The following is a 72,089-nucleotide window of genomic DNA, read 5'->3' as shown; positions in this document are numbered from 1 at the left end:
TTTTGCCACTTCTTAGAAATTTTTTGAGGGGCTAACAGGAAGGGGAGAAATCTTTCCTTTCTCCTTTTCCTTCCTTCACTTCCTCCTTTTTTTCAGTCACATGCCAAGCTCCCAGTGTGTTTATGGGGCTTTCCAGTGCAAGAAGCCAACATAGAGAAAATGGAGTTTCAATCCTTAGGATGGTAGAGGCACATTTTCCTGGGTACAGATGGAATTGTTGAGCTATATTTGGTTGCACTGGGCTTTAGTTGTCTCAGATATATGTCAGAAGTATCCTAGGATGTGGTTTGGAACAATTCTATATCCATGTGCAATATTTGTCAGATGGATTCTCTCTCCCTCTCCCTCCCTTCCCCTCTCCCTCTCTCCCCCCTCTCCCTCCCTCCCTTCTTCTATCTCATTTTAAATTAATGAAAATGGTTAATCATTATGATTAATTGATTGGACTGGGACTCACTGATCACAGTCACTCATGCCCTCATCACCTCGAGGTTCAACTACTGTAACCAGTGTTCCCTCTATTTTTTGGGGGGTGTGGGCGGAAAAGTATAGTGTCTGAGCGGCAGTTCCTTCGGGACTGGGCGGCACAGAAATAATAAATAAATAAATAAATAAATAAATAAATAAATAAATAAATAAATAAATAAATAAATAAATAAATAAATAAATAAATAAATAAATAAATAAATAAATAAATAAATAAATACTGTGTGCCTATAACAGTGAGCTCATAATAGGGCAACTCTATCAATATCAAAATGCCACTTAAATAGTTGAGCTAGTTTCAAACTAGATTTTGATTTTCTTTCTCTCTTCTTTCCTCTCTTTTTTATATCTGTTTCTCTCTCTTCCTCTCTTCCTCTCTCTCTCCTTCCCTCTCACTCTTTCCCTCTTGGCTTCTGGGCAGGTTTGGAAAACTCTGAGTTGATGATGATTTTTAAGTGAGCGATTGCTCACTGCTCAGCTTAGAGGGAACTATGACTGTAACGCTCTCTACATGGCATCGGGCCAGAATATCTCTGAGACCGCCTTCTGCCGCACGAATCTCAGCGACCGATTAGGTCCCACAGAGTGGGCCTTCTCCATGTCCCATCAACTAAACAATGTTGGTTGGCGAGCCCTGGAGGAAGAGCCTTCTCTGTGGCGGCCCCAACTCTCTGGAACCAGCTCCCCCCAGAGATTAGAACTGCCCCTACCCTCCTTGCCTTTCTCAAAATCCTTAAAACCCACCTTTGTCGTCAGGCATGGGGGAACTGAGATATCTCCCCCGGGCCTATATAATTTATGTATGGTATGTTTGTAGGTATGTCTGCTTAAAAATGGGGTTTTTCAACTATTTTAAATTTTAAATTGTAAATTATTAGATTTGTCAGGAATTGTTTTTATTGTATTGTGAGCTGCCCCGAGTCTACGGAATAAATAAATAAATAAATAAATAAATAAATAAATAAATAAATAAATACAAATAGTAGCAATTAAAATAAGAGAGAAAATACTACTTTTGAACCATTTCCGAATTGACAGTAACGTAGTTTGACCTTTCAATTCTTTCACAGCGAATTAAATGTAAACCACGACCAATCTTGACTCTCCATTAATTTGATCCCAAAGCTAGGATAGAAACATAGAAACATAGAAACATAGAAGTCTGACGGCAGAAAAAGACCTCCTACCAAATGGATTTCAACTGACAAACTTGAATAGCTCTAACACTGTTTCCCATTGGGAACATGTACTGTTTCTTTATTTACTTACTTATTATATGGCTGGCAGATTGCAAGAAGCTTTAAATCCCTTCCGCTTGTACCAGAATGTGCCACCCACATACCGTACAGAAATGTCTGAAGCAGAGCTCCTACACATAAGCGGCTGCCATGTTTCTGTGTGTTCCATGGCAGTGGGCTCTCCGAGGCTACAGCTGTCTTAATAACCAGGATCCTCTGAATATTTGCTTCAATTAAAAGGGTTGGGTTGAGGAGGACGAAGAACTTCGAAATCTTTTTATTCGTTGACTCAGGCCTACTTGCTTTCATTCACATATGACGTACAGTCATTCTCCTCTATTCCTTTAACATGCAAACAATGCTACCGTGTTTTACTTTCTTTTTATCCCCAAAAGCCCCACTATGTCTTACTTTCGGGGTATGTCTTATATTGGAAAAAAATTGAAAGGGTCGCATTCCCGAAGGCGGCATCTCCCCAGAGTCCAGAAGGGCAGCCGCGGGACAGGAGCCTCGTGAGCCCTTTTCCAAGTTCAACCTCAGGGCTCCAGGGCAGCCTCCTCAAGGGCGACAGCCGCCCTCGTTCTCCTCCTCTTCCTCCTCCTCCATCACCGCCGCCACGCTGCGCTGCTCACCCAGAGCGAGGGGAGGAGGATCTGAAGAGAGCGCCAATGGGAAGGAAGCGCCCCGGCCTCGTCTCGGGTGACAAGCGGTGGAAAGGGGCTCCGAGAGCCTGTCCCCTGCTTCTCCCCCAGGAGGGACTGTTATTTCCCTCAAAAGCCCCGTGGAAGTGAAGGCGACAAGCGGTTTCGAGGCTCCCTCACTTATCTCGCACCCCCCCCAACACCATCACCACAGTCCCTTCTCTTCCCCTCTTCGAGACACGGGCAAAGGATGGGTGGGGACTTTCCTACCTCTGGCCGGGCGGCTTCCCTTGCAGGGCCATTTCTGAGGAGCCCGCTGGGTTCATAACGGTGGCAACCCGCGGCCGCCAAGGCAGGGCCCTCGCCCACCTCGACTGCCGCAGAGAGGCTGCGCCATGACCCCTCGACGACGCCTCTTTCCTCCCTGCGGCTAACTCGGCTCCGCCGGCAAGTTTCACTGGCTCTCGAGGAGCCGAAGCTTAGCAGTCTGGCTTCGTCCCTCCGTCAGCCAAACTCCTCGGCGGGCTGGGCCTCAGCAGGCCGCCTCCCTCACAGCTCCCCTTCCCGGTCCCAGAAGAAGGCAGCAAAAGCGCGCCCTTCTTCCCGCTTAATTAAAAAAAGAAGGCAAAAGTCCGAATGTCGGGAGCTGGGGGAAAAAGACGAGAATTGCAGCGGATGTGGCCGAATGACTGCCTGGGCGACCTGACAGCGCCACGGCCTTTGCACAGTGGGTGACTAGCAAGGTTTGAACTTCAAAAGTCGCGTTAGGAGATTTAAGTCTGCGGCGCGCAGCTTGATGAGAGGGAGGCGGCAATACCCCCATGTTTCCCTGAAAGTAAGACATATGTCTTACTTTCGGGGTACGGCTTATATTAGCCGACCCCCCTGAAACCCCAAATACGTCTTATAATCGGGGGTGTCTTACTATTGGGGAAACACGGTATATTCTCAGGTTATGATGCAGCTATTGGAATGTTTCTTGAAAAAGAAAAGAGAGAGAGAAAAAGGGAGAGGGAAAGTCCATTCTACCTCTGACAAATATTGCACATGGATATGGACTTGTTCCAAACCACATCCTAGGTCACTTCTGACATACAGCTGAGCCAAATAAAGCTCAGTACAATGAAATATAACTCAACAATTCCATCTGTACCCAGGAAAATATGCCCCTATCATCCTAAGGATTGAAACTCCATTTTCTCTACTTTGGCTTCTTGCACTGGAAACACACTCAGCTTGGTATGTGACTGGGGAAAAAGGAGGAAGTGAAGGAAGGAAAAGAAGAAAGGAAAGATTTCTCCCCTTCCTGCCTCCCCCTCGAGTTGGAATGGCAAGTTAGCTTTAATGCCAGAAATGGGAGTTAAAGTCCATTCTGGCAATTGCTACAAATTAAAGAATATGCAATCCACATTGTTGTGGTTAGCTCTGGCCCAGCTCCTGCCCCAAGGAATGTGCAGGTGGATGTGGGGGAGACATCCATATGCCGCAGGCCTGTTTTGCTCCTGATGGAATCTGCCAATGAAGTCTCCTCTGACCAAGGAAGCGTGAGTCACAGGGAAGAGGAGAGTTTGGCAGACAGCCCAGGAGAAGATCAATCATCTGTATCATCCTTGGATTCTGAACAAGAATTAATGATACATCCACACATGCGTAGAGTGATGCATAGGAGACAACAACTGAAGGATTATTACAAGAGAAAATGAGGCCACCTGTGGTTGGGTGGGGCTCCAGTAATTAGGGCTGCTGCTACAAATAGCAACATGTGGGTTTGGCCGTTGTGAAAGAGTATCTGATCGCAGTTCTTCAGGAATTGTGTGTTGCTGTTTTCTGGACTTTGTTTGTTGATTTTTCACACCTTTGAAACCAAAGCAGAGCAACATGTGTGTGTGTGTCTCACTTCGTTGGAAGAAGAAGGGGTGTGAAGTTTCTTCACAGCTGCTACCTAAGTACTTAATGACTGCTTAAGGGAAATTGTACAGACTACCCTGTTGTTTTGGGATGAGTGCTCTTTGCAACACAAAAAGAGCGCTTAGTTTATTTTGAATTTTGTGATAAAGAACATCGTTTTGAATTTTCAAACGTGTGTGTGTCTGAAATTTGTACCCTTGAATTTTCGGGAGGCTCCTACCAGAGAGCCTGGCAGAACACATTGGGGCAACTTTGTGCTAATTATGTCATACACTAAAGCTATCAGAGAGAGATGCTTCAAGGGTAGGTAGGGGACATAGTTAGAGACCCTGGCATCCAAACAGCCTATTCACATGGCATATGCTCTAGAGCAGTGTTTCCCAACCTTGGCAACTTGAATATATTTGGACTTCAACTCCCAGAATTCCCCAGCCAGCGAATGCTGACTGGGGAATTCTGGGAGTTGAAGTCCAGATATCTTCAAGTTGCCAAGGTTGGGAAACACTGCTCTAGAGACATTTATTCCCTTAGAGATGTTTAATGTTATTTTCAATCCTGCAAATTACACTTTGCTTTTCTTATGCTCCTATGGCATTTCTGGCTCTATTATGTCTTTGAATTTAAAGTTTGAGTCGTTATGGATTTGGGAGGGAGGGATCTGCTCGGGAAGTATGATTGAAAGGCAGTGGGATGTATTTATCATTAAATAATGAATTAATATTTTAACGTTTTAAAAGACCAATATATCTAAGGTGCACTAGACTTGTTAGACTGAGTTATGGACTATGCAGCCTGGCATAAATTATAAGGCACTTCAAATGGAAAGCCAAGCATTTTAATATCTGTTCCACTTCAGTTATTTGCCAGGCAAGGTAGCAGTTAGCTTGCTTTCCCCAAATTTTCTAGGGCCAACCAAGCGAATGGCCAGAAGATGTTATGAGCTCCGCAGAAGTCAAGGAAAAAAAAGATCCAGGAGGGCTCTTTCTGGACTTTTCTAGATTCATTCTCCAGAGAGAGTTGAGTGATGGTGGGGGACAGAATGTATCTGAAACTGAGGCAATTAAAGTATCCCACTATTCCCCATTATCACATTGTCTGGATGTACTGAGCTATTTGGGAAATTACAATCCCAACCCATCTGTAGAATGCCACACTGGGGATGGCAGAAAGCTTTTTTAAAGGCAAGAATGACCTAAATGGAACAAAAGGCCCCGATAAAGCACCTTCCAATGCATTGATTCACATTATCTGCTTAACTGGTACAGACTACCAGTTCTAACACCAGGTTTTCTGAAGCCCACGGGTCACTATTTTTCCACCTGGGAACACGAAGTAGAAAACAGCCCTTGGAACATAAAAGTAATCTAGGTGGGTAGAATTAAATCCTGTTGTCTGTGGTTTCAGGATGCCTCCCTAACACACCACCCCCTGCTATAAATTTCTTAGTCTTTGCAAATGTTAATAAAGAATGTGTTGTGGTTAGCTCTGGCCCAGCTCCTGCCCCAAGGACTGTGGATGTGGGGGAGACATCCACATGCTGCAGGCCTGTTTTGCCCCCGGTGGAATCTCATGATGAAGGCTCCTCTGACCAAGAAGACATGAGTGACAGGGAGGAGGAGAGTGTGGCAGATAGCTCAGAAGGAGATCAATTATCTAGCTCCTCCTTGGATTCAGAACAAGAGTTAATGATACAGCCATGCATGCAGAGAGGGATGCATAGGCAACAACAACTGAGAGATTATTATCAAAGAAAATGAGGCTACCTGTGGTTGGGTGGGGCTCTGGTAATTAGTGAGGCTGCTATAAATAGCAGCCTGTGGGTTTGGCCATTGTGGAGGATTATCTGATCATTGTGTTTCGTGACTGCTTTACTGACTTTGACCTTTTATGTGCTGATTTTCCCCTGCTTTGAAACTAAACCAGAGCAAAGTGTATTTCACTTTGTGAAAGAAGAAGGACTGTGAATTGCCTCACAGCTGCAAGCTAAGTATCACAGAACTAATAAGGGACTTGTACAAATTACCAGTTTGTTTGGAGACGAGTGCTCTTTGCTATACCAAAAGAGGGCTTAGTTTAAGTGACTTTTCATTATAAAGAACATTGTTTTGAATTTTCAAAAGTGTGTGTGTCTGAAATTTGTACCTGTGAATTTTTGGGAGAATACCAGAGAGCCCGACAGAACAGAGTGAAACCTGCAAGTTCCACAAATTCAGATAGTAATTTTAAGAAAACTATAATGTAAAGGCGGGCTGTCAAACTCCTGGCCTATGAGCCGTATGCTTCACCTGCTGGCCACACCCAGTTTAGTGAAGAGGGAAAAAGTGTTGATATGTCATGCCACCATGACAACATGAGTTTGATACCCCTGATTTAAAGGGATAAATTATATTGCAGTGAAGTTATTTTGGATCATTTTTTCACCTCTTCAATCTGTATTGCACATTCTTTTATGGATTGAATTGAAATTTCTATTTGCAGTGGAGGCACAGAATTTTAAATCATTTGTGATCAATTGACACACAGCCCCCACACTCCGCCTCAACTCTAGATATCAACAATTGACTTCCATTTCATTAAACAATTGACTCTAGATAGCAACAATTGACTTCCATTTCATTAAAGCCTGATTTCCTTTTACTTAGGTTAAATGATAGGAAGCATTGATTTGTCCTATGTGATTGGCTAACTGCTAAACACAAGAGAATCATGGAACCAGTTCATGCTCTAAAAGACACACACACACACACACACACACACACACACACACACATGTAAAAACCACTCATGCGTTAATAATGAAATCTCCAGAACCATAAAGCCTACAAACCTGAAATTTGCAATGGATGTTCCTCTTGGCTTCTAGATGTTCACCACGAAAGGATTTTTTGAAATGACCACTAGAGCATGAGTGTTTCTTATATGATTAACATGCTCTGATACTGAGGAGTTCCACTCCCCCTCCATGCCTAAAAAGAAATCTGATCCAAATGCAAAACACAAGCAGAGGAGTTTGAATTTTACTTTTGCTTTCACAGCAGCAAGCAGCTTTATTACAGAACAGTTGAGGTAAGCCACTCACAGACTCCATCCTGTCTCCTTCGTGCTCATACAGCAAATACTGTTTGAGTTTCCAAACACCCTCAACTCTATTACACACTAACAGAATGCTAGCCAGATGAATACCTGTGGATGCTGGTAGGTAGAGGCAAATTTTCCCCACTTTATTTTCCTCCACAGTTCGGACCAGAATATCTTCGGGACCGCCTTCTGCCACACGAATCCCAGCGACCAATTAGGTCCCACAGAGTTGGCATTCTCCGGGTCCCGTCGACTAAACAATGCTATCTGGCGGGACCCAGGGGAAGAGCCTTTTCTGTGGCGGCCCTGGCCCTCTGGAATCAATTCCCCCCAGAGATTAGGACTGCCCCCACCCTCCTTGCCTTTCGAAAGCTCCTGAAGACCCACCTATGTCACCAGGCATGGGGAAACTGATATACCCCTAGCTACTATGGTTTTATGTATGGTCTGTTAGGTTGTGTGATTGTTTTTCGTTTATAATAAGGGTTTTAAATTGTTTTTTAACATCAGATTTGTACATGGTGTATTGTTGTTGTGAGCTGCTCCGAGTCCTCAGAGAGTGGTGGCATACAAATCTAATAAATCAAATCAAATCAAATCAAATAAATTAAATTAAAAAAAACATATAGCCCCTCCCTGGTACGCAGCTGGAAGGGATCTGATCTGATAGCTCAACTGCTAATTCTCTGCCTTACAAGGCAGAGTCCACAGGATCAAATCCCAGTAAGGAAGGGTGTGGCTAGCTGATGAGGCCAGAACAAGGCCGAAATGGGACCATCCTAGTCTCCCTTAATTTTAAAAATTCCAGTTAAAAAAACATTTGACATATATATATATACAGTGATCCCCCGGGTATTGCGATCCCGATCATTGCAAAACGGCTATATGGCGATTTTTCAACCCGGAAGTAAAAACACCATCTGTGCATGCGCGCCCTTTTTTCTATGGGCACGCATGCGTAGATGGCGCCGGGCAGATCAGCTGCTGGGCGGCTTCCCTGGGTCTTCCCCCTCTTGCTGGCGGGAGGGCGAGCGGCGGGCATCAGCGAGGAGTTTCCCCACCGCCCACGCAAACTCCTTGCTGCCACTCGCCCGCCCTTTGCCCGCCCACGCCGTTCATTCTCGTCGCTTCCCAGCTGAGTCCTGAAGCGAATTGGCTTCAGGACTCAGCTGGGAAGCGGCGCGAGCGAGCGGCATGGGCGAACGGCTTGTCCGCCGCCTGCCTGCCCACGTGCCCGCCGCTCACCCACCCTTCGCCCGCCCACGCCGTTCATTCTCGCCGCTTCCCAGCTGAGTCCTGAAGCGAATTGGCTTCAGGACTCAGCTGGGAAGCGGCGCGAGTGAGCGGCGTGAGCGAACGGCTTGTCCGCCGCCTGCCTGCCCGCACGCCCGCCACTCGCCCGCCCTTCGCCCGCCCACGCCGTTCATTCTTGCCGCTTCCCAGCTGAGTGCTGAAGTGAATTGGCTTCAGGACTCAGCTGGGAAGCGGCGCGAGCGAGCGGCGTGGGCGAACGGCTTGTCTGCCGCCTGCCTGCCCACGCGCCCGCCGCTCGCCCACCCTTCGCCCGCCCACGCCGTTCATTCTCGCCGCTTCCCAGCTGAGTCCTGAAGCGAATTGGCTTCAGGACTCAGCTGGGAAGCGGCGAGAGCGAGCGGCGTGGGCGGGCGAACTGCGGGCGAGCGGCAGCGAGGAGTTTGCGTGGGCGGTGGGGAAACCCCAGCGCCGCTTCCCAGCTGAGTCCCCTTCCCAGGAACCCCAATCTTCGGCTCCTCGCTAGCGCTGCGGAAGTAAAAACACCATCTGCGCATGCGCAGATGGTGTTTTTACTTCCGCAGCGCTACTTCGCGAAAAACCGATCATTGCGGGGGGTCCTGGAACAGAACCCTCGCAATGATCGGGGGATCACTGTATATATATATATTTTGATACTCCTAACTGGAAATTTCTTATGTAAAATAATATGATAATGATTTCACAAATATGACAATGAAAAGAGAGATGAAACAGATAAGAAGAAGACAATGAACAAGAATTACATCAGAAATAAGTTCAAGCTTAATTATAGCTTTGACCTAAGTTTACTTGTCTGTATGAAAGTATTTTAGGATTGGTAATATTACAACAGGCCATACTCCATCATAATCTATGAAAGCTATTTATTTCCTGTGACAATGGGATTAGGCCTGGATTAGGTAACTAGCGATAATACGGTTGGACAGCTGCTGTTAAATAATATCAAAAAGATACATCTGTGCTTACTCAAAATCTTGTGGATAGTTTTGTTTAGTGCTGTTTAGGCTAATTCTGATGATTGCCAGCAGTCCGATCCTGACCAGCTCAAGGGTGGGTAAAATGAGGATTCAGATTGTTGGGGGCAATAGGCTGACTCTGTAAAGCATTATGGAGCAGTGTTATTGCTATTGCTAGTCTCACTTGGATGACATGTACTTTAGCTATTTTTCATTAGCATTTGCCCAGGTTTATTGGCAAGAGAAATAAATTTTGTCAGACTTTTGCCAGACCCATCCTTGAATACAGTTCATCTGTCTGGAACCCATACCACATCTTGGACATCAACACCCTTGAAAATGTCCAAAGATACTTCACCAGAAGAGCCCTTCACTCCTCCACTCGAAACAGAATACCCTACGAAAGCAGACCATCAATCCTAGGTCTAGAAAGCTTAGAACTACGTCACCTAAAACATGATCTAAGTATTGCCCACACGATCATATGCTGCAACGTTCTACCTGTCAATGACTATTTCAGCTTCAATTGCAACAACACAAGAGCACGCAACAGATTCAAACTTAATATTAACAGCTCCAAACTTGACTGTAAAAAATATGACTTCAGCAACCGAGTTGTCGAAGCATGGAACTCATTACCTGACTCAGTAGTGTCAACCCCTGTCCCCAAACATTATTCCCTTAGACTATCCACGATTGACCTCTCCAGGTTCCTTAGAGGTCAGTAAGGGGCTGTGCATAAGTGCACCAGTGTGCCTTCCGTCCCCTGTCCAATTGTCTCTCCTTATCTCATTTATCTTTTCTTCCTTTCAAATATGTTCACCTATACTTTTATATCTTTTCTTCTATTCTTTTCTTTACTTATATTATTACATATCTTTCTCTTCAATGTGTATTATGTATTGGACTAACTAACTAACTAACTAACTAACTAAATAAATAAATAAATAAATAAATAAATAAATAATGGCTTCCTCATCAATTATCTTGAGGCAGCAGCAACAGCTAAACTCTCTGAGAAATGAACTGCTTCAGAAATATTTGACCTGCTTTATTCAGGATCGCTCATTCAAAGTTTTCAAAGGACTGTGTTTTTGTGTTCTACAGACCAGACCACAATGACATAAACAGGAACTGAATCCCTTGACATATTGCATTACTCTCACTATTCATATATCATCACCCTGTTTTTAATTGTACGTTGCCCAGAATCACTCTGTGAATGAGATGGGCAATCATTCGCCCATTGAAACCATCATTTTAAGGACTAAGATAATTATCCACAATATCAAGAAAATTTGCTTATCCTCTAGTGTGCTATAAAGCAGATTTCTCAGCAATCTCCAGTTCCGTTTTACATTGGACAAAGTAAACAATCTCAATACAGCAAAATAAATGGAAATAACAGCTGTCATCATAAATGGCAATATCAGAAATCCAGCAGGGAAATATTCTAGCTTTTTGTCTTTGATCACTACTTCAAATACTTGAGAACATGATTTACAATGATAGATTAGATTGTGCAAGAATTGGGCAGAGTTCCTTGGAAGGTTTGATATCATTTCCTTATGGGAACATATTTTAGTTGCTTTAACATGGACATTTCCACATTTTCTTCTGCATCTCACCTGTTTTGGTTAAGTCCAGCTTTTTCATATTTTATCTTTTCCACCCACTTTCAGACTTTCTCTGTTTGACTGGTTTATCAAGTCCACCTCAAAGGACCTTTACACCTGGTTTATCTGATCCACAGATGTTTACCTAATACCTTTGGATAGTCTTGAGGGTGCCACAATATTTTTTCCCATCCAGGAAGATAAATGAGAATTGATATTATTGCGAAAGTGAAAGGCTGAACCCAGGTGGTTTTATCTGTTAAAATAATAATAATAATAATAATAATAATAATAATAATAACAACAACAACAATAATAATAATAATAATAATAATAACAACAACAATAATAATAACAATAACAACAACAACAATAATAATAATAATAATAATAATAATAATAATAATAATAATAATAATAATAATAATCACAGACTTCAACTCTATCCCATGGTATACTATTTTTGGCTTCTATTCTCATAGTGCTTCACAGTGCTTGAAAGCTATCAGTTAGGCGAAGATTTGACTGATCTATTTTTGAATATAAATCTTGTATTAACTTTCTTCCATGGTTTAATTTGCTATTTTGGATGTTGGCTATAGTTCCACAGTTCAGCTCTACTTGTCTGATGATGTGTGATGATTCACACAGCTATGGATGAGTTGCCCTGTGACCACAACTATAAAAACACACAGAAAGTATAAAACTGGAGAGGCTACATACAAATGCATAAACAAATGTGTTTATTTACTTGCCTCAAAGGAATAAATACTGTACATAGATATGCTATATATAGTACACATCACCATGTAGCTTTATGAAAACATTTTATCATGCTTAAAAGGAATATATTATTTACAAGGAAAATTAGCAATCCAACACCCTTACAATAATCAGGTCATATAAATGTGAGAATCAGAGTAACTTTTATCTGTTTTACTTTCCCATTTCCAAACAAACAAACAAACAAACAAACAAACAAACAAACAAACAATAACACCATTCCAACATATTAATATGTAGATGCAGATTAAAGGCACAGCAAACTAAAATATAGTTGTCTTTACATGTATGTAGCTGTTTTTGCACAGAGCAATTCCCATTCTATTTCTTCCTTCTCTCTTTGTTGACACAAGCTAACTCTTTGGAGCAATCTATATCAGTCCTATAATTCAGTGTGAATACCCTTCAGCACTCCTCTCACTGCTCTCAGCAGATTCCTTTCCTGCACTTCTCCAATGTACAAATCCCAGCAACAGTAATACCAAGATTTAGAACGTGACTATTTTTAGTCTTCTATTGCTGCTATGATTCATGCTCCAGGGGTTTTTAGAAGGGAGTTGGGATTGCCCTGTTTGTAGCGGTGGGTATAAATATGCTTCTCTGCTCCAGCATTGCTAGTTTTTATGTTTGGTTGCACCAGGAGAAACAATTGCCCCGGAAGCGGAGTAAAGACGCTGACACAGTGTATGGGTTAAAAATAGGGTCACTTTATTAAATTAACATAAATTTAAATAATGTAAATCTAAATACATAAATTTAAATATTCAAATTTGACTATAAACAAAGGACCTGCAGAGGTCAAAAACTAACGGGGCGGAAATTCCTGCCAAAACCTTCCTGGGCAACATTGGGCAAAAATTCCTTGCTGAACCACGTGAAGGTAGCCACCTTCACCTGGATCCAAGCCACGCCCCTTGGCGTGTGGGAGGAGCTCACCCTCCAATCCCCAAGGGAAATTGGATCCGGTGAGTCCCATGGGCATCCTCTCTCCAATCCCCGACGTTGTTCTAACCTCTAGTTCCTGGAGAGAGGCCGTCCATCACCTTTTAAAAAGATGCCCAAAGGAGCATGCGCGGTTGCTCCTACTGCCCATTTCCGCCCCTAACCTGCCAACCTCAGTGACCAGAGGGAAGCCTAATTAAACTATAAGGCGCCACACCCCCTAACCATTCCGTCCGTACCGACAGTGTGGAATAGGTGAAAAAATGGCCTCCTCTAAAGGGGAAACCGCAAAAAATTCCTATTCAGCCCAGAAGTGACCTCCTCAGACACACTGTTGATAACAGAGGGCGGGCGGGTGTTCGCTTCGGGATCTTCAGGAGGCAAGGAGGAGGTCCTGCTCGGACCACCCTTAAATAGGGCGATCCAGGACCTCCCCCCAAGCCCAGCATGCAGCGCGCCCTCCTGGTGCGCTGCCAAAAGTCAAACTTCCGGTTTCACCGGAAACCAGAAGTTCGGAGCTCTGCAGAGCTCAGAGCAGCGTCGCCCTGCTCCGGGGCAATTTTGGCCGGCGGTTTAAGCTGCCGGCCATGCATTTCTATTCAGTATGACTCTTGATTTAGTGGACTTTAGAGAAGTTGGACAAAGTATGTGTTCAAATGCCATTTAAGAAAATAAGGTCCACAATATTGAAAGGTATCCTAATTGTTCATGAATATTGACATAAATTATATTGCCCTGGTTGGGGAGGGGGTGTTAGAATGAAATATTTCAGGCAAACTCTGCCCACAGCCCGAAGTCCAATACTGATGGGGCTCAAGGTTGACTCAGCCTTCCATGTTTCTGAGGTTGGGGAAATATGCAAAATTTTAAACCAGTGTGTTTACAGAGAGTGCTGTAAAACACTGGAGGGTGGTATGTAAGTCTAAATGCTATTGGTTAATGTTGCTTGCATAATTCTATTACTTGGGTCAATTTGCAGTTTTTACCCAGTGGCATAAATTAATGGAAATGATGGAACATGATGCAAGTGATACAAATTTGAATCTTACAAACTTACAATTTTGGCTTTAACAGACACTTTTTCGTCCTGGAACGGTCCACTAAATTATACTGTACTTCCATCAGTGGAGAAATAAGGAAGCAGATCACATCTTGTGAGTTTCCAGTAAGAGCCAGTTGGCATAGGAGTTAAGGTATCCAACTAGAAATCAGGAGACCATCAGTTCATGTGCCACTTTAGGCATGGAGCTAGCTGAGTGACCTTGGACAAACGATTCCTTCTCAGCCATAGAAAGAGGGATAATGATAGACTATTTCTGAAATCTTGCCAAGAATAATAGATGGACTTATCTAGTTGCCAGGTTAAGGAATGGAAAGGAGGAGGAGGAGGTAGGTAGCATTGCTTTTTCCCATAATCCAGGGAAGCAGAGGTGGTATTCCACTGGTTTGGATCAGTTCTAGTGAACCAGTAGCAGAAATTTGGAGTAGTTCGGAGAACCAGAAAATACCACCTTTGGCTGGCCCAGCTCCTGCCTACCTGCCCCTTCCAGGAGTCTCCCCGTGCCCCATTTTTACTCCAAAGGGGCTGCAGGGATGCCTAGCTTGTAAGGCTGGGGCACCCAATGGATCTATTGGTTGCCTCCCAGTCTCCCAGTTGATAGGCATAGTCAGTATATTGCTGCCTCCCAGCCTCCCAGGTGAGAGGACAATGGATCTGGAAAGCAGGTTAATGAGGTGGGGAGGAATGAGGATTTTGCAGCATCCTTCCTCGGGAATCATAGTTCCCTCTAAGCTGAGCAGTGAGCAATCGCTCACTTAAAAATCATCATCAACTCAGAGTTTTCCAAACCTGCCCAGAAGCCAAGAGGGAAAGAGTGAGAGGGAAGGAGAGAGAGAGGAAGAGAGAGAAACAGATAGAAAAAAGAGAGGAAGGAAAAGAGAAAGAAAAAGAATGGGAGTAAGGAAGAGAGAAAGAAAATCAAAATCTAGTTTGAAACTAGCTCAACTATTTAAGTGGCATTTTGATATTGATAGAGTTGCCCTATTATGAGCTCACTGTTATAGACACACAGTACAGTATTTTATTTTGAAATTCTCTGCGGCAAAACAGGGTGGGTTTTTTATTTGTTTGTTTGTTTGTTTATTTATTTATTATTTCTGTGCCACCCAGCCCCGAAGGTACTGCCGCTCATACACTATACTTTTCCGCCCCCCCCCAAAAAAAATTAGAGGGAACACTGTCGGGAATGGGGATTTTGCAGTATCCTTCTCCTGTCATACCTACCAACCCACGCCCACAGAACCTGTAGTAAATTTTTTTGAATCTCACCATTGATTGGGAGTCGTCCCCCCTGCACCCATTAGAAACCTTTTACACATGGGAACAGCCCTTCTGCTTGAAAAAGGTGATGTGAAATTAATCTATCTATGCATCCATCCATCCATCCATCCTATATTAGATGTTTTCCTAAAACCATTGACTAATTAAAATCTCAGTGGGCATAAATTGTCCATATCTTTGTAAAAACAATGCCTTTGCTATTTGGGAAAAAATATTGTAAAATATTGGCAGCTCTCATTCAGTTTTCAGAAATTAAATTGGATGTAATGTGTAATTGCACATTGGTATAATTTACTAAAGCAAGAGAATATCATCAGAAATACAATGCAGTTTAAATTGACACTTTTCCAGAATAAATATGGATGGGGGTGATATGGTTCTAATTAGACAATGTGGCAATTTTCTGGCAGAGACGAAGAGAAAATGTTCCCTGCTTTGAATTCTTTCACTCAATGTCAATTGTTTCCCTCTTTTATTGTAATTCTATGCTTTTTGAGTTGCAGGAGGATAAAGGGTTAATTTTAGTTCCCAATCTATGGGAAATTGCATTGCCTGGATTGGAATCTAATGTTAAAAAATAATGGATAAGATAACAACCTTTCTAGCTAGAAAAAGATGTTCTTATATATGTGGCGGCGGAAGATCATACTAATTATGTTTGCCTGTTCCTTTTAAAGAGGAACAAATGTTCCAGTAGCCACGTGGGCTTCTACTGCAGATTGAGAAGGCCAAATGAAATGTTAGAAATGAAACATGGTGTCTTCAAAATCATGTCTTTCTTGGAGTGGGTGTTTTTAATAGCTTTAGCAGAGGAGAATCATTAGGTAAATGTCCTCACACTCATTCTGTCCCTGAATAAATGCCACACCAGTGTTTTTAACCACGATTTTATGAAAACATTTATCTTCTAAGTCAGCTTGAAAAATCAGAATGGAGCAGAAGTAGAAATGGTTGCGGATGGTGGAAGAGGATGGCGGCAAATTTGCACAGGGGGAAAAAAATGGGAAAAGTCAAAAATCCTCATTCTTACCAAGTAATTGTCCTCTACAAATCTATATACAGTGGAACCCCGACATAAGAGCTGCTCTACTTAAGAGCAACTCGAGATAAGAGCTGGGAGGGGAGAGATATTTTTGTTCTACTTACAAGCCCAAATTCGAGATACAAGCGCCAAGGAGCTGTCTCCTGAAGCCAAACGCTAACTTCCGCGTTCGGCTTCAGGAGACAGCTGCGAAGCGGCGCGCGTGTTTTAAAAGGTTGCAGCCGGCCTGGGGGGCTCGGGGGGTGCTTGCAGCTTTCTTTCTTGCTCTTTTTCTTTCTCTCTTTTACCTTCCCTTCCTCTATTTCTTCTTTTCTTTCTCCTTCCCACCTTCTTCCCTCCCTCCCTCCTTTCACTCATTCCTCTCTTACTCTCCCCTTTCATAAGTTTCCTTGCTTCCTTCCTCTGTTCCTGTCCCTTCCCCCTTTCTTTCTTTCTTTCTTTCTTTCTTTCTTTCTTTCTTTCTTGCTCTTTTTCTTTCTCTTTTACCTTCCCTTCCTCTATTTCTTCTTTTCTTTCTCCTTCCCACCTTCTTCCCTCCCTCCCTCCCTTCACTCATTCCTCTCTTACTCTCCCCTTTCATAAGTTTCCTTGCTTCCTTCCTCTGTTCCTGTCCCTTCCCTCTTTCCTTCCTTCCTTCCCACCCTCCGTCCATTCATTCACCCATTCCTCTCTTGATCGCTTAAAGCCGGTCCCTGGTGCAAAAAGGGTTGGGGACCTCTGTCCTACAGGATTGGGTGGCAGAGAAGTTGAACATATGTAAATTTAAAAGTTTAAGAAAGTTTACAAGTTAAGTGAAAGAAACTTCATTATTCATTTATATGTACATGTACATTTCTTCATTAAAAACATGTCTTTCTGCATAATTTAGACTAACTGTGAGTTTTTTGAGGGCTGGAACCAATTAAAATTATTTACATTAATTCCTATGGGGAAAAGTCGTTCGAGATAAGAGCTGCTCGACTTAAGAGCCCAGGTCCGGAACGAATTAAACTCGTATCTCGAGGTACCACTGTACTGCACAGGTCAGAAAGAGGGTGTGTATTGCATGCCAAAACAACTAAACACAGAGACAGTATCTTCTCTTGTGCCATCATTCTGTTGAACACCTAATTTCCATTGTATTGTCTTATGTTTATTTACTCATGTAGTATGGCTGTACAGTGTTCCCTCGATTTTCGTGGGGGTTGCGTTCCAAGACCGCCCGCGAAAGTCGAATTTCCGCGAAATAGCGGTGCAGAAGTAAAAACACCATTTTTGGCTATGGACAGCCAAAAACTACCCCCACGCACCCTTTTTCAAGGCAGCGCAAGAAGCCAGGCTTGAAGTTGTGGGCGGGGAGCGACGAAAGTGCGGAGGCCGGCAAAGATTGTTTTGAATGTCGGCTGCCCCAGCCCCCCCCAGCGCCTCCAGCCCCCTCGCCGCTACCGCCCGCCCGCCCAATCTGCCCCTCTCACCGGCTTTCTTGGGACACGGGTCCTCCTGCAGCAGCGCTGGCGGCTATGGCTTCTCATCCTCCTCATTCAGCCGGTAGCCGCTCTGAGCGCTTTGAGAATGCCTGCCTCGCCCCTCTCACAGTCCCTTAGCTGAGAGTGCTTTCGTCCCAGCTATCAGCGAGGGGGCTGCAGGAGAGGTGTGGCAGGCATTCCCACAGAGTGGGAGAGAGAGAGGGAGAAAGAGAGAGAGAGCAAGAGGGGGGCGAGTGGAAGGTAGAGAGAGAGAAAAAATGATAGAAAAAGGGAGAAAAAAAGAGAAAAAAAGAGAAATGAGAAAATGATTGAAGCAGAGAATGACAGGAAAGAAAGAGAAAGAGAGAGAGAAGTGACTCTTGGTGATGACGTATGATGTCATCGGGTGGGAAAAACCGTGGTATAGAAAAAAAACCGCGGAGTATTTTTTAATTAATATTTTTTGAAAAAACGTGGTATAGCCGTTTCGCGAAGTTTGAACCCGCGAAAATCGAGGGATCACTGTATTACTTTCATCCTTCTCATCTTTTCCACTACCTCCTCTTATTGGTATCACAATTATTTTTACTTTACTTTACATTATGATTATTATTACTCTGTTGCAGGGGTGGGTTCTACTTACCTTTCCTACTGGTTTGGAGTCGCAGCGGAAGTGTGGTGGATGGATTTCAAGATAGAGAATCAGTTCAGGGGCATGTCCAGCCAGCCATCATTGGCAATTTAATGAGCAGAGGGAAATTCCTGTTATTGTTTCTATAGAACTGGTCTGAACTGGCAGGAACCTACTTCTGCTCTATTTTTTATGTGCAATGAGAGCTTATGCACCAGAGACAAAACACTTGTGCGTCTATCACACTTGACTAGTGATGGGTGTTCGGGTTTGGCAGGTTCGGATTCAAACTCAAACCTGAACAGGAAATCCCTCCCATGAAGAGATTCTGGGGGCGGAGCTTTGACGTCACCGGAAGGTTGCTAAGGACGCCAAGGTGATCACTTCCTGGATTCCATGGAATCCAGGAAGTGATCACCTTGGCGTCCTTAGCAACCAGCCGGTGACATCAAAGCTCCGAACGCCGAACACGACCCCGAACTTTGCCCGAACTTTGGAAAAAATGTGGGTTCGTGTTCGGCATACCGAACACCGCAAAATTCGGTATGGACCCGAATTGTGCGGGTTCAGTTCACCCATCACTACACTTGACCAATAAAGTATTCTGTTATCTAAAACATATCCCTATCCATAAACTCCCTGTTACTGCAGTAAAGGATTGGGAGTATGCATTAGATGAGGTAAGGTCTCACGTGATCCAGAGTTTTGATCACTTGTTTTCTTTCAATGAAAGGAGCAGCTTTATAGGAATAATTTTCATTAGACCTCAGATGAAGGAGAATTGTGGTCAAGCTGTCTTTGCCAATTGGTATTGAGATAATAAACATACTCCAACTAAAATCTGTGATATATCTTTGTGTAAAACGATCTATTTTTCTGTCTCTGTCTCAGTCTCACTCTCTCTTTCTGTCTTGCTGCAAGCCATGTTTATCAGATTTAACTCATCTAAAAGTAGACAGTTGATCCAGAAAGATCAAACTGTTGTGGTCAACCTTGATATTTGATGTGTGCTTTTATAACAATATGGGCATGATTTTATAATCCCTAAAACAGCTCTGCATTCTAAGCGTTGCAGAATCTGTTGGATTTGGGATAACAACAATAACAATAACAATGACAACAACAATGATGATTATGATAAATCAACATCAACATCATCATCATCCAAACAACCACTAGATGGCAGAAAACAGATTTTCTGAATCACTTTGTTGCCATCTAGTGGTCATTTGCATTTTTGCAGCACAGTTCCAGTTCCAAGGATTGCACTCCATTTTAGAGGGAGATTTCTAACTGCAAGCGATCAATACTATCTGATACTATTAAAACCCGCCTTTCAAAATCACAAAAGGGAGCAATAGGATGAGGATTAAGTGGTTCTAAGGATTTAGCAGAATCTTAAAAGATGGATCTGAGGACCTTTAAGCAGTACCTTTAAAAAGACACCAAGAACACAAGCTACCGTATATAAACAGAGGGCAAACCTCACTCCCTTCTGGCACTGAAGATGTTACCTAGTAAACAAGCAAGCAACTAACTAAGTTCAGAGACCACCAAAGCCCACACAGTTCAACTTTGAGCTACTGATGCTTTCTTCTATTGATACCTTAAAAGTCCTTTGGAGAGCCAGTATGGAGTAACGGTTAAGGACACCATACTAAAAACAGGCGATTATGAGTTCCAGTCTTGCCTTAGGCATTAATCCACCTGGGTGACTTTGTATTAGTTCCTGTCTTTCAGCTCTTGGAAAGGAAATGCCCATCTCAGAAACCTTGGCAAGAAAACTACAGAGACTAATCTAGGCAATCACCAGGAGTCAACAATTGACTAATGGGACAAAAGAAAAGGCCTTCTTGTTCTCAACCACATTTGTCAATTTAATATAATTGACAACCACATTGGTCAATTAAATATTTACATAATTTTTTCCCCCACACAAACATACACCCTGAATTAGAAACAACAACAAATCCTATCCCTTTCTCTTTCCAGTTAACAGAACTGCTTAGGTTCACATATTGCCCTAAGGCATCATTTCTCCCACTGTCATTTATGGAATAAACCATGACTGCACAGGTTGTCACAAATGCCATAAACACTGGATTATAGCCAAAATGAATAAACCTCATCATTTTGGGAGTCCACTGGAGCATTACCCTGATGCATAAATGATGGGAATATTTTACATCATTTGCACCATGAGAAAACGGATGCAAATTACATTATGTACGCCACTTACGCATTGAGGTCAGGAAGTATGTGACACCTTCTGTTAGATACAGGTGCATATTTGGGAGACCAGTTTGCCACGGACAGCAGGACCCACTAAAAATTGGAATATTCCATTACCACAAAAGTCCTTTGGCAGGCATTGGGGCAATAGTTGATAATCCGGCCATTTGGAAAAATGGCAAATGCAACATCACCCTGTAATGAGTGTGATTTTGGCAACACAAAGTTTTCAGTTAGATTAAGTGCTGTGTCTAATCCATCATTCTTCAAATAAATTCATACACAGAGAGAGAGAGAGAGAGAGAGAGAGAGAGAGGGAGAGGGAGAGACAGATATAGATATAGATATAGATATAGATATAGATATAGATATAGATATAGATATAGATATATAGATATAGATATAGGTAACATATATTTTTTTGCTGGTAATGAAAAGGAAGGTGCATTCATATACAGTATATATACATACATATACTGTATACAGTGTTCCCTCGACTTTTGCGGGGGATGCGTTCCGAGACCGCCCGCGAAAGTCAAATTTCCGCGAAGTAGAGATGCAGAAGTAAATACACTATTTTTGGCTATGAACAGTATCACAAGTCTTAACAGTTTAAACCCTTAAATTACAATTTCCCATCCCCTTAGCAACCATTTAGATTATTACTCACTATGTTTATTTATTAAAGTTTATTAAAAAAAATATTTATTAAAGGCGGACGAAAGTTTGGCGATGACATATGACGTCATCGGGTGGGAAAAAACGTGGTATAGGGGGGGGGGAACCCGCAAAGTATTTTTTAATTAATATTTTTGAAAAACCGTGGCATAGACTTTTCACGAAGTTCGAACCCGCGAAAATCGAGGGAACACTGTATGCAATAAAGCATCCTTATTATATTTCATACAGAACTGGTTTTCATCCATCACTGGTGCATTCCGTTTCGCCAGCCTGGCAATGGCCATTTAATTTGCCAGGCTTCTCATGCGACCATTTTTAATATGTTTGCTAATATGGATTTGGCAGCCAAGACCTGAGCTCCATTAAGCAGGGAAAATATTGGGCTTTTAAGAAAGATTTCTTGCAAGAGCTTGCTTAGGGACGTCACAACTCAATTATGCCCCCACGCTATATAAGTGCTCAGGAAAATTATTAGCAAAGATATTACAAAGGGCCAGATGTTCAAAATGGCGTACGTACACAAATTCTGTCCCCGTGAGGTTCCTGGCAGTGGAAACGTGAAAGGGAAAAAAATAGTCCTTTCCAGGTGCTGAATAGTAGAGCATAGAGAGAAAGGATGAAGCTTAAGGGATTTGGTCTGTCCATTTTGACAACAAGACATCAATTTATGATAAAAGGAAAAAGGTCATTTTCCCAGGATTGAGTAGAAAATGTGATTGCGGAAGGGCAGATCACTGCCATGCATAAGGAAGAGCGAAGGAGTTGGTGAGCAATGGAAAAAAAGGGAAAGAGAGAGGAAAGGGACAAAAGGGAGGATGAAGTTATAATGTATTTTATGTATTTATTTTATTTTATTTATTTATTTAGTCCAATACACAATGAGGGTTTTAGTGTGTGTGTGTGTTTGTGTGTTTGTGTGTTTGTGTGTGTGTGTGTGTGTGTATATATATATATATATATATATATATATATATATATATATATATATATATATATGACGGTGAGGTGTGCTGATTAGTTAATGGTTGTAGATAAGGCGTAGATCAGCACACCTCAGCTACATCAACAACCCCAATTGTTACCCCACTGACTCACCAGGAAGTTTCTACACAGCAGGCAATTGCCGAGCCATCAAACCACACCCAGCCACCAGTATTTATAGAAGGAAGGCAGCTCAGGTCTTGCTGTGTTTGCCCTAGAACAAGGAAAGAAACACCAGCCTGAAGATGACGAGTGGGACCTCGTCGAAACGTCGCCAGAAATTACCAAATCTTACTATATATACACACACATAGTAAAATACATGATGAAGGTTATAGAGGAGATACTCATAGTAAAATATATCTAAGAAAGAATAGAAAAGAAGATATAGTAATAGAACATATCAATGAAAGAATAGAAGAAGAGATATAGGAATAGAAAAAAGGTATAGGAGATATAGGAGAGCAATAGGACAGGGGACGGAAGGCACTCTAGTGCACTTGTACTCGCCCCTTACTGACCTCTTAGGAATCTGGATAGCTCAACGTAGATAATCTAAGGGTAAAGTGTTGGGGGCTTGGGGATGACACTATGGAGTCCGGTAATGAGTTTCACGCTTCGACAACTCAGTTACTGAAGTCATATTTTTTACAGTCAAGTTTGGAGCGGTTAATATTAAGTTTAAATCTGTTGTGTGCTCTTGTGTTGTTGTGGTTGAAGCTGAAGTAGTCGCCGACGGGCAGGACGTTGAAGCATATGATCTTGTGGCCAATACTTAGATCTTGTTTAAGGCGTCTTAGTTCTAGGCTTTCTAGGCCCAGGATTGAAAGTCTAGTCTCGTAGGATATTCTGTTTCAAGTGGAGGAGTGAAGGGCTCTTATTCACCTGTTTGCTGAAATCAGGTTGAGAAGCTTGGAACAAGCTTGAAAAGATTTTGAATGTGTCTGAAACTGGGGGCTGAGGGTATACAGGCAAATCCTCAACTTGTGACTGGTCACTTAGCAGACTTCAAAGCAATGACAGATCCAAGAAAAGCGGATTTGCAATCTGAATCAGAAGTTCTAGCAGTCCCACACCCAGCTTGGCAGATTTCTTCCCAACTCATTTCTCAGTATAATTCAACAACCCCTTATAAACAGGAACATGGGATGACTGACATTTTAGATTAAAATATAGTCACAGAGATCTTAATTCCAAAGTCTCATTGGGATCAGGGGTGCCATGCTCAAATAAGAAGACAGGACATTAATGAATGCAGCTCTGAGATTTACTGGGGGTTGAGAACATATGAAACGTCACATCAAAGCTAATTGTTTCTTCACCAGCCTTTGTGATTATTATGATTTTTAAAAAACACTTAGTTACATCAGATCTCATTAGGAAATGGAAGTGTTCAATGGAGTCCACTGGGGATGCCATGAACAAAAGAATTGAAAGTCTGTTTCTGGTGTAGATGACATCATGCATATCCAAACATAGTTTCACAATCACAGAAATAAGACATTTTCAAAAAGCAAGGGAGGGGAAAGATTCTTTTTTAAAAATCTTATGCGGACCCCAAGCTCAGGATTATTAAGTAGTAGTGATGGGCAAACCGAACCCGCACAATTTGGGTCCGTACCGAAGTTTGTGGTGTTCGGTATGCCGAACACGAACACAAAATTTTTTGAAACTTCGGGTTGCGTTCAGTTTTCGGAGCTTTGACGTCACCGGCAGGTTGCTAAGGACACCAAGGTGATCACTTCCTGGATTCCATGGAATCCAGGAAGTGATCACCTTGGCGTCCTTAGCAACCTGCCGGTGACGTCAAGGCTCCACCCCTGGAATCTCTTCGTGGGGGGGATTCCCCAGCTCCTTCAAAGGGAGGTTTTCACGTAAAAATAAACATTGTTATTTTTACAAAAAAGGACGCCGCAGCGGCACTGCAAGCAAAGGGCGGTCCTTTCACGTAAAAATAAACATGTTTAGTTTTACGTGAAAGGACCGCCCTTTGCTTGGTTCGGTTCGGGTTCGGCCGAATTTTGAGTAAAGTTCATCCAAACTTGCTGAACACGAATACCGTTGGGTTCACCCATCACTATTAAGTAGCAACAAACTACCATTTTCCATTTAGTTTATAATAATTTGCAATACTATAACACTGGGGTGTTGTGAAAAATTTAAATAGTTTCCCCTTTCCAATGAAGGGCATTACAATCAACAACAGCCACAGTTAGATTTAATTGTACTCTAAGAAATAAAGATTTGAGTGATGAATGCCTACCTATATAGGCTTTCTATGCGTGGCCCATTATATAGAAGTGCATTTATGCATTTGCATATACCTTTGATTCCACAATCTGGGCAATTAAGCAATTATTGGCATTCAACATTAACTTGAGCCAGGGCAGCGTTCATTGTTTGTAGGTGAATTGAAAGTTCAACACATGGTAATCAAAAGTATAATCTGGCACATGCTCATCCAGCTGATTACATCAGTGTTTCCCAACCTTGGCAACTTGAACATATCTGGACTTCAACTCCCAGAAGTCCCCAGCCAGCATTCGCTGGCTAGGGAATTCTGGGAGTTGAAGTCCAAATATCTTCAAGTTGCCAAGGTTGGGAAACACTGGATTACATCATTTATAAATCAGGGCAAAGCTGTATGTTTCAAATGTAACTTCTTGGCTTGAAATATTAGAAGCTGCCCTAAAACATTACATGTTTAATTATTTCAAGTTAAATAAAGAAAAGCATCAACCATACATTGTGGCGGGGGGGGGGGGGTGTTGTGTTTTTTAAAAGACAACATTATTTCACTAGACCTGAAAATAGACTTTTGGGTGGAAAAGAGACTGATACTAATGTGTCTTTGTAGAAAACGGAACATGTTAAAAAAATTTTTACAGCTATACCAATCTACAATTACAACAATATCAACATCAACATCAAGGCAAGTTTGTCTTAAAACAGCAGGAGGGCTAGTTTGGTCATCCTGCACTTGACATTTGCCTCACAGCCCAGTTGGGTGGCCTAATTTTGGACAGAGACTTACCAGTCTTCTTTTCACCCAGGCTAGGAAGGGATTCCAGAAGAATTCTTTCAATTTCATCCCATCTCCCAAACTCTCACAACTTAAGTACTAGGAGACCCCAAAACCCCAATAGTAGTTCTTCCTTGGATGGAGTTGAAGCCTGTTTCCAGATCTCCACAGCTTCTAGACCAGTGATGGTGAACCTTTTTTTCCTCGGATGCCAAAAGAGCGTGTGAGCACAATATCGCGCATGTGCGAGTGCCCACACCCATAATTCAATGCCTGGGGAGGACAAAAACAGCTTCCCTTGCCCCCACTCCGGAGGCCCTCTGGTGGCCGGAAATGGCCTGTTTTCCAACTTCTGGTGCGCCCAGTAGGCTCATGCTTTGCCCTCCCCAGGCTCCAAAGGCTTCCATGGAGCTGAGGGAGGGTAAAAACATCCTCCCCACCCCCTGGAGCTCTCTGGAAGCCAAAAACACTCTTCTAGAGCCTCTGTGTGAGCCCAAAATCAGCTGGCCAGCACCCACATGCTGAGCTAGGGCAACAGTTTGCATGCCAGCAGATATGGCTTTGTTCTAGACAGTGGGAGAGAAACCTGAGCATCAGTTCCAAGGGGCGTATATAAGCGCACTAGAGTGCCTTCCGTCCCTTGTCCTATAGTCTCTCCTATATCTCGTATTTCTTCTCTACTATATCCTCTATAACCTTCGTGGTGTATTATTGTGTATTGGACTAACTAACTAACTAACTAACTAACTAACTAACTAAATAAATAATAAATAATAAATAATAAATAATAAATAATAAATAATAAATAATAAATAATAAATAATAAATAATAAATAATAAATAATAAATAATAAATAATAAATAATAAATAATAAATAATAAATAATAAATAATAAATAATAAATAATAAATAATAAATAATAAATAATAAATAATAAATAATAAATAATAAATAATAAATAAATAATAAATAAATAAATAAATAAACCAATCAAACAATCAAACAATCAATCAATCAACCAACCAACCAACCAACCAACCAACCAACCAACCAACCAACCAATCAATCAATCAATCAATCAATCAATCAACCCATGAGAGAAGCTGCACATTATTTGTCAGACATCTTGAGTAGTCTTCCTATGGCCTGTCCTTATTTATTATTTTATTTATTTATTCAATTTTTATGCCGCCCTTCTCCTTAGACTCAGGGCGGCTTACAACATGTTAGCAATAGCACTTCTTAACAGAGCCAGCATATTGCCCCCACAATCCGGGTCCTCATTTTACCCACCTCGGAAGGATGGAAGGCTGAGTCAACCTTGAGCCGGTGATGAGATTTGAACCGCTGACCTTCAGATCTACAGTCAGCTTCAGTGGCCTGCAGTACAGCACTCTACCTGCTGCGCCACCCCGGCTCTCAGTAAATGCTCGGCTATCATTAAAAAGCTCCCTCCAAGTCCTCGACTTACGACCACTATTGAGCCCAAAATTTCTATTGCTAAGCGAGACAGTTGTTAAATGAGTTTGCCCTCCCCATTTTAGCAGGCAATCACTGCAGTGGTTAAGTTAATACAGTTGTTAGGTGAATCTGGCTTCCCTGATGACTTTGCTTGTCAGAAGGTTGCAAAAGGGGATCACATGACCCCAGAACATTACAACCATCATAAATATGAACCAGTTGCCAAAGCGTCTGAATTTTGATCGGGCGACCATGGCAGTGCTGCAATGATGGTGTGAAAAATGGTTATTTTTCCCCCCCAATGTCATTACACTTTCAAAAGGTTACTAAACAAACAACTGCAAACCGAGCTCTACCTTTGCAGAGCTGTTTATGGTTGTGATAAGTGTATTACAGTACCAGCAATACACTTCTTGTTATATTGCTGCACTTCCCATTCCTTCTCCTCTAACGGAGCAACATATTTTGAAAGGAGGGCGGGGAAAAAAAATCTCTGAATTGTCTTTATGTCTCCCTATAACATTTGAAGCACATTATTTCCATACCAGTGAATTTCATGAAGACTCCAAGGATGGGGATTAATAAATTGCCACTGAATTGAGAAAGAACAATGTGTCGCTCCAATACAAAACCTGATCTTTCAGTGAACTAGAACTATGGTATATATTTTTAGGTCTATAGATAAAGTGTGCCTTGTTGCTATGATTTTCACAGGGCTGCATCCATTTTCAGATCACCCCCTCCACACACACAGAGAGAAGCTTTATTTCCTTATTTAATCTGCCCACCACCCCATTAACTCAAGTTAAATCTAATTACCCTGGCATTTTGCTTCCATAATTAACCTTGAAAGCATAGCTGATTGCAAAAATAAGCTACTTGCAGTGCCAAATTGATGGGGGGGGGGGCCATAGATCCCACCAAACAGTAAAAATTAAATGCATGCTTCCTTAACAGAGCATCCACCCAATACAGCCTTGAATAAAATAAATCTATTTAGGGATTACTTTCTTTCTCCAGAGAAAGAGAGAGAGAGAGATGTTGTCATGAAGGAGCTGGGGTGGCGCAGTGGTTAGAGTGCAGCACTGCAGGCTACTTCAGCTAACTGCTAGCTGTAGTTCAGCTGTTCAAATCTCACCACTGGCCTGAAGGTTGACTCAGCCTTCCATCCTTCCGAGGTGGGTAAAATGAGGACCCAGATTGTTGGGGGCAATATGCTGATTCTGTAAACCACTTAGAGAAGACTGTAAAAGCACCATGAAGCAGTATATAGGCCTAAATGCTATTGCTATTGGTGGGGCGTGTTGTGTGGGATAGGTAAACAATTGTAAAAGTCCATTTTTTAAAAAAAGATTACAGTTTGCTTTTTATCATTTCATTTCTGGTTTCTGTGCATCAGGCATTTTCTGAAGTATTTGATGGTGATGATCTGAGATATAATGTCCTCTTCAAATTAGTTTCAAGTTCCTGTCTGTAAAAAACAAAGGAACTTGCATACATTTCGGTAGGCAAATCTGTGCAAGTATTTAATGAATTGTTAGGACAGCAGAAAAAACAATTGCAATCAGCCCCTCTTCCATTGATGACCTGTATGTATGTATGTATGTATGTATGTATGTATGTATGTATGTATGTATGTATGTATTTATTCATTCATTTATTTATTTATTCATTTATTCATTTATTCATTTATTTATTTATTTATTGGATTTGTATGCCTCCCCTCTCTGGAGACTCGGGGCGGCTAACAGTGACAATAAAACAGTGTACAATAGTAATTTGGTATTAGAAATGATTAAAAATCCATTAATATAAAAACCAAACATACATACAAGCATACCATGCATAGAATTATAAAGGCCTAGGGGGAAAGAGGATCTCAATTCCCCCATGCCTGGCGGCAGAGGTGGGTTTTAAGTTGTTTACAAAAGGCAAGGAGAGTGGGGCAATTCTAATCTCTGGGGGGAGTTGGTTCCAGAGGGCCAGGGTCACCACAGAGAAGACTCTTCCCCTGGGTCCTGCCAAGCAACATTGCTTAGTTGACGGGACCCGGAGAAGATTCACTCTGTGGGACCTAACTGGTCACTGGGATTTGTGCAGCAGAAGGCGGTCCCTGAGGTAATCTGGTCTGGTGCCATGAAGGGCTTTATAGGTCATAACCAACACTTTGAATTGTGACTGGAAACTGATTGGCAACCAATGCAGACTGTGGAGTGTTGGTGTAACATGTATATCACACAAGATAGAAAGAGAAAGTATCTACAGACCCCTCACATCCTGGACATAAGCTGTTTCAACTTTTCTTCTCAGGATGCCACTCTAGTGCATTGGATGTCCAGACAATTAGACACAAAGACAGTTTTTCCAGAGGTGAAAACTACTTACCTTTCCTACTGGTTCAGAAGTGTATGCACATGCTTTTGCAGCCCCACTCTGCTTGCGCACACACTTCTTCACTGAAATGAATCAGACCAGACAGATATAGTGAAGACGGTTCCGTTTATTCAGCTCTTTTGCAAGTGACTCCAGCAAGGAATGTGTCTGAGCTGTCAGTGTCAAAAACAGCTCTATTTATACTTTAAAGGCTCGCGCCTAAAAGAAACGGCCGCGCGTCTTAACCAATCAGACGCGACCTTGATTTATTCACATTTAAATTGTCAAGACAGTATTTTTTACAGAATTTCTTTTTACAGACTTAACACCCCTCCCTCATTGGTTGAGTACAACTGTCAATCAGTGAGCCATGTGATATAATCCTCCAGTCTGCTTGGCCTGCGTGAAGTTCGCTCAGACCTGCGCAGATCATTTGCGTCTGGGATTTCCACGGAGGAGGATGGCTCGCTGTTGTCTCTTGTATGCGCCTGGGCCCGAGTTGGGGCTCCGGCCTGCGGCTGAGGATATGTTGGCGTTGCAGCGATTCCTGATGAGGAGGATGGCTCGGAGTCATTGGTGGATGCTTCTGGCCGTGGTGAGTCCATTTGGCAATCAAAAGTTTCAGGTTGTGTGTAAGAGTCTGCTTGGGGGGGAAGAATTGTTGTTAGCGGCCTGTTCGTTGTTAGGTGTTAAACGCCCCCACAAGTGATCTATGTGCCGCTTCCATGTGCGGCCATCCTCTAGCAGAATAATATATGTTTTAGGAGCTGTTTGCTGGATTATTTTTCCTTTGAGCCAATTCAAACCCCCATCAAAATTTTTTGCAAATACATTTTGCCCTAGGTACAAACTTCTTTCAGGTTTTATACATATTACATCATTATAATTATTTGTACAATAACGGGGGTGCAACCTGTCCAGAGGGGACCTTATTTTTCGACCCAATAGAATTTCTGCAGGGCTTTTATTTGTGATGGAATTTGGGGTGATATGTTGCATTAATAAGAATTTATCTAAATTGTGTTGTATTTCCCCTGGGCCTGCCCTGCGAAGTGCTTCTTTGGCTACCCGAACATAACGTTCTGCCAGACCATTAACCCATGGCAAATAAGGGGATGTGAGGGCATGTCTGACCCCCAAATTACTTAAAAAACATTCAAATTGTCTGGCAGTCAATTGTGGCCCGTTATCAGAAACCAGGATGTCTGGACACCCATGAGTGGCAAACAAGTGGTACAAAGCTTTTATAGTGGCACAAGTAGTGATGTTTTGCATGGCTATTATTTCCACCCATCTAGAGAAAGCATCTACTACAATCAAAAAATTCTGAGATGCAATAGGGCCCGCGAAATCGATGTGTATACGTGACCATGGCCCAGTGGGTTTCTCCCATTCAACCGGTGTTGTTTTAGGGGGATTGGGACGTGACTCCTGGCAAGGGTCACAGTTTGCTACCCACTGCTCGATGTCTGTGTCTAGGCCTGGCCACCACAAGTGTCCCCTGGCCAAACCCTTCATTCTAACAATGCCTGGGTGGCCCTCATGCAGCATACATAGCACTTTTTGTTTTAGACTGTTAGGAATGACCACCCTGTCACCCCATAAAACACAACCCTTCATGTAGGACAATTCCAACCTTTTTGATTTAAAATCTGTTAGTCCTGCTTCCTCAGGGTCTCCTAACCAACCCTTTTGTATACAATTGATGACTTTTAGCAATATTGGGTCCTTCTTGGTGTATTCAGCTACCTCTTTGGCTGTGGTGAGAGGGTTTTCCTCAAAGTCTAATAGCAATATGTCCTCTGACGGGGTTGGGTCTTTAACTAATTCTGGCATGGGGCATCTGCTTAGGCCATCTGCATGGTTTATTGCTTTTCCCCCTTTGTGGGTTAATTCATATTGATATCCTGATAGAAATAGCGCCCACCTAATCAATCTGGGGGACATGAAAGGAGGAGTTGGCTTGTTAGAAGCCAGTAGACCTAATAGGGGTTTGTGATCTGTGATTAGTTCAAAACTCCTCCCACACAGGTAGTTGTGAAATTTCTTCACGCTAGATACTAGGGCCAGAGCCTCTTTGTCCAGTTGGCTATAATTTCTTTCGGCCATGGACAGTGTCCTGGAGAAAAAAGCGATTGGGGCTTCTGTTTTGTTAGGCATTATATGAGCTAATACCCCGCCTACCCCATAAGCCGAAGCGTCACATGTAAGCCTTATGGGCAATATTGAGCTGTATTGAACCACTACGCTTTTAGATGTCAACAATTGTTTTATTTTGCGAAAAGCTTCGCGCTCAGGTGTGCCCCAGGTCCAGGGAATTCCCTTCTGCAGCAGTCGGTGTAGAGGTTCTGCTGCCGTTGCCTTCTGTTTTAGAAAGATAGAATAAAAATTAAGAATGCCCAGAAATGCTTGGAGTTCTGTCTTATTATTTGGCTCGGGTGCTTCTGTTATGGCTTTTAATTTTTCTGTTGTGGGGTGGATTCCCTCACCGTCTATTCTGTAACCCAGGAATTCGATGCTTTTGGCTCCCCATACACATTTGTCTGCTTTTACTCTCAAACCCCTGGATTGTAGCCTGGACAATACTTCTCTAATTCTTTCATTTAATTGTGACTGGTTGTCCCCAGAGATAAGGATATCATCAAAATATGGGGTGGTTCCTTTGATGCCTGCCAATAGCCGCTCCATTAGGCTTTGGAAAATGCCCGGGGCTATGCTAACCCCAAATTGTAAGCGGGTGCATCTGAAAGCACCCCTGTGAGTTACTATGGTCTGTGCCAGAGATGTGGGCTCATCGACCGGAAGCTGTTGGTATGCCTGTGCGAGGTCGATTTTAGAGAAGACCCTTCCCTCCCCTAGTGAATGCAGGAGCTGTTGGACTACCGGAATTGGATATGGGTGGTGTTGGAGGGCTTTATTTATACAGTGGAACCCCGACATAAGAGCTGCTCTACTTAAGAGCAACTCGAGATAAGAGCTGGGAGGGGAGAGATATTTTTGTTCTACTTACAAGCCCAAATTCGAGATACAAGCGCCAAGGAGCTGTCTCCTGAAGCCAAACGCTAACTTCCGCGTTCGGCTTCAGGAGACAGCTGTGAAGCGGCGCGCGTGTTTTAAAAGGTTGCAGCCGGCCTGGGGGGCTCGGGGGGGTGCTTGCAGCTTTCTTTCTTGCTCTTTTTCTTTCTCTCTTTTACCTTCCCTTCCTCTATTTCTTCTTTTCTTTCTCCTTCCCACCTTCTTCCCTCCCTCCCTCCCTTCACTCATTCCTCTCTTACTCTCCCCTTTCATAAGTTTCCTTGCTTCCTTCCTCTGTTCCTGTCCCTTCCCTCTTTCCTTCCTTCCTTCCCACCCTCCGTCCATTCATTCACCCATTCCTCTCTTGATCGCTTAAAGCCGGTCCCTGGTGCAAAAAGGGTTGGGGACCTCTGTCCTACAGGATTGGGTGGCAGAGAAGTTGAACATATGTAAATTTAAAAGTTTAAGAAAGTTTACAAGTTAAGTGAAAGAAACTTCATTATTCATTTATATGTACATGTACATTTCTTCATTAAAAACATGTCTTTCTGCATAATTTAGACTAACTTTGTGAGTTTTTTGAGGGCTGGAACCAATTAAAATTATTTACATTAATTCCTATGGGGAAAAGTCGTTCGAGATAAGAGCTGCTCGACTTAAGAGCCCAGGTCCGGAACGAATTAAACTCGTATCTCGAGGTACCACTGTAGTTGCTTTGTAGTCTGCACAGACCCTTAACGAGCCATCAGGTTTAAGCGGTGTGACTATAGGGGTTTCCCATGGCCCTTGCTCCACCGGGACTAGAATGCCCTGAGCTATAAGTTTATCCAGTTGGATGTCCAATTTAGGGAGGAGCGGTAAAGGAACCCTGCGAGGCTTGAGTCTGACAGGGGGAACCTTGGGGTCTAGAGAAAAAGAGATAGGGGGCCCATTATATGTGCCCAATGTAGGGCTGAAAACCTCAGGAAACTCTTGAACAAAGTCAGGAATATCATTAGCAGCATTAATATTGTAAATTCCCAATATTTCAATACCCAGAGGAGACATCCACGTTAACCCAAGGAGGGAGTGTTTAGCTCCCTCAACCACAACCAATGGAAGAGAACATTTACATTTCTTAAATTGGACAGGCACATCTACTTTCCCCAATACAGGTATAACATTTCCCTGAAAATCCCTTATGACCAGAGTTGTCTGAATTAAATCAGATTTAAGAAAATTAGGCATATACATTTTAAATTTGTCCCAAGGCATAATAGAATACTTTGACCCTGTGTCCAATTCCAAATTACAAGGTTTGCCATTTAAAAGTAACGAGATGACAATTTTGCTCCCTTTTTTCGTATTTGTGCAATTTACGTAAGTTTGTGCGTTACCTCGTGAGTAGTCACGGTTAACGGTGGAGTAGTTTCTTCGGTTGAAGCCTCTGGAAAATTTGTTGTCTCGCGGTTGTTGTGCCTGGTTGTTGAATCTTTGTTGGCGGGGTGCAGAGAAGGACTCCTCGGGTAGGGGCGCTCTGCATGCCTCGGCGATGTGCCCGCGCCAGTTGCAGCGGCGGCAAATAGCGTCTCGGAACGGGCAGCGTTGTCGTGAGTGGTTCCCTCGGCATCCGGGGCAAGGGTTGGATGGTCGTTGGTATCTGGGCTGTCTGGCTTGGTCAGATGGCAGCAGGAGACAGGTGTCGTCGTCCGTAGCAGCTGGGCTGAGGTCATCTGGTGCCTCGGCGTGGGAGCCAGCAACGGAGATCTTTGAAACGGTTTCTTTTTTCTCGTGTTCCTTTAGTTCTTTTGCGGCGGCGTCAGCTACTTCGGCAGTTTGAGCCAGCTTAATGACAGATTGAAGCGTTGGCTCGTCTTCTGTTAGGATTTTATTTCGGACTGCGGCGTTTTTCATCCCAAAAATAAGAGCGTCGGTGAGGCGAGCTTCCGGGCGGTCAAATTTGCACTTTGACAGCACCGTGCGAAGTCGCGTGGCGAATTGGTTTATGGATTCCGACTCGCGTTGAGTCATTCTGGAAAATTGGTGTCTGTAGACTACGGCAGGTTTCGTTGGTTTAAAGTGATTGGCGAGTCTTGCTTGGAGGTCGTCCCAAGGAACGGCTTTAGCCGGGAGCGGGTCGGTCAGCGTTTGGACGAGATCGAAGATTTCAGTACCGCAATAATTTAGAAAAATCGCCCGCTTCCTGTCGGCTTCGGCTTCTCCCATTCCTGCCGCTTCAAGGAAAATTTCAAATTTTGCCATGTAGGCGTCCCATGACGACTTTTCGGGGTCGAAGTAGTCGGGAGCCCGGCCGATCTGGAGGTTATTCATTCTTGACACGTGGATTCTTCGTTCTCTCGTCACCAGTGAAATGAATCAGACCAGACAGATATAGTGAAGACGGTTCCGTTTATTCAGCTCTTTTGCAAGTGACTCCAGCAAGGAACGCGTCTGAGCTGTCAGTGTCAAAAACAGCTCTATTTATACTTTAAAGGCTCGCGCCTAAAAGAAACGGCCGCGCGTCTTAACCAATCAGACGCGACCTTGATTTATTCACATTTAAATTGTCAAGACAGTATTTTTTACAGAATTTCTTTTTACAGACTTAACATTCACCCTCTGCACAAGCGCAAAATGCTTTGCACATGTCCAGAGAGTTTAAAAAAGGGGGGGTTCCGGGCGGCTGGGCGGAGCCTGGAGTTGCCAATGCTATCAGTCAGACAAGAGTTCCTTGTCTCGCAGAGACCAGCGCATGGGCATGTGTGCATTCAGTGCATGGCCATATTCACATCAGCATGAGATTCAGCTTCTACGCAAGTGCTGGAAGCGAAATCTCACATGAAGATGCTCAAACGCATGAGATTTTGCCGGTTTTTGTTGATTTCTTTGCTTCCGCGCATACATGGGTAGTGCATTTTCACCACCACATTATAGTGTGGTCCGTACTGCATGCAACCCACTACTTCTACCAGTTCTCTGAACCAGTGGTGGCTGCTGTTACAGGTACCACCAAACCGGGTAGAACTGGGAGCATTTCACCCCTGAGTTTTTCCCTGTATACTATCACTGTGCGAAACGCATAATACTCACAGCCCTGTCTTATGCCTACAGATGTCTTATGCCTACAGCCCTGTCTTATGCCTACAGTGGGACTGAATGAATATTATTGCTCTCATCTTTCCTATTACCCACTCCTATTGATAACTTATGTCTAATTCTTTGTTGGTTGTATGTTATGATTTATGATTGTGTTCTGTGGGGCTCTCTGGTAGAATCCTCCCAAAAATTCACAGGTACAAATTTCAGACACACACACGTTTGAAAATTCAAAACAATGTTCTTTATAATGAAAATTCACTTAAACCAAGCCCTCTTTTTGTACAGTAAAGAGCACTCGTCTCCAAACAAACTGGTAATTTGTACAAGTCCCTTATCAGTTCTGTGATACTTAGCTTGCAGCTGTGAGGCAATTCACAGTCCTTCTTTTTTCACAAAGTGAAACACACTTTGCTCTGGTTTAGTTTCAAAGCGGGGAAAAATCAGCACACAAAAGGTCAAAGTCAGTAAAGCAGTCATGAAACAACAACGATCAGATAATCCTCCACAATGGCCAAACCCACAGGCTGCTATTTATAGCAGCCTCACTAATTACCACAGCCCCACCCAACCACAGGTGGCCTCATTTTCTTTGATAATAATCTCTCAGTTGTTGTTGCCTATGCATCGCTCTCCTCATGTGTGGCTGTATCATTAACTTTTGTTCTGAATCCATGGAGGAGCTAGATAATTGATCTCCTTCTGAGCTGTCTGCCACACTCTCCTCCTCCCTGTCACTCATGTCTTCTTGGTCAAAGGAGCCTTCATCATCAGATTCCACCGGGGGCAAAACAGGCCTGCAGCATGTGGATGTCTCCCCCACAGTCCTTGGGGCACGAGCTGGGCCAGAGCTAACCACAACAGATTGTATCTTATGATTTATCACTTTGTTGCATGTATGTACCCTGATATCATATGCACCACAGACAAATATCTTGTATGTCCAATCACACTTGGCCAATAAAGAATATTCTGTTCTATTTCTATTCTATTACAAAACTCTTTTAAAAGTGAATAAGATATAGAAATGTGTATAATCAGGTAAAAAAAGAAACACACCCTGAGACCTAGGATGGAATGGATACTGAAATCTGCAGACGGCCAGTTTGTTGTTATTGGTTTCATCCTCATCTTGGTTATCTGGGTGGAGAAAATATAGGACTGGAGAGGGATGACTGCTTCTGACCATAACATTCATAAAGGCTTATTCAGAAGAAAGCAATGCCTTGCATTTTCTTCTCCAAAGCTTCAAAGTAGAGAATTTAACAAGCTTTTTAAATCCCTGAGAATTCAAGAAGATGCAGTAGATGTGAATCATGCAGCTTTTGACTTAAGAAAAGATTTAACGAGAAATTCCCTTTTAAAACTGTGGTACTAAATATATACTCTGCTTTGGATGATGGGAATGCAGTAGAGCAGGAGTCGGCAACCTTAAACACTCAGCCATTTGGACCCTTTTCACATAAAAAAGAAAACACCCGGATCCAGAAAACTCTTCCTGTGCCTGACTATTTTTTGAGCGGCCACAAAACTAGCATATATAGTTGAATTAAAGATTCTGTTTTCTTCTGAAAGTTTTCTTTTCTTGGATTTAGCCATGGTTGTCCTACCCGGGGTCGGAAAGGTTAATTGCAATTTGGTGGGTGTTGCACATTGGCAGTTGTGATGCATATTTTGAGCAACAGGGAGCCCCAGCCGAAGGATGAAAGAGCCACATGCAGCTCCACAGCCATGAATTGCTGACCCCTGCACTACAGCCCATGGCTAGCCATCAGTCAGAAAAGTTTTGAAAAACTAACAGAGGGCTGAAAAAAGTGGATTAAGAATCAAAGACCATTGGGAGAACTTAATAAGGGATTTCAGAGTTCGGTTGTGTTTAAATCAGGTATTGGGAAATTGATAGGTGGTTAGTAGATAAAATCCATTCTGTAAAACTCTATATAATTGGAAATGTGGATCTGGGGGTATTTCTTTTTAACAATTATCCTTTCTGAAATTTTATAGAAATGGCTATTAGTTTTGCCTTGGATTTTCTTTTCTTAGCTCCCAGGAAGCGTGGGGTAAAAGAACCAGTTGAATCTCTTCAGGAAGTGAGTCGCTTCAAATCCAAAATTTTATCCACCCACTTATGTGCTCAATGTTGGGTTTAACCACTCTACTACATGCTTGCACTGTCTTGTAAACACATCTCCATGGTCGGGTCGCAATTAACTGACCAGTGTGTCACCTTTTGATGACCAAAAGGGGCAGGTACTCTGCAGACTATATAAACCTCTGCAGAGTAGATGCTCCCCCCTCTTCTGATCCTCTTTTCGCCTTGATGACCCTTCCTTGTCCACCTCCTGTGTGCTCCATTGTCCTCGGCTGAGGACACATGTGTGAGATGAAATCCAAAGCCATCCTCACACATGCGATCATCCAGAAGTTATTAATATGGACTGGAATATAAACTTATCTGCCTGCGATTTGTAATTGCATGAATCAACATAATTGTAAGTCAAGATTGTATTTTTTCATCTTTATGAAGGAGTGATCATTCATTGCTAACAAATGGGATTCTGAACCACGTGTTATTTCTTGCCATGCTAACTCCGCTGCAAATTAATCCAGATGAACTCTGCTAATACAAATAATATTAACAATAATCAAAATACCCAACACTCAAGACCCCTGCTGCAAAATCTTGCCCTTCTGCAAACTATCCATAAGTAGACAGGTCCTCCACTATGATGGTGCCTCTTTTCCTAGTGAAAAGACAGCTCTACTATATCTTAAAATCTTTAGTAGGCAACACCAAGCAGTTAGACCTACATGGTATTCAACAAAATATGATGGTGGTGGTGGTGGTGATGATGATGATGATGATATCCCTTCAATCATGTGTAATTCTTGGAAATTCCATGGACCAAGTATCTACAAGTCTTCCAATCTTACACTATTCTTTGAGTTGTTCTATATTCCGGCTGATGTTAGTTTTGATGGTGTCCAGCCATTGTGTTCTTTAGTAGCCTGATTTCCCTTTACCTCTAACTTTTGCAAGCAATAAATGCTTTCTTCAGTGAATTCCTCAGCATGACATGGCCAAAGTAAGTGAGATGCGGTTTTGTGATTTTTGCCATCTAGAGGCATGTCTGGCATTATGCACTCAATATTTGCTTCTTGTTACTTTTGCTGTCCAAGGAAAATGCAGGGGTCTTCTCCAGAAGCACAGCTTCAACCGCAACAACACAAGAGCACGCAACAGATTCAAACTTAATACAAACCGCTCCAAACTTGACTGTAAAAAATATGATTTCAACAATCATGTTATCGAAGCATGGAACTCATTGCTGGACTCAATTGTGTCAACCCCTAACCCCCAACATTTCTCCCTTAGACTCTCCACGATTGACCTCTCAAGGTTCCTAAGAGGCCAGTAAGGGGCGTACATAAGTGCACTGGTGTGCCTTTCGTCCCCTGTCCAATTGTCTTTCCTTTCTCTCACTTATCATATATATTTTCTTTCTTTCATATATCCTCTCCTCTAAGTTCACTTTACCCTTATATATATTACTACGTGTCTATTTTTCTTCCTATGCATTTGTGTATTGGACAAATGAATAAATAAATAAATAAAATAAATAACTCAAAAAAGTCAGTTTTCTAGCTGAGCCGTTTTGAATAGACAGTGCCCTGAGCGGTGTTTAGAAGTTGTAGTAAAAAATTGTCAGGATGATCTCTGCAATGAAGTGAAGTCTCACTCCTTCTTTACCACACTGCATATCGGGCATTAATACATTAGAAAGTGTCCAGAGTTACTTTATGAGAAGAGCCCTCCACTCCTCTACCCGCAGCAGTATACATTGTGCAACCAGACTTGAAATCTTGGGCTTAGAAAGCTTAAAACTACTGTACATCACCTTTGGTACGACCTAAGCATAGCTCATAAATTTATCTGCTACAACATCTTTCTTGTCAATGACTTTTTCAACTTCAATCGCAACAATACACGAGGATGCAACAAATACAAACTCAACCACTGTGAACCGCTCCAAATTTCACTGTAGAAAATACGACTTTAGCAACAGAGTGGTTAATGCCTGGAACTCACTACCTGACTCTGTGTTTTCGTCACCTAACATCCAAAACTTTACCCTTAGACTGTACACTGTTGATCTCACTCGATTCCTAAGCAGTCGGTAAGGGGCATGAATAAGCACACCAGTGTGTCTACTCTCCTTGTTCCTGCAAAGCACTAATGTTCCTGTAAAGCACTGATGTTCCTGTAAAGCACTAATGTTCCTGTAAAGCACTGTAAAGTGGTATGTAAATCTAAATGCTATTGCTATAGCTTTATCTATGTATATTACCAATACGTACTTGACAAATAAAAATAAATCAAATAAATGAAATAAAAATAAAAATTGGTTTCAAATTCCTGGCCATTTATGGATTCCTTCAGTGGCATAACTCAGGGTGGGTTCTTCTTTTCTTCACTGTTGGTTCATTCCCTGATGTGCCAAACACATGCACATGTAAAAACAGTACTAAAAAACCAGTTTATGTGTGCACAGAAGCAAAAAAAGAGATAGCAACACCTACGGTGACATTAAGAGAGCCGGTTTAGAGGCATGACAAGCCTGGTTCACTACCGGTTCCAGTGACCCAGGCCGCCAAGTTACTACTGGTAACTCTTCCATAGAACTGGTCCGAACCCGGAAGAACCCATCTCTGGCATAACTCTCATGTTTTGCCTACCTGTGCTGTCCCCAGAGACAGAGATAGTTGGACTGTATTTAGGCATGTCTCTTTAAGATATTGCATTAGGGGAAATGTAGTGAAATTGCACTCTGGGTAATATAGTTCTACATGTGACCACATTTGTGTATTCCTATTGGCTCTGACTTGGGATGAGGGGTAATTGGAGAGAACATTCCAGAGGGTCTTTGTCTTCACTCACTAACCCAGCCAGCTACACCTAAAGCCTGGGTCAATTCAACCTCTTTTTACCTACACAATGGGAAAGATTATACTGCAGAAGAAACACATCATAACTGTGATTTATGGTGAGAATTCCTGTAATAAAATTATTTGGGATATTTCATTGTGCTGAGTTATCTGACTGGGAAAAGTTGAGCTTGTACCAGAACACTACCCATTGATAAAAATGAACCGCGCACATTCATTATCAAGTAACAACTGAAAGAAAGGATGTACATTTTGCTTTTGTGGATACTATATTTATTTATTCATTCAATTTATATAGCTGCCCATCTCATATACATGTTTCAAAAAATATAGAAACAATACAAAAAATAGCTAAAGACAGAGCAAAATGTTAAAAACAAGACAAATTATTTAAACCAGAAAAATATAATGCATTCACTAGAGAGGAAATTCCTCTCTTCTTTAAAGTGACATTACCAGTAGAATCTCTCCTTGCTTCTATTTTTTTTTTTTAAAAGAAGTTTACAGTATGGAGTCCTGTTGCATAGCTACTTCTTTAATCAGAAGTTTTATCTGTTGCTAATTGTCCCCAGTTTATCCAGAACTGTCAAATAATTATTAAAATCTTTTTCTCCCTTCAGATTAGCATTCAGACTCCTGCCCAGGTATTAATTAAGTAGGTCAGATCTGTAAATTAGGGGGGAAAGGCACAAGGTCCATGTTTGCACCCTTATTTGTACATAGTGACTATGCTGTCAAGTTGCCCTATTAACTCACTACAGTTGTCAATTTGTTTACATCTGTTACAGATTGGCTAAATGGAGTTTATGATAAAGTCAGAGACCAAAAGAATTAAAATATGTTGAAACGTCTCTGCTTCATCTCATGTAGTAAGAACTGAAAGAAAGGTGACACCTCTCTAGAGGTAGGATTAGAAATTCACATAAAATCTCCCTATGCTGTCCAGCAGTGCCACTGAAAGTAATCCTGGAGGACTCTTCTTCCGACAGCAGATGTGGTAGGCACATGTCAAACCTTTATGGGCCTGAAACTATGCTCCCACCTCTGTCGTCAGGCGTGGGGAAATTTATTCCCCTTGGCCATTTCCACTTTATGTATGGTCTGTATGAGATGTATGATTGTTTTTTTATGTTAAGGGTTTTAAATTGTTTTAATGTATTGGATTTGTACTATTTCTTGTTGTGAGCCACTCCGAGTCTTCGGAGAGGGGCGGCATACAAATCTAATTAATAATAATAATAATAATAATAATAATAATGCTCCAGAAAAAGGCAGGACTAAAAGAAAAAGAAAAGTAAACTGCATGCAGTAATTGCTATTTAGTAAAATTAATTAATTTTAAAATCAATTTCTTATCAAGATACTTTGTAAAATTGTTGGATTCCCCTACGTCTACATTCATACACCCAGAGACCATGCAAATCTGGATTCAACAATACAAAAAATGGACATGCTCGAGTTCAATGGTATTTACTTCCTGGTAAGAATACATAGGAAGTTACTAATTCTTTGAGTACAGATTTCCTTGTCCAATTTCTCTGTGAAAAGTGGGTGGAAATTGGAAGAGATCATTGGAGTGCTTAGTAGATTATGTTGGTTGCCAAAAGGAATTGGGTCAATACACACTTTTGGTGTGTCACAATTCAAGGTGCAGTGGTTAGAGTGCAGTACTGCAGTACTGGTTGACTCAGCCTTCCATCTTTCCGAGATGGGTAAAATGAGGACCTAGATTGTTGGGAGCAATAGGCTGACTCTGTAAACCGCTTAGAGAGGGCAGTGAAGTGTTTTGAAGTGGTATACAAGTCTAAGTGCTATTGCTAAGTGCTATATGTATTAATGAGGCTTGGAAGGACAAATCTTCAATTAATATTAAAGACAATTCATAGGTGGTACTTTCAAGGGAAAAAAACCTCATCATCTTTTTTTTTCTGGACAAAGGACCGACAGTGGTCATTTGATGGAGGAGGAGGAGCTGCCCCCCCCCGTGTAGGGGCAGGGCAGGGGGGTCCATCCACACAAATTTGTTCTGAGTTTAGCGCCAAGGGCTCTTGTTCACGCCCCTCCTGCAAATTTCGGCACGTTTGTGGCGGATGTGGGGGTTCCCACGCCACACATACCTGTACACAGTCCAATGGGAACAGGGACACGAGGGACGGGAGTAAGCAACCCATTCCCGTGACCGAGGGGTCCCAGTCTGGTCAAGCTTGACCGCTTACCCAGCTTCCTGCAGGGGATGCGCCCTACCGAGTGAGCTGTGCTACCCTCAGGGGCATTTGGGGGGTTTGTAGGACACCGCCAGGGTCAAAGCGGGGCAATTTTTCTTTCGAGGTGCCTTCCGCGTAGTCGCGTGAGGGCTAGGAACTTGGACATCCCAGGGTGGGAGTAGATGGGTGCGGATCTTTGGTTTGGCACACGCCATCCCGTAGGCCCCGCTCTGCGCTATGGCAGCTGTTTTAGCGGACCCCGCATCTGGCCATGGCCGTGGGAGGTCCGCAGCCTTGGGTATGTTAGGCCCCTCATTAGGGTCCTTGTTAACGGCTGGGTTTTAATTGTTAATTGTTTTTTCAGCCATTCTGTTCCCGGCCCGGTGTTTGGCCCGGTGGCCACGTTTCGTTTTGGGGCCGGAAAATGCCGCTGCGAAGTCTCCCGGGATCGCAGCTGTCTTGAGGGCTTGAGGTCTGGATGTCATGGTTGGTCCACAGGCCCTGCGATGGGAGGGCTCCCCCCCTGGTTTTCTGGCCGGCGCTGTTCCGAGAGAGCCCCCGAGTTGTTGGTTTCCACCTTGGGGGCCGTGACCTTGGTGTTTTCTGTGGCTGGGCGGTGAGCCCCCAGCCTGCGATGACCTACGGGCTATCACTGCTGTTTTTCAGTCACACGTGGCGTGTGGTCTGGTTCTCCTTAGATTGGCTGGGGAACGCTGTTATTTCTGAAATTGTAATAGGCTAGGTTGAGAGTCCACCTGAGCCATTGGGAAGTGTTAAGGAGTTGGTGGGATACATAGGTTACATCCCCTGTTACATTCACCTCTCAGTGAGGGGAATGCCATTTTCCTGTCGGACCTGCAGAGGTGCCTCCAGGAATTAGTTTAGGAGGCTGGGTGGGGGTCGGGGGGCCAAGATTGAGATCTGACCCCCCTCTGTGGCAGGTTAGGGGTGGAAATGGGCAATTAGAAGCGACTGCGCATGCTCCTTTGGGCATCCTTTAAAGGGTGATGGACCGCCTCTCTCCAGGAACTAGAGGTTGGAACAACTTCGGGGATTGGAGAGAGGATGTCCATGGGAATCACCGGATCCAATTTCCCACGGGGATTGGAGGGTGAACTCCTCCCACACGACGAAGGGGCATGGCTTGGATCCAGGTGAAGGTGGCTACCTTCACCTGGTTCAGCAAGGAGTTTTTGCCCAATGTTGCCAAGGAAGTTTCTGGTAGGAATTTCCGCCCCGTTAGTTTTGGCCTCTGCAGGTCCTTAGTTATGTTGAATTTAAATATTTAAATTTACGTATTTAAAGTTACGTTATTTAAATTTATGCTAATTTAATAAAATGACCCTTATTTAATCCACAATATGTCTCAGCGTCTTTACTCTGCTTCCGGGGCAATTTACAGCTTCCTTCTCTCCAGTTATTCAATGCTTTCTCAAATGGTCCTCAAATCACCTCCCCACTTTTGCATTTTAAAGGCTTTATCTCTTCAGAGCTGTTGTATTTCCAGTAACTCACTGAGTCTGAGGAGTTGATTCTTATCATGGAATCGATGAAATGTTCCCGTAGGATTATTTTATGCCAGAATTGTTCTGATCTGTTTCCTCCGAGGACAACACAAAAGCTGAGTTATCATCAATTGCAAAAGCTGGCAGGGCCTGCTAAAATCTGGGTGGTACCTCTGCAGGATGCTGGCCCTGCCAGGAAGACCCACAACGCTTGATTCTTCTTTTTAGGAAATAAGCCATGAGCAACAGTAGTGAATTCCAGATGGATGCAATTAATTCACCAGCTTATTTTAATTCCCCTTTGCAAACCTATTAGCGCCTTTGTAGCCTTTTTTTTTCAAATTAGTATATGATAATCTCTCCCAACTGTGCCTGCTGACTTTATCTGACTTTCTCCACTGACTAGCAGCCATTCTCTGGAGACAATGAACATTTTAGCACTAACTCCCTCCCAAGGCTGTGGGGCCAAAGCAATTAACAAGCTTTTGGCTTTGAATAAGCACACAGATCCAGGATAAACTCAATTGAATGAATTGTTTGGTTGGGTCGAACTCACCAAACTGATAATAATGAAGTTATTTTGTGTCTGTGAGTATCCAGCATCTGATGTTTGTGCTTTAGCAGAATTCTCTTTCATTTTTCCTAGGTTTCTTTACTCCTTCCTCAACTATAAAGTGAAACATTTTGTTCAGCACTGAGAAAGAAATGTATGTTTTTCAACAGTTGCTTTTGTAAGACTGCATAGCTCTCTTAATTAGAGATGCTGTTAAGATTAGAAGGACAAAGGATGTGATTTATTAGAAAAACAAGTCCCTCTAACCTATTTTTACTTGCAATGTGTGTTCACAGCATGCTTTCCCCTGTTCAGATTTTGAGGCATATATCTGCAACCTAATATTCTCCAGTTCTTTTGGACAAAATATTCTCCTCCCATTTAGAAGGCTCTTTAGGTGTTGTTGTCTTTCAAGATGTTGGCAGATTTCATTAAAAGAACATTAGCTACCTCTGTGAATCATGCATTTGCCAATTTGGCTATCTATAAATACAATCCTAATACCAGCTTGGAATGCAAAGTGCTTTTTGGCTAATGGAAACAACTCATTCCAGAATAAGCATTTAAGCAGCGCAGCTATTAAAGTGAGACAACAAAGATGATTAGGGGGACAGGAGGCTAAATCATGCAAAGAATAGTTGCAGGAATTGGGTGTGTATGTCTAATGAAAAGAAGGACTAAGGGGTGACATGGTAGCAGTCTTCCAATATTGAGGGGCTGCCAGAAAGAAGAGAGAGGGCAAACCTTTCTTCCAAGCACCTGAAGGCAGGACAAGGAAGAAGGGAGGTAAACTATTCAAGGAGAGAAACTACAACTAAGGAGGAAATTCATGACAGAACAATTAACCAGTGGAACATCTTGTCTTCAGAATTTGTGGGTGCTCCATCAATTTCGGCTTTTAAGAAGAGATTGGACAAGCACTTGTCTGAAATGGGATAGGATCTCCTGCTTGAGTAAAGGGTTGGCCTAGAAGGTCCGTTCCAACTCTGTTATTCTATTATCTAATAGTTGTGCTTTTCAAAATCCATTCCCAGGTAACTAGCTGAGTTCTTCTATAACTGGGGAACATTACCACAAAACAGCTTCTGAAACTGTCCCTAAGGAATTGGTTGTTCTATGTAGTTCAACAATCTAAAGCTTTGTTGTATTTATAGACCAGCTGAGCTCTTGGCCTCCAAAGCTTCTGCTTGATGTCTCCAACTTCTCATGCTCTTTCCTCCTCCCCCTCCTCCTTTAAACTTGTATGCCACCCACCTCTCAACAACTCTGGACAATGAATAAAATAAAATGCAAGAAAAAAAACAAATGCAAGAAAATAAAATGCAAGAAAATCAAGAAAAAAAAATAAAGATGGCAAGTGCAGAGGTCTCATTGTTCCCTGACAGTGGCTCTTTGTCAGAGTGGGGATCATCCAGATCCTGAGGTCTGAGCGCATGCACAGCTTCAGAGGGTTATGTTCCAGGGTCCCAATAGATGACTTTGCTTAACAGGAAGAGCCAGGCATATACCAACCCAGCTAGAATGAATTGGGAGGGCTGATGTTAAGGGAGACAGGCAGTCCCATAAGTAACTGAGCTCTATGCCATACAGGGTTTTATAGGTGACAGCCAGCACCTTGAACTACACCTGGAAGTAAACCAATGCAACTCACAGAGATGTTACACCAGTTTTGGGTTGCTGAATGGACCAGGGTGGGTGGGATGCCGTTCCAGCAGCGAAAATGGAGCTGCGTCTGCAGTTCCAGCTGGCCGGTGGGCAGGCAGGCACATCAAAAATGAGATTTGCTTCCTGCGCATGCAAAGTAAGCCAAATCCTGCGTGTGGATGCGTGCAAGTGTGAGATTTCAACAATTTTTGGCAATTTTTTGCTTCTGCGTATGTGTGGAAGCAAAAAAATGGGCAAAAGTCACCAAAATCTCTCCTCGCACAAGATTTGACTCCCTGTGCATGTGCAGAAAGTAAATCTCGCTTTGATGTGCGTGCATGCGCACTGGGGTCACGGAGCTCTGCAGGAAGCACAGTGGTAGCAGTGGAAAATGGAATCCGTCCCTGTATTATATGTCCATTACTGCTGGTGTTGTTGCATTCTGGATCACCTGAATCTTCCTAATGGTTTTCAAGGGCATCAGAACTCGTATTCTTAAATTATTATGCTAGAAACTCAGTCTAGTGGCCAATTATCCAACATGCACCATAAAGTTGTTACATAAGAAGCATTTTGTCATGGACGTACCTCTGGCCTCATCTCTGGACATGAGTTTGGAGGGGTCGTCGGAAGAGTCAGATCCTGACATCTCTGAGGAAGGGAGTGCAGGTGTGCATGGAAACATGGACCAGCAGAGGGTTTCATTTTATGGAGCAGCCACAGCCGGAATGACCAGTTGGGCAGCAGGCTGATCCCATGTAGCTGGGGCAGGTTAACCTGGAGGCTTCAGCTAAAGAACGGGGAAAACTGCCTGCAGCCACTGAGGATGAGGAAGTATAATACATACCTCCTGTCTTTCCCCCAATCAAGGAGGCACAGAGTGGAGAGGTGACAGGTAGTGTTGGGAGAACCGAACTCACAAAGTATACTGAACCCGAACCTGAACTTTTCCAAAAGTTTGGCAAAAGTTCGGGTTCGGGTTCAGGAGAATGCCAAGAAGCGCTGCTGCCCAGCTGTCACCATCCGAAACAGCCGGGGCACTTCTCGGCATTTTCCCGAATGCCAAACCCAGATACTTCGGGTTCGAGAGAACGCCAAGAAGCATCGCCGCCTGGCTGTCACCTTCCCAGAAGAGCCAGGGAGCTGTCGGCCGGTTGGAAGGTGCAAATGGAGGTGGGGAATCCCAATAGGGGATTCCAGGGGTGGAGCTTTGACATCACGGAGACATCCTTCCTGGAGTTCCCCGTTTCAGAAGGTGACAGTTGGGTGCTGGTGCTCCTCGGCTCCTCGAGTTCGGGTAAAGTTCGGGTTTGGGTTTGGCACCGAACCCAAACCTTTACGGAAAAAGTTTGGGTGCCGAACTCGAACCCGAGCTTCGTTGGGTTCGCCCAACACTAGTGACAGGTACAATGCCACTAGTCAGTCAGTTACTCATGAGGAGGTATCCTTCTCTCCCATCATGAGGGGCTATATCGGTGTTGCCTATTTAATCCCAGACAAAATAATGGGCATTGCTGGAACAATGTGTGTGGATTGCTTTCTGTATGATTCCTGCTTCTTGTGTTTTGCCTTTGAACTTGTGTTGAACTTTGGGCCTCTGGTTTGTGCCTTGACCTGGTGCCTTGCCTCATGGACTAATTCAAGGCTTTGAAACTTTTGCTTTGTTCTGACTTTTGCCTGGCTTCGGGAATTGAGATTGCCCCTCTTGCCGGCTCCTTAGAACGTCTGGTGGAACTTAGAGGGGGAGGTATGAGCCTTTGTTATTGAAAAACTGCTGAGGACTGTTGGACTCCAGCAGTCAATAAAGACCTAGTAATCTACCCTTGTGTTGTGTATGAATGTGTGAGCAGGGCAGCAGTGCTTTGTGGGAAGTTTACCTTTTATTTTTCTTTGACTCACAGATAACTCTTTCTTAATTATATCTCTTCCTCATAGTCTTAACATATAATTATATCTATACATTTTTAAAGTAAAACAAAGCAAAACTCATTTTTACTCTCTTCGAGAGAAGCTGAACACTGTTCTGTCCCTTTGAGGGAAATTAAGGAGGTCAGGATATAGACAATTCTTCCCACATATTGCTGACCTTACACTGAACTCAAGTGTCTCATCAAGCTTTTGAATCCCCTGAAAGTATTTCAAAGCAATTGGGGTTAAATGTCAGCTGAAAGACATCATTACAAATCCAGTCCTCAGGAGACACGAACCAGTGGAACTATGTCTGATGAAGTTTAAGCTCAGTTTTAAGCCAGTGTTGTGAATCAATAGTGGGTCTGTGTAAAAATCCTCTCATAACAGAAAGGGGATCAACATTCTGACAGGCGATCAAACTGATGGCAGTCTCGGCAATTTGATGGAGTGAAAAAAAATGAGGAGGGGGAAGCAAATGATACCTCCAAAACAACAATAAGAACAACAAAGCTTTGACAATTTTATTGTGAAGACCAGTATTTCAAAAGATCTATGAGCTCCCGGGAAGAAAGCTGACCTTTCCTCAGAGATGTGACATGGTTATGAAAGAGTGACATATGTAAAGATCCCCATTGATAAAAAAAAGAACGATGGCCACTTTCAGGGAGAAGAATTTGCTTCCAACCAGAACTGCAAGAAAATTTGTCATAAATAAAACTCCAGCTGTTAGAGAACATTGGTCAAAAGAAAATTAATTAATTTAGATTGGCCAAATAGTTTGGGCAAAATCTTAGAAAAGTAATAACTATGTCACCATGGGCTGATAGAGGCTGGGGCACTATAAAATTTAAATTGTGCTTACAAATGGCTTAGGACAGATGAATATGTAGGATTAAGGACTGGCCAAAGTACCTTAAGAATAACTATCCCCTGTGTTTTTGAACCACTGTTTGGTTGAACTTTTTTAAACAGAAGCTGGAGTAATCAACTCATCCAATTTCATATTTATGACAGAGTGATTTATCAGCAGTGGAAGAAGTTAGGCCAGAGCAAAATATCATGTGGAGAGGCTGAAGATAGCCTCCTGTGGAATGCATGCTTTGAGTTTAAAGATGTATTATACTTCCTCTGAATATTACTAAAAGTGTTTCCGGATATTTAGAGTCAATAGGCACACTTGTTGAAAGCATGACACGAGTGCTGAGGAAAATGGCTGTCATGACTAATTTTGCCATGGCTAATAAATAGTTGTCATGTTGTGCAGATGAACATCAATTGTCAAACATCAATGGTCGTAAGTCAAGGACTATCAGTAGTCTCCTCAGCACCCAGAATCATTTGGAATGAGGCATTTTTACACCTACATAAATAAATACAGGAAAAGAAATATCACAGTATTGGCAGGGCAAATAATGTTCTGCTTGCTCATCTCTCTGAACTGTTAAGGGACAAACATCAGAAGTTGGAAAGAGCTAGAACTGTAATTCACCAAGGCCGGAGAATTAACAAAACTTTAGGAAGAAATGGAGAAACCAGAACAAGGGTCTCCAACCTTGGCAACTTTAAGACTTGTGGACGTCAGCTCCCAGAATTCCTCAGCCACTTTTGCTTTGAATTAAGTCCCAGAAGTCTTATGGTTGCCAAGGTTGGAGTCACCTGAACCAGAACATATTTTATGTCACCATCATTCGGAATTGATTTTGATTTACCTCTATTTAAGAGAAAGAGAAAGAGAGGCGGTGGAGAAGGGCATTTTGAGAAAATGAGAAAACACTTTGGCAAGCAGAAGGGAACAGAGGCTAAGACATTGTTTGCCAAACGAAAATGAATAAGCTCTTTTGTAAAAAAAATAAAAGGCCCATTTGTTTGGTACTTTCATTCAAACTGAAATTGCTGTGTAAGATAACAACAGGCTATTCTGATCATTACTTTTTTTTGTGACCAGTCATCCAAGGGAGCATTTTCTAATTTCAATGAATAAAGCTAATAGAGAGCCATGATTAATCTTGACCACAATAAGCCCCTCACTGCTATATTGATTTGACCCCACTGATAGGACAACCATAGATCCAGCTATCATAATTGGGAGGTTAAAAATATGGCTCTTTCCTCACCATTATTCAGTCACTACCTGAATTATTTCTCACACTGCTTATTACAGAAGATTAAATTGCACTGTTTGGGTCAGCTTAAAGAAATATATCCCAAAATAACACTAGACCTATTAACACTTTCTTCAACTCCCTTCAGCTCAGTTCTCTGATATCTCAATTTGAAATGTTTTATTTATTTTATTTATTCTTTGTCCAATATACAATACATATGAAGGAGAATAGACATTAAGAAATATATATAATGATAGAAAGTAAGAAAGAAGAGAGGTTGGAGGAAAGGAGAGAAAATGTATGATATATTAGATAAGGGAAGAATATTGGACAGGGGACGATAGGCACATCAGTGCACTTATGTATGCCCCTTACTGGCCTCTTAGGAACTTGGAGAGGTCAGTCGTGGAGAGTCTTAGGGAGAAATGTTTGGGGCTTGGGGCTGACACCACTGAGTCTGGCAATGAGTTCCACGCTTCGACAACTCGATTGTTAAAGTCATATTTTTTACAGTCAAGTTTGGAGCGGTTGATGTTAAGTTTGAATCTGTTGCGTGCTCTTGTGTTGTTGCTGTTGAAGCTGAAGTAGTCATTGACCGGAAGGACGTTGCAGCATATGATCTTGTGGGCAATACTTAAATCGTGTTTTAGGCGTCGCAGTTCTAAGCTTTCAAGATCCAGGATAGTTAGTCTATTTTCGTAAGGTATTCTGTTACGAGTGGAGGAGTGAAGGGCTCTTCTGGTGAAGTACCTTTGGACATTTTCGAGAGTGTTGATGTCTGAGATGTGGCGTGAGTTCCAGACAGATGAGCTGTATTCGAGAATGGGTCTGGCATAGGTTTTGTAGGCTCTAGTCAGTAGTGAGAGATTGCCAGAGCAGAAGCTACGTAGGATCAGGTTAACAACTCTGGAAGTCTTCTCGGCGATATTGTCGCAGTGGGCTTTAGCACTTAGGTCATTTGATATTAGTATTCCAAGGTCTTTTACTGAGTGTGGGTTGGCTGCGAGAATTTGTTTATTCAGTTCATAAGTGTGGTTTGGATTCTTTTTGCCTATGTGGAGGGTAGAGCATTTGTTGGTTGATATTTGAAGTTGCCAGGTGTTAGACCAATCTGAGACAAAGTTGAGGTCTTGTACCCAGATGAAACGATTGAAATCATTGGCAAGTCATTTAAAGTAATGGAGATAATATAAGGGGCAAACTAAAAGGACAGCATATAAAGAAGATGCAGTGACTTGCTCACAAGTTCATTGGCGGCCAAACAAACTGTCAACCAGCTTGCTTGATAAATTCTCTTATCCAGGATCTGGCAAGGTTTGTAGGCCTCCTCTAATATGAGCCATTAATGGGTTCTTTTTTGCCCATTCAAGGGTGGACAAAGTATAGTTGTGGTTATATGGCCTTCTCTCTGATCCACTTTGGGAAAAGATCAAGAAGATATGTGGGGAAAGGGTGGGAATGGGGAGCTTGGATCCTTTGTCTCATGAGAATGAGACACACTCTTGTTGTGCACTTATTGACTTAATCAGAGAAGGAAGGACAAAGTCTTCACTGCAGGGATGAAATCCAACAGGTTCTGGGGAATTGGAAAATTCAAGTAGTTCGGAGAACCGGTAGCAGAAATTTTGAGTAGTTTGGAGAACTGGCAAGTACCACCTCTGGTTGGCTCCAAAGAGGGAGTGGGAATGGAGATCTTGCAATATCCTTCCCTCGGGACTGGGGTGAGAATGGAGATTTTGTAGTATCCTTGCCCTGCTGTGCCAACCAAGCCACTCCCACCATCACACTACACCCACCAAGCCACACTCACCGAACCTGTAGTTTTAAAATAATTCAATTTAACTTCATTGGCTGTGTTTTGATTGAAGCCTAGCAGGAAACTGAAAGAAAATCCACGAAGGTTGAAGAGCTACCTGCATAACAAATTTGAATTAAATAAAGTCTACTTTTTGTTTGAAAAATGAAGAAGCAGAAATCTATTGAAATCCAGAGGCAAAACAGGAGGAATCTGCCTAAGTGATTCTCAAAATGGTTGCCATTTTGGTAGCAACCTGGCGAGGCTGGCGAGGACTTGGTTCAGCACCTCCAGCACCTCATAGTTGTGATGAGGAAGAAAAGGAGCAAACTCTGCAAGATGTTGAAAGCCTCAAACTGCTTTGAAAAGCAAGAATTGGAAGACTTTTAACCCCCATGTTCTGTTCGAAAAAACTTCCTAATGTTATGTTCGGGTCACATACGACCCGGACCGAAAACTCTTCATTTGAAGTGCTTATGTTTGGTCAATTTGAAAACTTTTTTCACTTGGAAAGTAGTCTGAACATTTCTGCACACAATGATATGAAAATTGAAATGAAAAAAGTAAATTTTATTTGTTTATTTTGCGGATATATTGCATGCCCCCCCCGTTTTTGTGAATTTTTTTCAATTTATGGATAGTTTTGCTTGCAAAATCCATTCTATTTTACTAAAGTTGGTGTGGGATTGGTAGCTTGAACATTTCTGAACATAATGATATGAAAATTGAACTGGAAAAATTGATGCATATTGGTTTATTTTGTTGATGAAATGCATGCCCCCCGTTTTTTTGAAATAGTCTTCACTTTATGGATAGTTTTGCTAGCAAAATACATTCTATTTTACTAAAGTTGGTGTGGGATTTGTAGCTGGAACATTTCTGAACATAATGATATGACAAATTGATGCATATTGGTTTATTTTGCACATAAATGGGCCCCCATGCTTATACTCAAATAGGCTTATACTCGAGTAGGCTTATACTGTACTCGAGTACAAGACAATATGGTTTTATATTCAAAAATAAACCAATAAGAATCATTTTTTTCAGTTCATTTCTATTTTTCTTATGTTCAGGATTGTTTCAAAAGGATATTCCAAATATTTCTAGCCAAATATGTATAAAAAGTGACAATAATGGCACACAGCAAGGCCGAGGGGGGGTGGCCCTTTTGTGGCAAAAATAAACCAATAAGAACCATTTTTTCCAGTTCATTTATATTTTTCTTATATTCAGAAATGTTCAATTTAGTATATCAAACCTTTTGGGGGGAAATTCCTTAGGGATTTGTAGCCCTAAAAAATAGAAATTGACACGAAATTCAGAAAGGATGGGGGGGAGGGGCTTTTTGATCAAAATAAAAATATAAGTCTCAATTTTTTCAGTTCAATTTTCATATCATTATGTTCATAAATGTTCAAACTAGTTTTCCAGTTGAAAAAGTTTTCAAAAAGATCAAATTCAAGTACCTAAAAAAATTCTTTTTGGTCCGGTCACATACGAACAGAAACAGACTCGAAGTGATGATTTTTTTTTGCCCAGAAAACAATTAGCCACCACCCCAAAAATATTTTTTGATGATCAGCATTGTTAAATTGAGTAAATGAATGCCTAAGATTTTAAAGAATATTTCGGATTTGGAGCATAAAAAAATAAAAAGTGAAAATGGTTGCAAGCAGCCGAGGGGGGGGGCTTATTTCTGATGTTAAAAAACCAATAAGAATCATTTTTTTCTGTTCCTTTATATTTTTCTTATATTCAGAAATGTTCAAGCTACCAATCCCACACCAACTTTAGTAAAATAGAATGGATTTTGCAAGCAAAACTATCCATAAATTGAAATAAAATCACAAAAACGGGGGGGGGGCATGCATTATATCAGCAAAATAAACCAATAAGATTTACTTTTTTCATTTCAATTTTCATATCATTGTGTGCAGAAATGTTCAGACTACTTTCCAAGTGAAAAAAGTCTTCAAATTGAGCAAACATAAGTACTTCAAAGGAAGAGTTTTCGGTCCGGGTTGTATGTGACCCGAACATAACATTAGGAAGTTTTTTTGCCCAGCAAAAACTAAGCCCCCCACCCCCCCAAAAAAATTCTCATAGAGAGAACCCCTGAAATGATTAAAAGTCATGAAATTTCAAGTTTCAGATATGCAGGGAAAATGTTTTACCGGGGACTCAAACTTGGTTTCGGGTCACATAGGACCCGAACGGAACAGCAGGGTTGTTCTATTTATTTATTTATTTTATTTGTTACATTTATTTGCCAACCAACTCATTTTATTTGGATCTATGGAAAGGTCTGAGCCCACTGAGAAGAACATCCTTATGTCCTTGGGGTGAGGTGCCAGAGTTTTAAAGACAGGTGACAAAGCTGGGTTCTAACTTTCTTAAGGAATAAGCTGGAGCCTCTCCAAGGAATGGAACCACTTTCCCTGGGACAACTCGCCCTGGGAGTTAAATAACTCAATTGAATTAAATAATTCAATGTAATTAATTATTTAAAAATGAAAAAAAAATATTTTGATTTTGGTAATACACATTTCATTTTGTCCCTCCTTTTGCATCCTTCCTTTAATGATTCCATTCCACCATCTCTTTGATAGTAGTGTAAATCTTATCCTGCAGTGAGGTGTCCCATGGCAAGTTGCCCCCGGCTAGTTAGCCATAGCAGGCTGGCCATGGCAAGTTGTCCTACAGCCACATCTGCATTTGCTCTTTTCTATTAGGGAAACAACCAGGACTTCCCAGAATCGGTTTAGCAGGAGGAGTGGCAGTTTAACTCTTGAATATGAACCATCCCAAGGAGGTATGTTTATTGTATTGTCTAATGCTAATTAAAATAGACTAGAATTCTATTCTATGGGAGACAGCATATTGTTCCCAATAATCTGGGTCCTCATAATGTTATTTTGGCTAGCAGGAAGACAGAAAATTATTTGAATGCTCCCCCAAACAAAATATTTCACTTCAGGACACCAAGAGATTCCCAAACATGTTGGCCTTTTCCTTTTTGCTAAAAAGAAACATATATAATAACAATAACAGATTTGGAAGGGACCTTGGAAGTTTTCTAGTCCAATCCCCTGCTTAAGCAGGAAATCCTACACTACTTCAGACAAATGATTATCCAACATCTTCTTGAAAACTTCCAGTGTTGGAGCATTCACAACTTCTCGAGGCGAGCTGTTCCAGTGATTAATTGTTCTAACTATCAGGAAATTTCTCCTTAGTTCCAAGTTGCTTCTCTCCTTGATTAGTTTCTATCCGTTGCTTCTTATTCTACCCTTCTAATGTTGCATGATCATTTGCACCCAAGGTTCCTGTAGCTTCAACACCTTCTATCATTTCACCTCTCTTAGTGAGAATTAAGTTCAATATGGCTGATTCTCTAGTTCCCTTCTCTACTGTTTGGGTAACAAAGTTGTCTGCTAGGTGTTAGGAACTTGTTGGATCTTCCAGTTAGTGCACAGTTTGTCTCTCAGTTGACATCAGGGTAGTTAAAATCCCCCATTACTATTGTGATGTGCTTCCTACATAACTTTGTTAGCTGACTAGCAAAAAATCCATCTGATTCCTCTATTTGGTTGGGTGGCCTATACTATAGACCCCCCCCCCTTTAATATTGACCCAAATGCATTTAAGATAATTTTCATTGTGCTCTATTTCTGTAGAGATGCAGTTATTTCTTATATATAATACAACTCCACCTCCTCTTTTATTTGATCTAATTCCTTTTAAATAATTTAAATCCTTCTTAACTGTATATTCCATTTGTCGGTTTCACCCACCAAGTTTCCATAATGGCAGAAATATCATATCTTCACTCATTTACTTGAATTAATACTATGCATTAATGCTATATTTCAATTATTTATTTGACTTAGGGTAGATTTATAGGGAAGATGCAACTTTGTTGCAGTATAGCATAAATATGTTAGGATAGGATTGTATTATAATTATATACAGTGATCCCCCGCTCGTTGCGAGGGTTCCGTTCCAGGAACCCCCGCAACGAGCGGGTTTTCGCGAAGTAGCGCTGCGGAAGTACAAACACCATCTGCGCATGTGCAGATGGTGTTTTTACTTCCGCAGCGCTAGCGAGGAGCCGAAGATTGAGGACTCAGCTCGGAAGCTGCACGGGTGTTTTAAAAGGTCTCTGCCGGCATGGGGGGCTTCTTAGCACCCCCCCAAACCCGAGTTGGGGGTTCGGGAGGTGGTAGGAAGCCCCCCATGCCGGCGGAGACCTTTTAAAACACCCGTGCAGCTTCCGAGCTGAGTCCTCAAGCCAAGCGCAGAAGTTAGCCTTGAATCCCTTTGAATCCCGCCGCTTCTGCTGGATACGGGCGATGGGGGGGCGAGCTGCCACAGCCCCTGGCTTCCGCGCCGCTCGTCCCACCCACCGCCCGTATCCAGCAGAAGCTGCTGGATTCAAAGTGCTGCTGGGAGCCGCAGGCGAAAGGAGCTCGGGCATCGGAGCGCGGCGCCAGGCATTGTTCTCCGGACCCCGCCCGCTCAGCCCCGCGGCGGCCCTTTCCCTCTCCAGGCTGCGGGCGGGGTCCGGAGAACAATGCCCGAGCTCCTTTCGCCTGCGGCTCCCAGCCCACCGCCTGTCTCCTGCTGCCCGGTTTAGCCAGGACACGAGCGGCGAAATGACTTGGAGGAATGTGAAGCTGAAACCGGCCGGCTCAAGGCCGGCTCCTCTCGGCCCAAGTGGCTGCCTTCCGTCACTGAGCCTGGCTCGCCCGGAAGATCGTAGCGCGCGTTGGCTGCACCGGCGGCGACATTGCTGCCGGCTTGGCTTCGCTCGCCGCTGCAGCCAACGCACGCTACGATCTTCCGGGCCAGCCAGGCTCAGTCACGGAAGGCAGCTGCTTGGCCCGGGATGCTGGGCCGAAAGGAGCCGGGCTTGAAGATCGCAGCGTGCGTTGGCTGCGGTGGCGAGGGCTTGCAATGGAGGGTGGAGGAAGCGGCCATGGGAGGGCGAGCTGCCTCAGGGAGGAGGATCGGGCGGGACCAGGTGGGGGCTGGAATTTCTCCGCTGGGAAGAAGCGGCCAGGGTGAAGGGCGGGCGAGCGGCGAAGGGCGGGCGAGCGGGTGCTGGGGAGGGCTTCTCGCCCTCCCGCCAGCAAGAGGGGGGAGCGAACGGCGTGGGCAGGCAAAGGGCGGGCGAGCGGCAGCGAGGAGTTTGCGTGGGCGGTGGGGAAACTCCTCGCTGACGCCAGCAAGAGGGGGAAGACCCAGGGAAGCCGCCCAGCAGCTGATCTCCCGGTTGCCATCTACGCATGCGTGCCCGGCACGCATGCGTAAATGGTATTTTGACTTCCGGGTTGAAAAATCGCGAATTACCCTGTTCGCAATGGTCGGGGACGCAATAACCGGGGGATCACTGTATATCTGGACCTCTAGCATAAAAATGCTCTGCTTATTATAATCCAGGACAGGAGGGCACTAAACTTGCCTAGAATGCATTCCTGGCAATTACAACAAGGAAACAAAAGGGCTCAATAAACATCTTACTAATAAACAAAGTTTACATAACTCCGGACAGTTATATGATCAAAGGGGGAGATTTACATTTCCTGAAGCATACACAGGACGAGAGGGTGATTAAGGAAGATTAGTTGAGATAAGACAGAAGGCTTCAGAGAAATTAGGTGTGAGAAACATCTTCTTTTAGGAAGAGTTTCTAGGAAATTGTTTTGTGATATCTGTGGGAATAGGAAGAACTCAAAGATATGTTTGAAGTTATGTTATTGGATGTATCACTTGACATGTATGTGTAATTATCCTCATTTCCTTATGTTCCCAAATAAAAAGAGGTACATGGCTCTATAACCGTGTCACTTCACCCAAAAAGAGAATGTGTCCTAGTTTTCTTTCTAGGATTCGCATTCGTGAGTGATCCCACACGGCTGGGTTGCACTTAGCCCCTTTTGAGGACATTGTCTTCACTAGGGACTTTGACAGCATCCACACAACTTGATTGTCCTCCTAAATGCAGACAGTGGGGATCAAGCTCAGTTTCTGAAAATATGCATTTGCATACCTTGTGAGTATCCCTTTTGTGTATGCCCATAAAGGATATTCTGAAAGTTAAGAGTCTCTAGAAGGCCTTTTTCTCTTGATCCAAAAGTCTTGTCAGGTTTATTGTGGGAGAGGGAACTCTTCAACTGGACAAGCCCTAAGTTAACACTTTAAATCTTCTTCTAATTCTAATGGAATGTATAGAGTGGCCTATGCCTTTGTACATCCCATGTCCAGGCAACACAATTAAAAACAAACCAGAGATTTGCTCACTGGCTTCTTCTGTCCAAATGAAGCCAATGTTACTTTTGAATGTAGAATTTATTTATTTACTCATAAGTGCAGGTAAGTGTGACAAAATGAACTTGGTCTTTCCATGTAGTTATTTGCAAAGATCTAAGGAATGGCATAATGTCTCTAAAACACCTGGGTATAAAGTTATTTTATGATCTCACATCATTTCCAGCATGTCTGGGGAAAAAAGTGTCTACCCTTAGAGTCCGTTCTGAAGATAACTGAATTGGCTGTGCATATTTGTTTGTGTGTGAGGGAAGAGATACAGGTGATTAAGGCTGTTGCTAGGACTTTTTGATACTTTTTGGCTAAGCTTTTTTTGACACCTGAAATGGAAGTAACTTATGTACACAGTAATGTAAAAAGAAATGTCTTTAATGATGTCCAAGATCTGGGATTTAAGGTGCATCCTGTGATGCTGAGTTATGAAAGGGAAGCCTCTCTGTGCTTGCTTTTTAAATCTGAATTCTGTTGGAGAACTTAATTTTCTCCATACCAGTCAAACAAAGTCCCATCTTTATCAGTTCAAAGAAACGGAATGTTGAAGCAAACCTTCCATTAACATTGTGCACCAGAGATGTAGGAGATTTTGTCATCCTGTTGTTAAGAATTGCATGTTGCCTTGCTCTCTTTCATTTATACACAAACACAGGATTGTTATTTAACCTCCTGTTCCTCTTATGTGCACTTTAACTTTGCTTTTTTAAATATATTTTTGAAACTTTCTGGTATCTGTCAAGTTGATGAATTTAAAAGCCTTCTAAAAGCTAACCTCTTCACCTTGACATGCTCAAACCAATTTTTCACTTCTACCTCCCCTTTTCTATCTAGACATGAAAGAAAGGGCTCTGAATATTTAATGTGCAGTGTATAATTACTAAAGGCACAAGAATCAGAATGCGTTTTTTTTTTACTTTTATCAGTTGGCAAGCTCTGTCAGCTAATGTTTATGTTGCATTTTAGTGTTAACCTGCCTTTATAGTATAATGTTTATTGTGTGCACACTTAAAGTTCCTCTCAATTTCTCATTTGTGCAGTCTTGCATTCATTTTCTCATGATTTTGCACCAGTTTCTGATTTTTTTTCTGCCAGCAAGGAAAAAAAAAATACATTTTTAGATGCATTTTCTCTGATACACCTACTTGGCAACATTCACGTTTTTGTAAGCAATTTCTCTTAATGTAACGCATTTGTAAATTGTCTTTTCCAAGACTGCACACAGTTTGCTGTGCACTGTTGCTAAACATATCAATATTTGCACACATGTTTTTTTAACCTGTGAACCGCTTTGAAAAAAAACCCAGACAAGTGCTAATGTCAATTTTCCTAAGTTGTTTTGGGTTGGTTGGTTTTAAATAAAATGTGAGTTGTAGTTTGTTGTGGTTAGCTCTGGCCCAGCTCCTGCCCCAAGAATTGTGCAGGTGGATGTGGGGGAAACATCCACATGCCGCAGGTCTGTTTTGCTCCCGATGGAATCTGACCAAGGAAGCATGAGTGACAGGGAAGAGGGGAGTTTGGCAGACAGCCCAGGAGGAGATCAATCATCTGTATCATCCTTGGATTTTGAACAAGAATTAATGACACATCCATACATGCGTAGAGTGATGCATAGGAGACAACAACTGAAGGATTATTACAAGAGAAAATGAGGCCACCTGTGGTTGGGTGGGGCTACTGTAATTAGTGCTACAGATAAAAGTGCAGCTTGGTGAGTTTTTCTTTCCTTCCCTACTAGTTCAGAAGTGTGTGCATTGCATTGCATTACATCCAGGTACTGATCCTCTGTGCATGCCCAGAAACCTTTGCGCATGTGCAGGAGGTTCGTTGCCAGCCACTTTCAAGTAGCGGTGACTGAGGAACCATTTTGGGGGCATGGCAAGCCAGCCATCATTACTGGTTCACCAAATGGGGCCAAATTCCTGCCACTGGCACACGCGAACTAGTCTGAACCGACAGCAACCCACCATTGCCCTACAACAATACAGAGGAAAAAAGCTGGCATGACAATTTAGTCTGAAGTGGTGATGTTGCTAAGTCATGCAATAAAATATAAAGATTGAAACCAAGAGACTCTTTGCCTTCAATCTACTACCTAACCAGTTGTTCCTGATGATATTGTCTGGAGTTAGGAGGCCTGGCACACAAAATCAGATGAGAACTGGAACCAGAACTGATGTGCACAGTTTGAGACCTTACTCGATTGTATATTGGCAATTGCATGGATTCCTTAGAACATAGAGTTGGAAGGGAGCATAGTAGTCAAACCCTCTGGTCAAGCATGAGGCCCTATATCAATGATGGTGAACCTATGGCACAGGTACCACAGGTGGCACTCTCAGCAATATCTGCTGGCAGGCAAGCTGTTGCCCTAGCTCAGCTCCAACCTGCATGTGTGTACTGGCCAGCTGATTTTTGGCTCACATAGAGGCTCTGGGAGGGTGTTTTTGGCTTCCAGAGAACCTCCAGGGGGATGGAGGAGGGCATTTTTACCCTCCCCTGCCTCCAGAAAAGCTTTTGGAACATGGGGAGGGTGAAACACGAGCCTAGTGGGCCCACCAGAAGTTGGGAAACAGGCTGTTTCCGGCTTCCAGAGGACCTCCGAGGCATGGGGGAAGCTGTTTTCACCTTCCCCAGGCATTGAATTATGGGTGGGGACATTCCGCATGCGTGATAGCACACACCCACGCTCTTTCCATACCCGAGGAAGAAAAAGTTCACCATCACTGCCCTAGATCATTTCAAACTAATGGTTTTCCAGCCTCTTTTTGAAAGCCTTCAGGGAATGGAGCACCTACAACTTCTGAAGGCAAACTATTCTACTGATCAATTGCTCTCACTGTTAGGAAATTTGTCCTTAGTTCTAGGTAGTTTGGTGAACTGCTTATTAAGCATACTGTATTGCTTTCTGTCAGATACCTATTTGACACTTATTCTTAAGTAGGCATTAAACATGGACAGTCTTTAAACTTAGGTAGGCATTAAACACGGACTTCATTTCCAGTGACGTTTTTTCTAGATAAGACCAATTATTCAGTTTTCTGATAAATATGAAAATACAATGCATGGCTAAGAAAAAACATCTTCAGACTTCATATATCTTATAGGCTTATGGATTGACCAACTAGAGTTGGTCTACATTCTTGTGTCCAGTGACATTTTGTTAGTAAACCCAATTTTGCAGTTTAGCAATGCACAGAAAGGTCCACAGTCCCATATTACGATAGGAATTTCACAGGAAAAGATTGGGGGGGGGAGGGAGAGTATGTAATCACGTTTATTATTACTGTTTGCTTGTTTCTTGTTGTTTATTGGCTGTGACTCCATTTGAAAAGAACATGGTACCATTTGAACCCACATCATGCAGGAAAAGGTAGCAGGCAAGTTACAAACAAAATTTACATTCACAAAGTCTCTACTTGAAGTCACCTTCTGGTTGATTTGGAAGGTGCTGCATGCATTCGAGAGAGGGGGGGGGAGAAGGAAAGGAGAGCTTCCCCCAACCCCCTTATTAGAAAATGCCCACCCAATTACATGTTCTGCTCTGTTTATTATGTGAGTGGAGTGTGAAAACAAGCATGGTTTAGAAAGACATTGACTTGAAAGATGTTGCCGACTGAGCACATAGAATCGCGGTTAACACGGAGTCAAACGTATACAGAGGTCAGATATAAGTAGGACATTACATTCAGATCACAACAACAGATTCCTAATGGTTGATTCTAATGTTCTAAGAGCCTGTTCGGAAGAATGCAATTAAACGTCATTGGAGTGCTGTTTCTTGGTAGAAAGTTAGGGCAGATGGAAACAAAGCGTAACATATTGTCCTGGAAACAGAGATGGAAATTCCCAAAGTGATATAGCACACAATCTAAGGTTTTGCTTCCTGTTTGTTTCTTTGTTTTCAAACACAGAGTAGCATTGTGATTTAATATTGCAGTCTGATTTTATATGGCTTTCTCTAAGGATAGATGCAAATTCATGAAGCTCCACTGCCAAACTCAACTGGTCCCTTGGCTTCTCCCGACCCCCAAAGGGATTAATACACTGCTTTATTTATATTTAATTAAACAGAGATGTAGGGGAGACAACACAGAAATGAGGGAACTGTCCAAACTCATGTAATCAATGAAAAGCATTTGTACCTGAGATAGAACTTATCATGATGGAATTTCAAAATAAACGTTGAAAAATGTTATGTATTCTGGAGAAACAAAAACATATACAGAATCTAAGGAAAGAATCACATTTCTCTTTGGTCTTCTTAATGTGTATTCACTGGCTGTGTGCTAGATGTCAGAATTTCCAGAAGTGAACCCAAAAATTTATACCAATTAAAAGTTGAAAACCCAGGGACTACACTGATCTTTCTTTTCAAGGTGGAACATGCCCATTATAATTGTGTTCACACAACTACTGGCACATTGAGATATACAACCCCTCAAAACTGGAATTGCCTTCAGGTATAAACCACACATTCAGCAACATGATATGCCAAAAGTCCAGGGTATGTTTTGTCGGTTCAGATTGAATGGGATGGAAGAAATACATTTTTTAAAAAAATGAAAAAACATTTCTTTACAAAAAGCCTTGCATGCTAAATAATAGTACATCAGAAAAATGATTCTCCCCCTCCTCTGATTTCCTTATTCTTGACATGTCGATGGTGAGTAAGTTAATATAGGAAAACATTGAGACTAGACCTATTTAATGCTTGAAGTAGAACAATCCTGAAAGGATCTCACCCCATAATTTCATTGTAGTTTGTCCATAAGCCTCCTTTAATAAAGCTGATTTAAGAGAAATACATTAGCTTTTCCTCCAATCTTAGTCCACCCCCCACCAGTGATCTACCATGTATACTTTTATTTATTTTTTAAAAATAGGAAAAATATATGGCTTTAAATCCTATTGGACTCAAGATAGAATTGTAACTAATATTCCCTTTATTTTATCAGGGACAAAAGCTGGTCCGTTTCAGAAATTCCAAACTCAAATTAGATTCAAAAGACTAGTGCACAGAATACGAATTATAGCTGGCTATCACAGGTTTGACTTTTTTAAAAAACCTAGAATGAAATAATGTATTTCTTCTCATTTTAATGAAGGATGAAACCAACCCTTAGACAAATTGGATTTTGCAACGGGCAAAACCGGTTGCATTTCGCACTACACAAACCGTTCAGCAAGGACTGACTAATTTCAAATACAGAGATGAACAGAGTTAGACAAAACCTGGGCTAATTCTCACGAATATAACAAAGGATGGTGACTTTTTCTGGCGCACAAAGCCACGTTCCCAGCTGTCTGAAATCACATGAACTAGTCTAATTGCGTACTGTTTGGATAATCATGTAAGATTTTGGTGATGGCTCATTGGAACTGATCACCTTTGAAGGGAGATTTGTTCACCGCAATGATTGCTGCTATGTTTAAATTGTTAATTTTAAAAAATAATAATTTAGAAAATGCAACAGTCGTATGGATAGTGCTGAATGGCCAGACATTGAAGAACAGGAACCAGAGGTCCATTTCCTATGAACTTGTCGAGGCATCTAAAATTCTAAGCATGGAGGAGAAGCAGGAATACTTGACCCAAATCAGCCCTATTTCCTCTACCTCCAATCTCATCTTAATGACAGAGAAGATCTGAAATGAATCTCATGAATGTGACCTGCACAGCCAAGAACCCTGATTGGGCATATCTGCTGATTGCAGATTGCGTTTGACTGTGGTCATAGGAATATGGCTTGAATTTTCCTTTAGGTCATCCTCATCAACATTTGGATGTTATGTGTGAAAGAGATAGGGTTGGACATCAATGTCTGTCCAGGATACACACAAACACACACACACGTACACACACAAGAACATGTTCACTCACAAATTTAAATGGATTTAAAAGTAATTCCTTGAGAACTATACTTCTGGGTAAGAAGACGACCCCAGGAAGCTAATAGAAACTCTTTTTGCCATCATGTGGCAAGCTCAAATCAATTAAAATAGTCCATGCAATGATGCTTCCTTGCATTCCTAGAACTTCAGCAGCCTGAGCCTTCATCTAAATCTGAGAAGGAAAAAGGAGGAAATAACTGCTTGGAAACATAGGAAACGATGCTGAATTTTGCTGAAGTTGCTGGATAAACTGAAAATCAGGGAGCAATGCATCTGTCACTTGATAATCTCCCATCTGAGTATATTAAGAATCTATTGAAATTAAGAGATGCCTGCATGATTTTGGGAAGACCACCTCATTGTCATGAAGGCATCTATTGAGCCTTTGCTTCTGATGAAATGAGGATGCTGGGACCAAAGGGTTGGATTGTTTCAATGACCCTTTGAAGAAGTACTCTGTAGGAATATAAGTTATGTTGGTCCCAATTGCTTTGAAAAGCTGGTAAGGAATGTGTCATTATTGACCTTAAGATTTGTAGGCCTAGAATATTGTTTTCTACCATAGTAGTTGTATTGTATATACCTGCGTTCCTATCAATAACACTGCAGTTTAAAAAAGTTTCTTGTTATGGTTTCTATAAACTACCTTTTAAAACTTGTAATGGAAAATGTTATAAGTCAGGGTTTTTCAAACTGTGTTCTGGAGTTCTATGAGAACAGTTTCTAAGGCTAAAAAAATTGAACGCAACCAATTTTCTATCATCAGAGCTTTGTTTCCTGACCAAGATTTCTAGATTTTTTTTAAAAAAACCCTAAAAGTTTAACAGTTCTTAAAGTTAGATTTTGCGTAAGCAACATAACCTGAAAAAGTTAGAAATATTTTATGGTTAAGTGACTGAGGAAATATGTAAATGGAAAATGTATTTCCCCGATCCAGTCACTGGCACAAGAGGGAAATACTGTTATTGTTAGAAATAGAAATCAAATAATTAACAAGAAATGAAAAATGAATCATGTGCTCAAAATCACATTTTGAACAGAAAATGAACAAGGTTGAAAACTTCAATTTTTCTTTGCCTAACTGGGCACAATCACAGTGTGATAGAACTACAACTACAACTAATTCTTAGTTCAGAATTCCTTGAGTTGTAATGTCAACACATACGAAGGATTAAAACAAAACTTGTCAAGGGAATTCTACTCAAATAATTCCTGTCTTGGAAAATGACTTCTCTTTTCACAAGAGGGGTTGCCAAGATTGCACGTTAAAAGAAAACAGCAGAATAATCTCTTTCCCTTCCCCATTTAGAAATGCTGCGCTCAGCTTTGTAATCTCAATAATGAACATGTTTATAATTTAAAAAGTTTCAATATGGCTGCACCATTCACCACTTAAACACATTATTTCCTGACACAACTTGCTGGGATGATTCCCCACTAAACTTTATTATAGATCTCAGGAAGACTAAAAAGGTGTTTTGAGCTTTCACACTTTCTTTAAAACCCATTAGTAAGCTGTATTATTTACTAAGTTTATTGCCATACGTAGCCCATTATGCAATGTAGCAATAGCAGTTAGACTTATGTACCACTTCACCGTGCTTTACAGACCTCTCTAAGCTATTTATAGAGACAGCATGTTGTCCCCAACAATCTGGGTCCTCATAATGTTACTTTGGCTAACAGGAGGGCAGGAAATTATTTGAATGCTCCCCCAAACAAAATATTTCACTTCAGGACACCAAGAGATTCTCACACATGTTGCCCTTTCTTTTGTTAAAAAGAACCATATATAACAACAGAGTTGGAAGGGACCTTGGAGGTCTTCTATTACAATCCCCTGCTTGGGCAGGAGACCCTACACTACTTCAGACAAATGATTATCCAACATCTTCTTAAAAACTTCCAGTATTGGAGCATCCATAATTTCTGGAGGCAAGCCGTTCTACTGATCAATTGTTCTAACTATCAGGAATTTTCTCCTTAGTTCTAAGTTGCTTCTCCCCTAGATTAGTTTCCACCCATTGTTTCTTGTCTTACCCTCACCTGCTTTGGAGAATAGCCTGACTCCCTCTTCTTTGTGGCAACCCCTGAGATATTGAAACACTGCTATCATGTCTCCCTTAGTCCTTCTTTTCATTAAACTAAACATACCCAATTCTTGCAACTGTTCTTCATACGTTTTAGCTCCAGTCCCCTAATCATCTCTGTTGCTCTTCTCTGCTCTCTTTCTAGAGTCTCAACATCCTATGGAAAGTCACCCCCGATGAAAAAAATACATTTCTTCTACATTACAGTCATTCCCTCATCTGTCTTCCTTACATAGACCATAGTCATACAAAAAGTGACATTGTCACATGATGTTGCAGATCATGGGGACCTGCTCTGATTCCCATTCTAAAGTGAACACAGCTGTCTTTTCTCAGTGGGTGTAGGCTAAGTATAGGGACACGCCAAGAAAATCTTAAGGAAACTATTCAGAGATTATTACAACAACCAGTACAAAAAACAGAGAAAGGATTAGGCTGAATCCTACCTGATTCCTGGAATATAAGAGGGACAGAAAAGGGAAAAAAAAACATAGACACTTTTATGATAACTAAGTGATTCTCAATCTCAGCCTCTTTAAGACCTATGGACTTCAATTCCCAGAATTCTAGCATTTGAAGTCCACACATCTTAATGTTGCTGAGCTTGAAAAACAAGAGTCTATTTCAGTTGATAATGTTCTACTCGAAAGTCTAGAATCGTTTCCTGATCAGGTCAACTTCAAAGAGCTATTATTGGCAGCTCCAGTTCTGACCATGGGTAGGATTGATGAGAGTTTGACTTGATGCCAGGATACTAGAGAACAGAAGCAATGCAGAACAACCTTTTGCAGTTTTGCCAAATCTGGGCTACAAACATCCAGATGATCACGAGATAGCACCAAACAGTATAGACAAGTATTCTTAATTAAAAGGTCAGGAACAGAATTAGGAATTGTAAAAAAAATAAAATAAAAATACATACAATATTGCTGAGCTACTACACTATAGCCATTCCCTGATTTTGAACCAGGCTTTAGTGCGCTTAGTTTCAGTAAGTGGCTGTCAGACATAAAACATGGATTTTCATTATTAAAGGTACGTAAAAGATAATTGACATAAGCCAATGCAAATCACTATGAACCATTGTTGTCATCCAGTTCCTTTTATAAAAAGACCTGGTTTTTCCCGCAGGCATGGGGGCATTGATCTGATGGTGTATCATCGAGATCCAGCCATAAATGGCATGCATGGTTTTTAACTGTGGGATGAAATTGTTTTTAATTGGGTTTTTTAAACAGATTTTTATATTATTTATATGTTTTAATTTTTGTTGTGAGCCGCCCAGAGTCCCTAGGGAAATGGGTGGCATACAAATGGAACAAACAAGGGCTTGGCTAGCGGAGGGTATGATCGGGAGCAGGTGCAATCACAAGCAGGCAGGATCCTAAATGGCTGCGGTAGGAAAGGAAAACCAATAAGTTTCCCTTTCCGAAGACCTCTGACAAACCAGGTTGGAAGGAAAACATTTTGTTGGCTGCAGGTACTTTGAGCAGCAGTAAGATCCCCTGCCTTTCCAAAAGCCGACAGCCTCCAGAAGGGAGACGATGCCGGCCACAGCCATGTGCTTCCAAAGCGAGGACTTGCAAATTGGCTCATTCCAATCCAGCCTTGGAATTGGCAGCTGGGTTACCTGCCAAGAGCCCTACCAGAGAGCCCTTCTCAAACATGCAGCTAACTACTTCCAGTTGCAGGAATAAAGGTGATGGGTCTCGTGGCAAAGAAGTGAACTCAGTTGAGCTCATGCCTGACCCAGAAGCTCTTGCCAACATACTATCTAACACGGGGCTGACTCACCAGATGGTGAATGTAGCTCACAAGCCCAGCCTAGCCCAGCAAGTTCCTCTGAAAGGGAAGAGACAATATTTAACCAGCATGGGAATGCCCATAGGTCCCTGGGTACAGAGGCTCCTATGACGAACCCTTTCGCATGTCCAATATCTCTACATCTGCTTCAAAAGATATGGATCGCCCACAGTCTCTGAGCTTTGGCTTAAATACTCAACGACTTAAAACATTGTCAACCACACTCAAGAATTGGAAGAGCGGGGTGGAGGTGGCAAAGGCCAACCAACCCACAGGGACCATGGAAGAAGGGGACAGTTCAGTCCCTTTCAGTCTGGAGACAAAACAGCTGAGCAATGTTACTGGGGGCAAGCTGTTAACACAAAGAAGCTCAGTTGTCAGGAAGGAAATCTCAGGAACCTCTGGGGAAGAGGAAGAGTTCATGCCAGACCTAGCAGCAAAAGCAAGCATCCTTTTGAACATAGATTTGAGCCACTCTGCCTTTAGCGCCATGGGCAAAGTGAGCCTGGCTCGGTGGATACCACTGCAAGATGCTCGGAAACTGTCAGCAAGGTGTGATAATATGCAGGGAGAAGGTCCCTCCCTGTCCCAGCCCTGCATGAATGTTATGTCAGCAGGGAGGTATGGCCATGTTTCCTGTAGTATTACTCCAGGCCTTAAAGGTCTAGAGAAGTTGGAAGCGTCTGGAGCCCAGCAAACAAATATACCTTTTGGGAGGTGTTCCAATTCTGAATGGTCATCTTATGGACTGGCCCGAAGAGTTCCTATTACAAACACTCAATCCCTGTCTCGCACAATCTGGACATGTCACTGTATACCTTGTGCTGTCTGTACCAAGGAAAAAAGGGTCAAAGTGTTAGACAGAGTCACTGGACAGATAGGAGCTATTGGCTCCAAGGAAGAAGATGGACCTGTGCTCTGGGGGAAAATAGCTGTGCGTCTTTTTGACGAGGATACGGCAGCATCGGTGAAGAAAGTGCCAGCTGTTCCTGTGATTAACCAAGAAATGGGAAAGCTTCAGTGTACAGGTCTCACAAAACAACGGTTGGATCACCTCCGCACTGCCCCCTCCATTTCCATGAAGCCTGCCTAAATGATGAATGTGCCTTCTACACGTCTTTCTTTCCCTCCCTGGCTCAGTCCTCGGCCCATCAGTGCCAAGAGCCGGTAGCAAAAATGTTGAATGCTCACGATACCATGCACTTTACGCCCATTTTCAGAGGAAGAAAGGACTCCACTCTCCTAAAAAAGAGGAGCCATGCCTCTGTTTTGGTGTTGGCCGATGGGAGACAGAAGTGCCTAGCAATAGTTGAAATGGAAGGAGAAAAAGCTGCAAAAGCCATTGTGACAAGGAACTACAAGACGATGCTACAATTTCCAGGACACATTAACATTAATTCCAAACAGGTTTTCTTTAAAAAAATAAAATAAACTAACTGTAAAAAAAGAAAGAAAGAAAACAAATGGAACAAACAAACAAAGAAAAAAGCAAACAACTTTTATTTCTTATTTATTTATTTACTTTGTTTGTTTATTTGTTTGTTTGTTTGTTTGTTTGTTTGTTTGTTTGGTGTACAAATTTATTTCAGGCTTCAAATTGTTAAAGGACTTTGACTTTTTTTAAGGATTAGTTCAAACTACTGTACAGCGAAGAAGCTTTTAACATCTCTAAGGACCTGTGCCTCTCATAGCTCCTTTTAGTAGCCAACACCCCGATTGACTTGTAAAAAAAAAACAGAGAGAAGTTTAACAGGATAACTCTGCCTGTTAACTAAAGCTTGCATGGAGTTATCAGTTGTCCAACAAAAGAACAACGTGAACTCCTTTTTGTCTATGTTCAATATCCTTTAGCCAGCAGGCACAGTCTTAAAATCAAATATTGTTAGGCTTTTTGAATATCTAACATGCTTTCTCTGCAGCTTTATAGTTGTCTTTCAGTTGCTAAGATGTATCCGACATTTTGTGGCCCCATGGACCATAGTCCACCAGGCCCTCTGTCCTCCAATGTCTCCTGGAGTTTGCCCAAATTCATACTGAATGCATCAATAACACTATCTAACCACCTCATCCTCTACTGTCACCTTATCTTTCTCAACATCTGGGTCCTTTCCAATGAGTCTTCTCTTCTCATTAAATGGCCAAAGTATCTAAGCTTCAGTACCTGTTCTTCCAAGAACAATTTCTCTAATAAGTTCTAACAAGTTAAACAGCACAGTTTTATGACCTTAGTTAATTAAACCCCTCCTGGGCTTGTGCTGCTGCCTGAAATTGACAAGACTTTAATCAGTTACTTGCTAAATATTTTTGCTTCCTAATAGACTATAGACTATATATATTTCTGTAATTGGAAGAAAGGGTATTTCTAATGCTGGGAAAAGTGATTTTATATACACATAAGGGAAAGTCCCCCCTTTTTTTGCACTTTATGACTGCACTGATTTTTGTTGTAGGTGTTAAGAAAATAACAATCAATCTGTCCTCCTTTTCTCTCATTTGTTCTCTGTTCCACTTGTTAGTGTCTCCCTTCCATCTGTTCAGATCAGTAATCCTAGCTTTGTGGTATTTTGTATTTGATATCAAAATATATTTGGAACCTGCAGAAGCTCGGACACACGACCTGTCTATGCTAAAAAAAGAAAACAAGCTATAGGACGTGAAAACAGCTTTTAAGCTTAAAATGCATTCATTTGTATTAACTCTTCACTATGGCTATTCTCACAGTGAAAACAAGTTGCCAAAATGTTTTTGAGAGCTTTGATCCTTATTGAAAAAGTACAGTTGGGCCTCTCTATCCCATATGCCAGTGATGGTGAACCTATGGCATGGGTGCCACCGGTGGCACGCAGAGCCATAGCTGCTGGCATACAAGCCCTTGGCCCTAGCTCAGGTCCAACATGTATGTACATGCTGGCCAGTTGATTTTTGGCTCACACAGAGGCTATGAAAGGGCGTTTTTGGCTTACAGAGGGACTCCGGGAGAATAGGGGGGGGGGCATTTTTGCCCTCTTCAGGATCCAGGAAAACCTCTAGAGCCTGGGGAGGGTGAAAAGTGGGTCTACTGGGCCCACAAATGGGCTATTTCTCACCTCCAGAGGGCCTCCAGGGGGAGGGGGAGGCCATTTTCACCCTTCCCAGGCATTGAATTATTGGTGTGGGCACCCATGCATGCAGAATAGTGCACATGTATGCACCCATGGGGAAATAAGGTCCACCATCACTGCCATATGCACTTGGAGTGAAACATATTTCTGACTACTCTCTTCTGTAAAATGGTGTTCACTCTACTACTAATGTATAAGCTACTAATTTATCTCATTTAGAAGATCAAGACAGAGCAGAATAGTCACCCACATTGTGATTAAAAAGGTTATTTGATGGAGATGAATATTTTGCTTGGAGTTGCATTTTGGAGAAAATTCCATTTTTCTTGTCGAAGTTATATCCACCCCGTTGCCAGATGTTCTGCTACTCTGCCTTCTCATTCCCTTCCCATCTGGCTTCTACTTCTACTTCCATTTTCTGAGCTTAACCTCATAAAATGGTTAGAAAAGATATATTAACTGAGACAATGATCAATAGTTTCGGCTCCCCAGTGACAATAAGAGGAGGTAAAAAAATTAAATGGAGATTGAGGATCACTGAGGAATCACACAAATGATCCTAGACAATCAGGACACAATATGTGGATTGTGTGTAAGAGGATGTAAAACAATAAGAACAACAAAAAAAAGGAATATATTTCTTATGTCTTAAGATACCAGTATGTGATGTGGGCAAACAAAATCACGAGATGTGAGGAGAATAGAAAAGAAAAGAAAGGGAAAGAAACATACACAGTCAAATGTTTTCATAGGCATCATACAAATTGCAGCTAGTCCTCATTAGCAACCGCAATTGGGACCGGCAATTCTGTTGCTAAGTAAAGCGGTCGTTATGTGAACCCACAACTGTGCTTACACTCATCCTTCAGCTTTCTTTTGCTTTACAAACCTGAAAAGATCACAAATGCGAGGATTGGTCCCAAAACTACTTTTTTGTCCCCATCGTAAATGCGAACGGTCACCAAACAAGG

General features: G+C 42.2%; 1 pseudogene; it reads left to right on the top strand.

Moving 5' to 3' along the window:
- The first annotated feature begins 36,412 nt into the window (after positions 1-36,412).
- LOC139159542 (uncharacterized) lies at positions 36,413-69,110 on the top strand (annotated as a pseudogene).
- The last annotated feature ends 2,979 nt before the right edge of the window (positions 69,111-72,089 follow it).

This window comes from Erythrolamprus reginae, chromosome 2 (assembly GCF_031021105.1).
Source record: "Erythrolamprus reginae isolate rEryReg1 chromosome 2, rEryReg1.hap1, whole genome shotgun sequence".
NCBI lineage: Eukaryota > Metazoa > Chordata > Lepidosauria > Squamata > Dipsadidae > Erythrolamprus > Erythrolamprus reginae.
This window is presented reverse-complemented; position numbering and strand designations above follow the sequence as displayed.